The 72089-nt window shown below is 47.3% G+C and overlaps 1 protein-coding gene across 1 annotated transcript; it reads right to left on the reverse strand.

Annotated features, from left to right (window-relative positions):
• Positions 1-11737: 11737 nt before the first annotated feature.
• On the reverse strand, positions 11738-57531 carry LOC140726514 (sialic acid-binding Ig-like lectin 13). The gene is made up of 9 exons (XM_073043051.1): positions 57471-57531; positions 52907-52986; positions 43548-43913; positions 40173-40466; positions 27085-27366; positions 19303-19596; positions 16153-16249; positions 12548-12629; positions 11738-11926 (listed from the first exon to the last, which is right to left on the reverse strand). Exons 2-9 carry the CDS (start codon positions 52959-52961, stop codon positions 11738-11740), a joined length of 1659 nt encoding a protein of 552 aa, XP_072899152.1. The 5' UTR covers positions 52962-52986; positions 57471-57531.
• Positions 57532-72089: the final 14558 nt, after the last annotated feature.

Genomic DNA, 72089 nt, shown 5'->3' on the forward strand with positions numbered 1-72089 from the left:
GGAATGTGACAACCTGTACCTTCCACTCTGTCGTATCACACGCCTTGGGGTGAGACAGAGAGTAATGCTCCCTCTACACCATCCCATTACACACTCTTGGGGTCAGGCACAGAGTGAAGCCCCCTCCACACTGTTCTATCACATAACTACGGGGTCAAACACGGGATGAAGCTCCCTCCACATTGTCCCATCAGACACTCCTGGGGTCAGACACAACGTGGTGTTGTTCTGAAAGATTTGGGAGAAATCGAGGAAAATCTGCTGCATACAGTTCGTGAGGTATTTTGGAGGGGATTCGAAGTCGCTCTTGGACATTTTAGTGAGTGGCTGTTTTATTGTGGAGGCTTCGTTCGGAGTTTTTCTGCCAGATTGGACTGGGTTTGTTGGCGGCTGCTAACTGTGCAGCTCCCAGCTGCGGCCGCTGGCAACGCGCCAGGAAACCGTTTCTCTCCGAAAACAGGGAGACAAACGCCGTTGTTCCCCCATTAACATCGGGACAACATCATTCGTCCTTTGTTGTCGTGACTTTCGTTCAGTGTGGGAGCTGGAACATTTTTTGAGACTTCTCGACCTCTCACGGCCTGGGAGTTCCTCAGGACCGACAGAGCCTTTCCGGGCGTTGAAATTACCGGCGCCGAGCCAGCAATGTACTTCCGAGTACAAATTGTTCTGTTCAGTTAATGTACTCGCTCCAGGACTTTATAACAGGCGCCGCCGCATATTAATCCGATTCGGCCGTAGTGGCAGCATACCGGACCGATCTCCAGGGAGTCGCAGGCCTTCGGGGAGTCATGCAATGGCGGCTGCCTCTCCACCCTCGGACAATGCCCTGTATCGGTAGGTGGAAGATGAGCGCGTCCTGTATTTTGCGTCCTGGAATAACTCTGGAACAATGTGCGGAGGCCATAGAGGACTTGATTGGGGGAGACGGCATCTTGGCCTCCGAGAAAGAGTTCGGGAAGGCAGTGTTTTATCTGAGAAATGATGAGTCAGTGCACCGGGCTCTCAGTAGGGAGATCAATGTGGAAGAGATCTTTTTACAGATGGAGCCGGTGACAGCTCCCACCCAACGAATTGTCCTCAGCACGTCAAGCCATTCATCCCCAGAAAACTCCTGCTTCCCCATCTAGCCTGTTTGGGACAAGTACAGTCAGGGATAACTGCCATAAGACACAAATCTAAGAGACGTACCCTCCAGAACGTAATCTATTTCCGGCGCCTGGTGTTCATGCAGCTGGCACGGATAACACGGTTGAGGGCCGGTTTACTGTCCGGCACAAGAGGGTAGACCATCAGGATTGTGGATAAGGTTGATGCGACGGTGGTGCAGGCAGGTATGAGTGGGGTTGACACAACCGTCAATTGGTACACACGGGGAAGAGATGAGGGATCTATTTGTAGTGAGGGGGTGGACGGAGTTTTCTTTGATAGCGAGACACCCACTCCTGAAAAATCACCGTTGATACCTTTGGAGGATATCAGAGAGTTCATTCTCACCTCTGACCGTGCAAAGCATCTGCCGAAATTAGCATCCCTTCGCTGGTTTTAGTATGCCGAGACCGGTTAAATCCTTGCGTGTCATCCTCAGACGGATGGGGAAGGGGAAGTGGAATTCTGTGTCTGGGAACGACAGGCGACAGTTGAAATCCCTCCTGGATGACCTGGTGAGGGAAATCGGAGTGGTAAGTAGCTTTGCTCCTTCGGGAGATGTTGGGTTGGCACCACTCGGGCCCGGAAAGCAGAGTATTCTTGCTGTTTTCGGGATAGTGTGGTGAAGGGCGCCACCTAGTGTACACCGACATGAAGCTCACCGCAGCGAGTCTGAATATAAATGGTAACAGGCGTTCTCTCCGCAGATTTAATAATTTCTTAGTTCTCGGGGATGGGAGATATCCAGGGAGTTTCCTGCAGGAAACCCATACCATCCCGGGGGATGAGTCCGCTTGGCTCCTGGACTGGCAGTGGGAGGTCTACATGAGTCACCTCAGCAACAGCTCTAGTGGGGTGGCGATCCTGCTGGCCCCAACCTTCCAGCCGAAAATCGTGAGTCTAAGATGTCGTGCCCGGCCGTCTGCTCCACCTGGCCGTGCGCCTGGATGGTGTTACCGCTGCATTTTATCAACGTGAATGCCCCGAGGCGCGGGGTGGTGCACTGTGCTGGTTCCATCGATCCTGGGGACTGCGTCATCCTCGGGGGAGACTTGAACTGTACCCTCGAGGTGGAGGACCGCTCTGGACTCCAGCGCGACCCAGCATCGGGAAAGAAGTTAAAGGAGTCAGTCGGCTCCTTTGACTTGGTGGTCACCTGACGGAATATTCTCCCGTGTTCTAGCGCCTTCTCGAGAAGGTCTAAAGCGGGAGGTTCTCTGGTGGGTTCTCTGCAGGCATTTGGGCTCGGACAACACTTTATAACCTGAGTTCGGCTCCTAAACTCTGCTGCAGAATGCCTTGTTAAGATCAACGGATCGTTGACAGCGCTCATTCCCTTCAGAAGAGGAGTACGTCAGGTGTGCCTAATGTCCGGCCAGTTGTATGCGATCTGTATCGAACCATTCCTGAGCCTTCTTCGGTGAAGGCTAATGGCTCTAGTTCTGCGGGAACCGGACATGGAGATCGTCCTCTTGGCTTGCATCGACGCTGTACTCCTCATGGTGACAGATCCCAGTGACCTGCGGAGGATGCGCGAGTGCCAAGTTTTCTCGGCAGCATATCCTCCGCTGGGATCAACTGGGTGAAATGTTCCAGACTCAGTGGCCAGGGGCAGGTGGACTCCCTGCCACTTTTGAGTGGAGTACCAGGCATCTGGGAGTATTCCTGAATCCTTCTGGGGTGACCTGGCTTGCGAACTGGCAGGACCTGGAGACGAAAGTCATGGCCCGGCTGGGGCGCTGGTCAAGCCTTCTCAGGGTGCTTTCCTATCGAGGCAGGGTGGTGGTCATAAACCAGCTGGAAGCCTCCATGTTGTGGTACCGGATGGTCACCTTGGCTCCACCTGTCCCTTTTGTCGTGAGAATGCAGAGGAAATTAGTGGACTTCTTCCGAGGTACTGTAACAGAAAACCCTGGGTCTCCGCAGCGGTCTAGAGTCTCCCAGTGGGAAAGGGCGGACAGTCGCTGGTGTATGTACGTCCGCGACTGGCCTCTCCCCGCCTCAGGACCCTGCAGAGATTCCTGTACGCCGAGCACCCTCCCAGGTGGCACGTATTGGCGACATTCTTCCTCCGGAGGGGCTGCTGTCTTTACGAAGAGATGCAGCTACCACCCGGGGGGCATCAGCCGAGCTGCTTTGGGGAGACTGCCCAGCTTCTATCAGGACCTACTGAGAGTCTGGAACATGGTTTGCTCGGGCCGGGAATCCCCTCCTCTGGCGGAGGGCGGAGTTCTGGCCGACCCCTGCCCTACCTCAACTGATGCCGGTGCTGCTCAGTTGAGCGGAACGACTCAGGCTGGGCTCACCTCTGCACCGCCGGAACTGCTTGTCGGGCCCAGGCCCCGCAAACTTATCCGAGAGCCGAGCCACACAACTTGAGCCATCTCTCCATGACACCCACAATCCCATTCAGGGATGCATGTAGGAGGTACCTGTATGGGTTGCTGCTCCACACCTTCCACTTCCCAGCCCTTGTCCACCGTCCCGACACGCCATGGCGGGCCGACCTTCCACCTGGAGGTGAGGGGAGTCCCGAATGGAAGTCCCTTTACGAGGGAGTTCTTCCCATGAAGAACATGGGCTGGAGGCTGCTGCATAGAGCAGTGCCCTGTAATAAGTTATTTAGTTTGTACACGGATCTCCCAGCCGCAAGGAGGAGACCTTTTACCAAATGTAACTGGAGTGTGCGAGGCTGCTGCCCCTTTTTGCGTATCGTCGTGGGCTGCTTCTCGCCGTCTGGATACACTTTAGCCCCACCCTATTTATATACGGTCATCCAGTAAGGAGGGGACATGGAGGGATGAGGATGTCCTTGTCAACTTGCTCCTGGGGCTGGCGAGATCAGCCATCCGTGGGTCTTGGAAACGGGTGGCGGAGGGATCCGCCCGGGCATACTGGCAATGTTTAGGGGGTATGTTCGTGCCCCGGTAGGTATTCAGAAGGAGCACGCGCTGTCCACGGGGACCTTAGGGGCGTTCCGGGAGGAGTTCCGTTCTCGTGGGGAGGCGGGGGGAGTTGGGGGTTAGTGCCATCAGTGACAGAGATGGAAACGCTTTAGTTTAATGTGTATTGTCTATTTGTAGTGTAGTAATTGTGTTAGTCACTGGTCTGAATTTTAGAAAGATATTTTGTAAAATACAGGGGTCAGACGTAGAGTGAAGTTCCCTCCACACAGTCCTGTGGTCAGACACAGAGTGAAGCTCCCTCGACACCGTCCCATCACGCACTCCCATGGTCAGACGAAATTATCAAAGAAGTCCGCACTTTCTAACGGTCCTTATTCTCACCAGATCCGTCAAATGCGGGGGCGTGCAGTGAGGTCTGGGAAGATTTGCCAAAGGTCAGCCCAGAGGGCGCAGCGCGTCTGGACGCTCCCCTGACTCGGGAGGAGCTGTCTACTGCCCTTCAGCAACTCCGGAGGGGTAAGTCCCCTGGCTTAGATGGTCTGAGTATGGAGTTTTATCCGGCTTTTTGGGATGTCCTGGGGGATGATTACAGCATTGTTCTAGAGGAGAGCCTAGCCACCGGGGAAATGCCCCTCTCATGGCGGAGAGCTGTTGTGGTCCTACTGCCCAAGAAGGGAGACCTCCGCCTGCTAACGAACTGGCGCCCGGTCTCCCTCTTATGCGCGGACTACAAGATCTTCGCCCGGGCAATGGCCAACCGTCTTGGTTCAGTACTGAGACAGGTGATTCATCCTGACCAATCTTACACGGTCCCGGGCCGTTCCATCCAGGACAATGTCCACCTAGTACGGGACCTGATCCACCTGCAGCAGGAGACCGGGTCCCCGGCAGCGTTTCTCTCTCTCAACCAGGAGAAGGCGTTTGACCGGGAAGACCACAGTTTCCTGGTGGGCACTCTACAGGCCTTTGGGCTCGGACCACATTTTGTGGCCCGAGTTCGGCTCCTATACTCTGCCGCAGTGTGCCTTGTTAAGGTCAATGGATCACTGGCAGCGCCCATTCCCTTCAGGAGAGGAGTACGTCAGGGGTGCCCCATGTCCGGTCAATTGTACGCGATCTGTGTCGAGCTATTCCTGAGCCTTCTTCGGCGAAGGCTGACAGGTCTGGTTCTGCGTGAACTGGGCATGGAGGTCGTCCTCTCGGCCTACGCCGATGATGTACTCCTCATGATGACAGATCCCAGTGACCTGCGGAGGATGCGCGAGTGCCAAGTTTTCTCGGCGGCATCCTCCGCTAGGATTAACCAGGCGAAATGTTCCAGACTCTTAGTGGGTCAGTGGCATGTGGACTCCCTGCCGGGGGAGATGAGAGCTTTTGAGTGGAGCACTAGACGTCTCCTCTATCTGGGAGTCTATCTGAGTCCTTCTGAGGAGACCTGACTGGCGAACTGACAGGACCTGGAGACGAAAGTCATGGCCCGGCTGGGGTGCTGGTCAGGCCTTCTCAGGGTGCTTTCCTATCGAGGCAGGGTGGTGGTCATAAACCAGCTGGTGGCCTCCATGTTGTGGTATCGGATGGTCACCTTGGCCCCTCCAGCCCCGTTTGTTGCAACAATGCAGAGGAATTTAGTGGACTTTTTCTGGGGTAACAGGAAACACTGGGTCTCTGCAGCCGTCTTGAGTCTCCCAGTGGGAGAGGGTGGACAGTCGCTGGTGTATGTACGTCCGCGACTGGCGGCTCTCCGCCTCAGGACTCTGCAGAGATTCCTGGAGGCCGAGCACCCTCCCAGGTGGCACGTGTTGGCGACTTTCTTCCTCCAGAGGGGCTGTTGTCTTCACGAGGACGTGCGGCTACCACTGGCGGGCGTCAGCCCTACTGCTTTGCGGTGTCTGCCCGGTTTCTATCAGGACCTACTGAGAGTCTGGAACATGGTCGCCTCAGGCCGGGAATCCCCTCCTCAGGCGGAGGGCGGGGTCCTGGCGGACACTTGCCCGACCTCAGTGGATGCCGGTGCGGCGCAGGGTGTGTGGACCGACTCAGGCCGAGCTGCTTGTCGGGTCCAGGCCCTGCAATCTTTTCCGGGAGCCGTGTCCACACAGCTTGAGCCGTCTCTCATCGATACCCACAGTCCCATTCAGGGATGGAAGTAAGAGGTATTTGTATGGGTTGCTGCTCCACACACTCCACTTCCTTGCCCTTGTCCACCGTCCCGACACGCCATGGCGGTCGGTCTTTCCACCTGGAGATGAGGAGGGTCCCCACTGGAAGTCCCTTTACGAGGGGGTTCTTCCCATGCACCTGGGGATCTCGGTGGAGGGTGCTGCATAGAGCGGTGCCCTGCAATAAGTTTTTTAGTTTGTACATGGATCTTCCACCCGCATGCCACTTCAGCGGGCTGGAGGAGACCGTGTACCACATGTACCAGGAGTGTGTGAGGCTGCAGCCCCTTTTTGCATATTTGCGTGGGCTGCTTCTCGCCTTCTGGCTACATTTTAGCCCCACCCTATTTATATATGGTCATCCAGTAAGGAGGGGAGCAGGGAGGGATGAGGATGTCCTTGTAAACTTGCTCCTGGGGCTGGCAAAATCCGCCATTCAAGGTTCTTGGAAACGGGTGGCGGGAGGATCTCCCCGGGCAGACTGCCTGGCAATGTTTAGGGGGTATGTTCGTGCCCGGGTAAATATTGAGAAGGAACACGCGCAGTCTACGGCGACCTTAGAGGCGTTCCGGGACCGTTGGGCTCCGCGGGGTGTAAATGCCCTCGTGGATAGAGATGGCAACATTCTGGTGTAATGTCTATTGTCTATTTGTAGTGAAATAATTGTGTTTGCCACTGTTTTGTATATATTGTATAGCACCGATATTTGTAATAAAGGATTTTGTAAAAAGAAAAGGTCAGGCACAGAGTGAAACTCTCTCCACATTACTCTGTTATGTAATCACGCGGTCAAACAGGGAGCGAAACTACCTCCACATCGCCGCATCACATACTCCTGGGATCAGACACAGAGTGAAGTTCCCTCCACACAGTCCTATGGTCAGACCCAGAACGAAGCACTCTCGACGTTGTCCCATCACACACTCCCGGGACAGGGAAATCACAGATTTTTGACTCTGTTTCCCTCGAGTTAAACTGTAGTTGGTGCTTAGGAAAGAAATGTGGACACACATGCAGCGTGTAAATACAGGTCAGCGGGGAGGCTGCTGAGAGGTTTCTGTGATGTTAGTTAGCGCCCAGTCTGTCTATTATTACCTCGGCTTTGAGGACTGATTTACATCTGTTGAGAATTAAACCCCTGTGATGCAGACACGGTGACACACTCTCCCCCAAACCCAGCACCCAGCACCCCGGCATGGCAGAGACTGGCTCTTCTCTGGTAATATTTGCTCTGCTGACTGTGCAGGGATAGTGACACTGATCAAAGTGATCCGGAAATGGACAGTGCTCAAGGTCCAGTCCCTTGGAAGTGATCAACCTGACTTCTATCCCATGGTACGATTAATGCAACTCACCCACTTTTTCTCACCTCTCCTCCGACACCAACACCCTTTGTAGCGGCCTGGACAAGGTGCCCCTTGTCAAGTTGCCCCTGGGACAACACCCATATGCCTGGTACATACTTCTGGTCACACAAGGGTGGCTCTGTCCATCAACAAGCAATTGCAAACTCTCAGCAAGAGGCAACATCTCCCAATGCTGTGATTAATCACACACAAATGGGCACGTTTACATGGAGTTGTCACGTGGTGGGGTGCTGGGAGAGGATCCACACGCAGGACACAAACACGTCTTTCATAGGTACAATAAAATAGCGTTTATTACTCGCTACGCAGAAAATCGGGAAATCAAGGAGGAACATGAACCTCGGACTAGGGGACAGGGGACTATGGACAAGGATCGCCGCGGACCTTGGACTTGGAAACAGGGAAGTAGGATTGCCGCGGCCCTTGGACTTGGACAGGGGGAACATGGACAGCCGCGGACCTTGGACTTGGACGGGGGAACATGGACAGCCGCGGACCTTGGACTTGGACAGGGGGAACATGGACAGCCGCGGACCTTGGACTTGGACAGGGGGAACATGGACAGCTGCGGACCTTGGACTTGGACAGGAGGAACATGGACAGCCGCGGACCTTGGACTTGGACAGGAGGAACATGGACAGCCGCGGACCTTGGACTTGGACAGGGGGAACATGGACAGCCGCGGACCTTGGACTTGGACAGGGGGAACATGGACAGCCGCGGACCTTGGACTTGGACAGGGGGAACATGGACAGCCGCGGACCTTGGACTTGGATGGGGGGAGCATGGACAGCCGCGGACCTTGGACTTGGACAGGGGGAACATGGACAGCCGCGGACCTTGGACTTGGACAGGGGGAACATGGACAGCCGCGGACCTTGGACTTGGACAGGGGGAACATGGACAGCCGCGGACCTTGGACTTGGACAGGAGGAAAATGGACAGCCGCGGACCTTGGACTTGGACAGGAGGAACATGGACAGCCGCGGACCTTGGACTTGGACAGGGGGAACATGGACAGCCGCGGACCTTGGACTTGGACAGGGGGAACATGGACAGCCGCGGACCTTGGACTTGGACGGGGGAACATGGACAGCCGCGGAGCTTGGACTTGGACAGGAGGAACATGGACAGCCGCGGACCTTGGACTTGGACGGGGGGACATGGACAGCCGCGGACCTTGGACTTGGACAGGGGGGACATGGACAGGCGCGGACCTTGGACTTGGACAGGGTGGACATGGACAGGCGCGGCCATGACTGGGACCGCCACGCCCCTGGGACTTGGAGACTGGCACCTTGATTCACCACCGCCAGACACTTGGATACCAAGGATCGCTGCAGCCAGAAACGTGAACATCAAAACACAGGACAAAGATTCTTGAACCAGAACTCCTTCAGATCAGGCATCGAGCCGGGACTCTTCTTCAGGGGGTGGACACAGACACTGGGCATGACATAGAGCCGGAACTCCGCCTTCAACTCAGGTGCTGAGCCGGGACTCTTCTTCAGGGGGTAGACACAGACAATGGTTATGAGCATCGAGCCAGGACTCCAGGCACCGAGCCGGGACTCTTCAAAGGGTAGACATGGACAAGGGGCTTGAACGTTGAGTCAGGACTCCGCCTTCAGCTCAGGCACTGAGCCAGGACTCTTCGAGGGGTAGACACGGACAAGGGGCATAAACATCGAGTCAGGACTCCGCCTTCCAACTCACCCCTGGTAGATTGACCTTGCCTGGACCCACTCTGGCGTCGGAAGGTGAATTGCTGGTACTCCGATGCGGGCTGGATCACTCTGGCTTGTCGTAGCGGCGGCGGTGACTTGCGAAGGCTTCTTAACACTCTCGCCCCGAACGGCTAAAGCCAGGGGCTTATAAGCTGCCGGTTCGGGTCGAGGGTAGATTACGTTGATTGCCAAGCTCAAGGGACGTGTGAAACAGAATTAGAAGGGAACAAGGAGTTAATGGAACCGTTTGCAACCTAACTAAATTTAAAGGGGAACTGATCCGGACCATGACATGAGTGCTGCCGAAAGAAATCAGCATTCATCATCAAAGACTCCCTGCCATCGAGGCCATTGATAAAAATATTGACATTGACTTTGGCATTAAGGGCATCACATTGTGCCCAAAGTACCACATAAATTGGCCCGGCTGTGGCTGAGAGAGAAAATGCATAGTCGTTGGACTGAAGCATGTGTTCTGCTTCACTGAGCACATTTCAACAGAAGTTGTCCCAGGTGGGAGTGTGCTCAGGCAGTGTGACATGTTGACATTAGAAACACGGACACAGGGAGTGAATTGTCAAGGAGAGGAAGGAAATCCAATAGAAGCAAACAGTTCAGAGATGTAAAACTGATAGACCTTTAATCCCACTCATAATAAATGTAACATTAGACAAATCCTCTGTGGAACATGCACTCAGTGATTACTTTATTAGGGACATCCAATCATCTGACAGCAACCTCATGCTTAAAAGCATACAGACATGGTCAAGAGGTTCATACCAAGCACCAGAGTGGTGAAGAAATGTGATCTAAGTGACTGACTGTGGAATAATTGCTGGTGCCAGACAGGGTGGTTTGAGTATCTCAGACCCTGCTGATCTCCTGGGATTTTCATGTACAACGGTCTCTAGAGTTTACATCGTGTGGTGTGAAAACAAACAAACAAAAAATAAAAACTGGTGAGCTGCAATTTTGAGGGAAAATGCCTTGTTAATGAGAGACTCAGAGAAGAATGGGCAGACTGATTCAGCTGACAGGAAGGCGACAGTAGCTCATGGGGATGAATAAAGTATCTATCTATCTATCTATCTATCTATCAAATAACCACAAGTTACAACAGTGGTGTGCAGAACAACATCTCTGAGAGGACAATAGGCCGAAGCTTGAAATGGGTGAACTACAGCAGCAGAAAACCACATAACCCGTAATATCAGGACAAGACCGTCTCTGTTCTACTATTCAATGAATATGACTGATTATTTACCTGATCGTTACTTCCCTCCCCTAATCCCATGCCCGCTGATTCCATTCATATTCAACAAATCAGTACTATCACTGAACACAGGCAGTGTCTGAGCCCCCACCACCCTGAGTAGACTCCCCTTCACACGGAGCCCAGAGCTGGCTGCGGTATTCCAACCATCCAGGCACTTTCTGTGCAAGGAGAAACAGGTCAATGTTTCAGGACTGTGTATGAATTTTGGCAAGATATCTCTGTCCTTGAATGTGGATCCCCATACAATTAGTGCCAATGCAGTGTTTACCTTCCACATGCCCAGCGTACCTGCGTTGTAACCATCAGCAACCCGTGCACAGTGAAGAGATTTGTCCCAAATGATATTGGAGCTGCAGAGTCTGGGCCCACTCACGTGTTTGTACATTACACCCACTCCACACCCCCACATGTTCTCTGTCCTCCTCACAGACCCAGTTATTCTGCCTCTGTCTGTGACTCCAACATGAGGAGGTAACCTGGCGGAGGGACCTAGCAGGCCCCTAGTACAGTCCTAATTTATCCCCACAACCCCCCACCCCCAGGACTCAGATGTCTTGAAGTCCGCTCACTGATGTCACGTGGGGAATGTGGTAAACAGTCCACAGCAGCGAGGGTGACACAAATCGTCTCTAAGTAGACCGATGAATACTGGCCATGGCCCCCCACCACTCAGCTGATGGGAACCAAGGTCCTTCTTCCCAACAGTGATCCACTGTTCTCCCCCCTCAATAGATTCCTTCAAATCTCCTTACCTCTCCCCCCAACACAGTGCTCCCTCCTCCCCACCCTTTCCACAATGTGGTGCATCCTCTTCACCATCCCTCCCACTGTACTCCCCCCTCAATTGCTCCCCACACTCTTGAGCGGCATTCCCTGAATGATGTTACCTCTTCACTGTGCACCCTGCACCCCCGAATAAAAGCAATGCAATTTTATTTGTCTGAATCAGCGAGTCTCCAGTTTCGCTTGATATGAATGAACATGATTAGAAAGTAGGTTCTAATCTGGGTCTGTGGGTCTGTGGGACCCAGTGCTCTGTGGGATCCTGCTGTGTAGTTGGCTGCAATGTCCCCTACAGCACTGGCCATCTCCCGGAGAACCAGAAGCCTCTCTCCCCAACCTCCCCCCTCCCACCCACCAGTGCTGTGACCTCTCAGGCTGGCCCGATTGACTGGAATTTCAACGCTGAGTATATGACCGTCTCCCCCCTGCGAACAGGACCCCCACCGCCGGGCAGTTCCCGCAGGCTGGCATACACCAGGTTACACTCCTCCCCCTCTCCAACGGGCATTGCTGTTGTAACTTCCTGTGGGATCCGGCTCGTCCTCTGCCTCTCCGTGTCCTGGGGCAGAAATAAAAGCAAATCTCAATTCTTCATCAAACACCATTGAACTGCTCACTCCCCATCACGAAACTAATTCCACAACCTCTGGATTTACTTCCAAGGACTCTACAACTCAGGTTCCCAATATTTATTACTTATTTGTGTATTGTTACTTTTTATTTTCTATTTGCAGATTGTTGTCTTTCGCACATTGACTGTTTGCATCAATGATGACTGGTGAATTACAGGCTCTGAATAACAAGTTGGAACCCTGTTGTGGACACAGTTCTCTTGTTCTTTACCGCTCCCCTCCCTCATCTCTTCTCTTTCAGTTACTCTGTCTCCTCCCAATTCTCTGCGAGTCTCTCATCTTTATCTATTTCATCCCTTCATTCTCTTGATCCTCTTTCTCTCTTTCCATCTCTGTCTCTCTATCTCCCTCCATCTCACTCTCATCCTCCCTCAATTTTGTTCCTTCCCTCCCTCTCATTCACTCACCCATGGTCCTAAACCCCAGACCATGGCAGTCTGTGAGCATTGCCCCATGGTGCAACACTCCCCCCTCAATGTCCCCCCCCCCCCCCGCAGCGCTGTGCTCCCGGTGTCCTGCCCTTTACTGGACTGAGCTCTGACCTGTACCTGAGGTGTGGTCAAGTGTGCACTGGAGCTGACGGTCGTGTCCAGGATCTCTGAGGCTCTCTCCTTGGTCCGTTCATCCCGTCTGGAACAGCAGAATGTTGGCCCAGGATTACGAACATTAGGGTCAGCCAAATCGACACCCTAGTGTCACCTCACTGTGACATCCAGACCATTGAATACAACATCCTCCACTGAGTCTGTGGAGTGGCATCACTCTGCCCCTCCTCCTCCTTCCTCCTTTCCTTCTCCCCTCTTTCCCCACCCCCTTCCTTCCCTTCTCCCAACCCTCCTCCTCCCCTTCCCCTTTCCCATCGCCTCCCATAACCCTCCTCCACCCGCTTCCCCTTTCCCATCACCTCCCTTAACCCTCTTCCACTTATAAGAGAGAGAGAAATATCTGCAAGTTTAATAGTTTCCTTCTTCATTTGGACGCCTCACCTGTGGTGCTGACAACTGACCACTGATCAAGGTGTGACCCCCAAGCGCTGTGTGACCACGGGATGACAAGGACCAGACTGGAAGGCAGAGAATTCCCAGTCTCCCTCATTGTGCTTTTGGATCTGGAGCTCTCTTTGTTTAGGTTGGTTTATTTTATCATGTAAGTTATCATGTAACATACAGATGCCCTGTGACCACGTGGATTCCTTCGGGTGCTCTAGTTTCCTCCTACATTCTAAAGACATACCAGTTAGTAGCTCAATTGGTCATTGTAAATTGCCCTGTGATCGGCTAGTGTTTGGGGATGAAGGGCCTGTTCCATGCTGTGTCTCTTAATAAATTATTTTGTCATGTCTGTAATGTACAGTGTTCCTGCTACTTGCCAAAGCATATACACTGCCTATAAAACTATTCACCCCCCCTTGGATGTTTTCATGTTTATTGTTTTGCAACATTGAATGACAGTGGTTTAATTTGTCTTTTTGATTGAGCAACAGAAAAGGACTCTTTCATGTCACGATGCAAAATCGATCTCTACAAAGTGCTCTAAGTTAATTATAAATATATAACATAAAATAATTGATTGCACAAGTATTCACCCACTATAATATGACACACCATATGATGACTGGTCCAGCCTATTTGTTTCAGAAGTCACATAATTAGTTAAGTGGAGATCTGTTTTTGGAGACCTATGTATGGTCAAGCTGTTTCAATTGATTGTAGTATACAGTGTCTCTAAAACATATTCACCCACCCCCATTAGTTTCTATGTTGTATTGTTTTACAACATTGAGTCATTTGGGTTTAATTTGTCTTTCTTGACACTAATCAATAAAAAAAGACTTTTGTGACAAGGTGAAAATAGACCTGTACAAAATTACAAATATAAAATACAAAATAACTGAATGGATGAATATTCATTCACCCCCCCCCCCCTTTAAAATGACCACCAGATCATCACTGGTGCCACAGATGGTTTCAGGAGTCACATCATTAGTTATATGGAGATGTGCTTTTGGAATCCTGTGTACGGTCAAGGTGTTTCAATTGATTGTAGTAAAAATACACCTGTATCTGGAAGCTCCAACTGCTGGTGAGTCAGTATCCTGGCAAAAACTACTCCATGAAGACAAAAGAACACTCCAAGCAACTTTGTGACAAGCTTATTGAAAAGCACAAGATAAAAGAAGATGGATAAAAGAACATTTCCATGTTACTGAATATCCTTTGGAGAACAGTTAAGTTAATCATCAAGAAATGTAAAGGATATGGTACAGCTGTAAATCTGCCTCAGCAGGCCATCCTCAAAAACCTGAGTGACTGTGCAAGAAGGGTCTAGTGAGGAAGGTCACCAAGAGACCTGTGACAACTCAGGAGGAGTTGCAAGCTTCAGTGGCTGAGATGGGAGAGACTGCGCAAACAACAACTGTTGCCCAGGTGCTTCACCAGTCCCAGCTTTATGGGAGATTGGTAAAGAGAAAGCTACTGTTGAGAAAAGCTCACATGAAATCTCAGCTAGCATTGGCTAGAAGGCATGTGGGAGTCTCTGAAGTCAGCTGGAAAAAGGTTCTATGGTAGATTGAAAGCAAAAGTGAGCTTGGTGGCCATTAGACTAAATGCTATGTTTGACATCACCCCAAAACTGAACATCAGAAATCACCATCCCTACCATGAAACATGGTGGTGGCTGTAACATGCTGAGGGGATGCTTCACTGCAGCAAGCCCTGCAAGGCTTGTGAAGGTAGAGGGTAAAATGAATGCAGCAAAATACAGGAAAATCCTCATTTCCCAGGAGAAATGGATCTTGGGAGAAGATTTGCTTGCCAGCAAGACAATGACCCCAAGCATAAAGCCAAAGCCACACAGGAATGGCTTAAAAACAACAAATGTAATGTCCTGGAGAGGCCAAATCAGAGTCCAGACCTCAATCCATTTGAGAGTTTGTGGCTGGATTAGAAAAGGGATTTTCACTCACAATCGCCATGCAATCTGACAGACCTTGAGCAGTTTTTAAAGGAAGAGTGGGGAAAAATTGCAGTGTCCAGATGTGCAAAGCTGAAAGAAACCTGTCCACACAGACTCAAGACTGTAATTGCCACTAAAGTTGCATCTACGAACAGTACTGACTTGAAGGGGGTGAATACTTCTGCAATCATTTATCCTGTGTTTTACATCTGTAAGTTTAGATCACATAGTAGGGGTATCTTTTCAGTTTGACACGTAAGAGTATCTTTCTGATGATCTGTGTCAAAAAAAGCCAAATTAAATGTACTGTGATTCAATGTTGTAAAACAATAAAACATGAACACTTCCAAGCATAATTTTTATAGGCACTGTATACCACCAGAATGTAGAATGTAACAATGAACATGAATGATTGTTGGCTCCCAGTCAGTAGGGGAGACAGGGACTGGAACAGATGCAGACCCGATCGAAGCAGTCACCCACAGGTAGACAGCAGAGGGTAGGATTTGCACAGAAGCTGAACATTCCTCACCTACAATTTCACCTGGACCCCCAACACCATCTCTTTACTCAAGAAAGCACAACAACGTCTCCATTTTCTAAAGAGATTCAGGCATTTGAGGCTACTACTTTCCTTTATTCTAACTAATTTTTAACAGGAGCACCATCAAGAGTATCCTGACCAGCTGTATCACCATCTGGTATGGCAATGGATCTGACCACAAGACCTGACAAAGGATTACAAGGGCTGCTGAGATGATCATCGGGGTATCTCTTCCACCCATCCAAGATGTTAACCAGGATCCTTAGGATTGTCAAGGATCCCTCCCATCCATCTCACAATCTCTTTGACCATCGTTGTCCCCTCCAGCACCCCACCATCAGGCAGGAGGAACCGTAGCATTCTGAGAAGGACTGTTAGGATGGGAAACAGCTTCTTCCCCACCACTGAACTCCCTGACACCACCCAGGTCTCATCACTTATGAAGTGTCGTAAATGCACCTTATGATCAATGTCAATCATATAGAATTTATTTTATTATTTGTTAACTTATTTGTGGTAATGTTTTATGAGCTGTGTGTGTTATATGCACTGTGTTGTATACCCTGTTCCAGAGAATGTTGTTTCATTTCATGGTATAAATGTATACAATTGAAATTACAATAAAACTGAACTTGAACGTTCATCTGGACTTACTTCGGGATGTACCTGGAGATGAACAACCCAGCCAGTAGCATACTGAGAATGACATTGCTCGTGAGTAACACTGTGATCCAAACAGCAGAAACCCCACCTGTAACATCAAGCAACAGGACAGCTTCAGAATAGTCCACTGTACAAGTCAAATCCTTTCTCATTTATGGACTGGCCACTGCACAGGATCCAAAAAAGCTGCAGAAAGTTGCAAACTCAACACCATCATGGTCATCTGCCTCTTTAGTACCTAAATCATCTTCAAAAGTTGAAGCCTCAAATAGGCATCATTATAGACCGCACCACCCAGGATATGTCTTCTTCGTTTTGTTACCATGAAGGAGGAAGTACAAGACACTCATGTGTGAGGAACAGTTTCATCCTCACTGCCACTGCCTCATGATTGTTTTCACTTTTTTGGTCTCTCTTTGCACAACTTAATTTAATTTACTTTCTATAAATATATACCTGTACTGTGCCTATAAAAAGTATTCATCTTTTATTGTTTTACAACACTGTGTCACGGTGGATTTAATTAGACTTTTTTGACACTAATCAACAGGAAAAAAACTCTTTCATGTCAAAGTGAAAACAGATCTCTGCAAAGTGATCTAAACAAATTGCAAATTCAAAACACAAAATTATTGATTGTGGTAAAAATACACCTGAACCGGGAGGGTCCACCTGCTTGCGAGTCAGGGTGCTGGCAAAAACTACACCATGAGGTCAAAAGAGTACTCCAAGCAACTTCCTGAAAGGGTCATTGTAAAGTCCAAGTCAGGAGTAGGATACAAGAAAATTTCCAAGTTTCTGACTATCCCTTGGAGAACAGTTAATTCAATCATCGAGAAATGGAAAGAATATGGCACAGCTGTACATCTACCTGGAGCAGGATGTCTTCAAAAAGTGAGTAACCGTGCAAGAAGAAGAATAGTGAGGGAGGCCACCAAGAGACCTATGACAACTCTGGAGAAGTTACAAGCTTCAGTGGCTGTGATAGGAGAGATTGTGCATACAACAACTGTTGCCCGGGTACTTCACCAGTTTCAGCATATGGGAGAGTGGCAAACAAAGGCCACTGTTGAAAAGAAACTCACATGAAATCACAGCTAGAGTTTGCTGGAAGGCATGTGGGAGACTCTGAAGTCAGGTAGAAGAAGGTTCTATCGTGTGATGAAACCAAAATTGAACATTTTGGCCATCAGAATCAATGCTATTGTTGGCGTAAGCCAGACACTGCACATCATGAATACACACCATCCCCACAGTGAAACATGGCAGTGACTGCATGACGCTGTGGGGATGCTTCACTGCAGCAGGCCCTGGTAGGTTTGGAAGGCAGAGGGTAAAATCATTGCAGCAAAGTACAGGGGAATCCTTTTGGAAAACCTGATGCAGTTTGCAAGAGAACTGGGACTGGAAAGAAAATTTCTTTTCCAGCAAGACAAAGACCCCAAGCATAAAGCCAAAGCTACACAGGAATGGATTAAAAACAACAATGTTCATGTCCTGTTGTGGCAAAGTCACAGTATGGACCTCAATCTAATTGAGAATTTATGGCTGGACTGGAAAACTGCGGTAAAATTGTGATCCCCATGAAGTCTGACAGAGGGTGAGCAGTTTTGTAAGGAAGAATAGGGAAGAATTGTAGTGTCTGGATGTACCTCTCTGAAAGAGACCTATCCACTCAGACTGAAGGCTGTAATTGCTGCCAAAGGTGCATCTACTAAATACTGACTTGAAGGGGGTGAATACTTATGCAATCACATATTTTGTGTTTTATATTTGTAATTAATTTAGATCACTTTCTAGAGGTCCATTTTTACTTTGGCATGAAAGAGTCTTTTTCTGTTGATCAGTGTCAAAAAAAACCAAATTAAATCTACTGTGATTCTTTTTACAATATTTTAATTCAGAAGAAAAAACAAGATTTACAGAGTGCAGCACATAGATACATCTCAACATAACTTGTGTATATTTATATATTGTGATAAAATTGATCAAAATGTTATAACATATCACATAAAGGTATACCACTCTGTAATCAAAAATTTAAAGATAGGTCATATATCATAAAAGAAATTTTTTATATAAAAAAAGTCAACCCCCTACCAACTACCAAAGAAAAAAGCTGATGGATGATAATGGATAATTAGGAAAAAAACATATTCGCTTAAGAAGGGAAGATAGAAATATACATAAAAGTCTGTGCACTGTTAAACTTTATAAATTGGAAAAGTAATTTAGGAAAAGTCCCCAGATATCATAAAAAGATTGTTTTAAGACTGAGCAGCGGATCTTCTCTAAATTTAAATAAGACATAATATCATGTAGCCATTGAAGATGTGTAGGAGGGGTAGACTCCTTCCATTTAAGCAAAATTGCCCTCCTTGCTAAAAGAGAGGTAAAAACTAAAACCTGTAGGTTAGGAGTATTTAAAGTTATATCTTCATTTGTAATAATACCAAACAAGGCAGTAAGAGGATTTGGGTCAAATTGGACCCTAAAAAGTTGTGAGAAGGTATGGAATACTTCCCGCCAAAATCTACTGTGATTCAATGCTATAAAACAATAAAACATGAAAACTTACAAGGGGGTGAATACTTTTTCTAGGCACTGTATATATATTGTAATTTATAGATATTTTATATTGCCATGTAGTCCTGTCACAAAACAACACATTTGAGGGCATGTGCCGGTGATATTGGACCTGATTCTGATTCTGATTCTAATGTAATATCCAGAACATTTGACTTTTCATTGCCAACATTTTGTAGGAGAGAGAGATCCATGTGTTCCTTCCCAATTTTACTTGGGCTAAGTCCTGGATAAGGCCGTGGAGTCTTAAAGCAGAGTGGAGAGTGTGATTCCCATTTCACCATCCCAATGTGTTCCTCAGCTTGGGATCTGGTCCCAAGGGAAGCAGGATAGCAATCTGTACACAGCAAGATCCCATGACTAGCAATGTGATGATGACCATTAGTGGGGTCGGGACGCTGGCGTAAACTCCCCTCTGTCCATGCGATCTTCCCCATCCTGACAGAAGGGAAGGTGGACTTTGCTCAGATAGAGCTCGAGCGGAGGTCGGAGTGAATTGCTGAGGTTAAGGCTGCACTCCGCTGAATGGAGAATATTCCTCAGAGATACCCTCACCTTTCATCCACACGGACACCGCGAACATGACCTCTCCATGCTGGTTTCGGACAGTACAGAAGGTGGTCACATCCTCCTCTCCCTCGCTCACACCCAAGGCCAACAAGCCAGTCACCAGTTGCCCATCTGCCACCTGCCACGTCTGGAAACGACCGTGTGTCTGGTTCCCGCTGAGGTTGGCGAGGGGGAGGTGCCAGGTGAGCTCTCCGGGTGGGTTTGATCTGGCCGCACACACACATGTGATGACCTCGGGAGTCCGAGTGCATCCTGAGTCCCGAGAAATCTCAGGCTTATCTGGGAAGAAACAGGCAGGAGATGTTGGTAGCACTGATATATTGTAATGGTCCAGTGTTATTCTGAAGCATCAGCTGTCCTCTGTTAGACCCCCCTTTCCATTCTCTGTAAACAGAGGCTGTCTCCATTTTGATGCATTGGATCCCCGTCCTCCACATTCAGAGATGCTCTTCTGCATATCACTGCTGTAACCTGTGATTGTTTGAGTTACTGTTGCCTTCCTGTCAAATTGAACCAGTCTGGCTTTTCTCCTCTGACCTTTCCCATTAACAAAGTGTTTCACCCACAGAACTGACACTCAATGGATCTTTTTTTTGTTTGTTTTTCACACCATTCTCTGTAAATGCTAAAGACTTGTGCATGAAAATTCCAGAAGATTGGCAGATCCTGAAATCATCAGGCTCTTCAACAAAAGGGGATATTTACACTCATTTAAGGACTCTGTATAGTTATTTCATGCTCATTATTTACTAAGAGTTATTCATATCTGCATTTGCAGTTAATGTACAATTAGCAGCTGCTGATGTTTACAGTTACTACTCTATAGATATCCTAAGTCTGCCTGCAGAGAAAGAATCTCAGGTTTGTATGTGGTGATATATGTATGTACTCTGATAATAAATTTTACTTTGAACTTTGTAGTCAAACCACCCTGTCTAGCACCAACAATCATTCCATGGTTAAAGTCACTTTAATCATATTTCTTCCCCATTCCAATATTTGGTCTGATCAACAATAGGATCTCTTTTATACATTGAGTTGCCACCACAGGATTCGCTGATTAGATATTTGCATTAAACAACAGGTTTACAGGTGCTTAATAAAGTGGCCACTGAGTGTGCAGTGTGTATCGAAGGGTAAATAATCCACTGACTTTGCATTTGTACTTGGAGATGTAGCAATGCATCCACTTACACTCCACACTGAGGGTGATGGCCCTCTCCGCTGTCCCGTGTTCATTCTCCGCCACACACTGATAGACTCCAGCCTGCTGGGGTGTCACCTGAGGAAACTCCAGCCACAGTTCATTGCTGGAACTTGTTGTGTTCAGTGTGACCCCGAGATGTCTCCACGTTAGATTAGACACTGGGAAACTCTGGACGGAGCAGAGGATCGATGTAGGAATCCCTTCCTTCATATTCACCCAGGAATTGTTCACGTTGATGGAAGAAGTGATGGAGAAATTCTGTGGAGCATCTAATAAAGACAAATAAAGAGTTAAGCATGAGAACATACGGTGTAGAACAAGATTCCATGTGTTAATCACCTGAATGATTTCTACAATCAATTCCATTCCACGTTTGCAATGTGGTCCAATGTACATAGAATGAGGAAAAGTACATTCCACACAGCCCCGTGGCTCATAAAGTTATGCTGATCTAAGTCTTCTGTAAACCAAATCCTTAAGCTAACCTATTCTGCCTACAACATGTCCATTTCCCTCAATTCCCTGCACATTCATATGCCCATCTGAGTGCCTTTGAAACACCTCTATCTTCACCTCCACTCCTGACAGAACATTGCAGGCTCCCTCAGCTCATTGTATAAAAAGAAAACTTGTCCTGTGAATCTTTTTGCATTTACGCCTTCTCGCCTTCGATGCATGGCCTCCAATACTGAACATTACAACCCCAGGTAAAAGATATCGACTGTCTATTTTTGCCCTGATTTCTCCGCTCTGTCTGTGGAGAAAACAATTTGTATGTCCAATCTTTCCTTATTGCTCCTGCTCAGTCATCCAGACAGCATCCTCTTCTTCACCCTCTCCAAAGCCTCTACACTGTTCTGATAATGCGGTGAAGAGAACTGAATGCAATACTTCACATGGGGTCTAACCAAAACTTACTTCAGCTCTAATGTGACTGCACAACTCTGGAACTCATAAAGGAAAACATGCCTTACGCCTTCTTTCCCAGCCTGTTCAACTCTTGGGATCTATGAACACAGATCTCCAGAATCCTCTGATCATCAACATTGTTAAGGGTCCTGCCATTAACTGTTCCTGTCACTTTACACCTGATCTTCCAATCTGCAACACCTCACACGTGCCTCAATTCATCTCCACCTGCCACTTCTTTGCCCCAATCTGCATCTGATCTATGTCCCACCTAATCTTTTGGAAACCTTTTTCATTATCTACCTCATCTTCAGTTTAGGAAATGGCAAATTAAATGGGACACGGGCTCCGACGCTGGGCTCATGGACAACAAAAAGGAACATTTCCCATTCTCACAACTTGTCCAATCTGTTGGAAGCTCCTAAACAGCGACTGATCGTAAGCTCAGCTGTTTTGTGGTAGATGTGGGTGGGGTGAGGGAGGTTGGGTTTGTGGGATATCAGGGTCAGTTCATTCTTCCTGTTGGTCAGCCTTGCTCACCCCCGTGTTAGGTAAAGTGGGGAGTGATGTGTCTGGAGAGGGCAGAGAAACATCACCAGGGTCCTGTGTCTGGTGTTTGTGGCACTTGATATTCTATGAAAATCAAGCTGAGCCCAGAAGGTCAGTCAAAGCTCTACTGCATATCACTGCTGTAACACATGCGTGTTTGAGTTACTGTCGCCTTCCTGTCTGATTGAACCAGTCTGGCAATTCTCCACTGACCTCTTTTGTTAACAAGCAACACACACTAATTGCTGGTGGAATGCAGCAGGCCAGGCAGCATCTATAGGAAGAAGTACAGCTGACGTTTTGGGTTGAGACCCTTTGACAGGACTAACAGAAAAAGAGTTAGTCAGAGATTTGAATGTGGGAGGGAGTGGGGGAGATCCAAAATGATAGGAGAAGACAGGAGGGGGAAGGATAAAGCTAAGAGCTGGGAAGTTGATTGGCAAAAGGGATACAAGGCTGGAGAAGGGAAAGGATCATGGGACGGGAGGCCTTGGAAGAAAGAAAATGGGGAGGGGAACACCAGAGGGAGAAGGAGAACAGGCAAGGAGTTATTGTGAGAGGGAAAGAGAGAGAGAAAAAAGTATATAAAAATAAAAATAAATAAATAAATGGGGATGGGGTAAGAAGGGGAGGAGGGGCATTAATGGAAGTTAGAGAAATCAATGTTTATGCCATCAGGTTGGAGGCTACCCAGCCGTTATATAAGGTGTTGTTCCTCCAACCTGAGTTTGGATTCATCTTGACAGTAGAGGAGGCCATGGATAGACATATCAGAATGGGAATGGGATGTGGAATTAAAATGTGTGGCCACTGGGAGATCCTGCTTTCTCTGGTGGACAGAGCGTAGGTGTTCAGCGAAATGGTCTCCCAGTCTGCGTCAGGTCTCACCAATATATAAAAGGCCACACCGGGAGCACCGGACGCAGTATACCACACCAGCCGACTCACAGGTGAAGTGTCGCCTCACCTGGAAGGACTGTCTGGGGCCCTGAATGGTGGTGAGGGAGGAAGTGTAAAGGCAGGTGTAGCACTTGTTCCACTTACAAGGATAAGTGCCAGGAGGGAGATCGGTGGGAAGGGATGGGGGGAACAAATGGACAAGATGCAATGTAAGGTGTTATTCCTCCAACCTGAGTTTTGCTTCATCTCGACAGTAGAGGAGGCCATGGATCGACATATGATTCTCCATCTTCCTCTGGTGCTCCCCTCCCCCTTCCTTTCTTCCAAGGCATTCCGTCCTCTGATTCTCCCCCTTCTCTAGCTCTGTATCCCTTTTGCCAATCAACTTCCCAGATCTCAGCTTCATCCCTCCCCCTCCTGTCTTCTCCTATCATTTTGGATTTCCCCCTTCCTCTCCCACTTTCAAATCTCCTACTATCTCTTTTTCCATTAGTCCTGTCAAAGGGTCTCGACATGAAACATCGACTGTACTTCTTCCTATAGACGCTGCCGGCCTGCTGCGTTCCATCAGCTCTTTGTGTGGTGCTTGAATTTTCAGCATCTGCAGATTTCCTCGTGTTAGCATCTCTCATTAACCAAGTGTTTGCCAACAGAAATGCTGCTCAATGAATTTTTTCTATTTGTTTTTCACGCTATTCTCTGTACTCTTCAGACTATTGTGCGTACAAATTCCAGAGATCAGCATTTTCTGAAATCATTAGACTCTTTATTTACAACCATTTAAATGACTCTGTTTAGATATTTCTTGCTCATTATTTACCAAGAGTTATTTATATCTGCATTTGCACAGTTTGTTTACAGTTAGCAACTCCTGATGTTTACAGTTCACAGTTACTGCTCTATAGATTCCTAAGTCTGCCTGCAGAGAAAGAATCTCAGGTTTGTATGTGGTGATATGTATATAATCTGATAATAAATTTTACTTTCGACTTTGTACTCAAACCACCGTCTGGCACCAACAATCATTCCATGGTTAAAGTCATTTTGATCATAATTCTTCCCCATTCCAATATTTTGTCTGAACAACAATGGAATCTCTTAGCCATGTCTGTATGCTTTTATGCATTGAGTTGACGACACATGATTCACTGATTAGATATTTGCATTAACAAGCAGGTGTACAGGTACTTAATAAAGTGGCCACTGAGTGTGTATTGTGTATCGAAGGATAAATAGTCCACTGACTTTGCATTTGTACTTAGAGATGTAGCAATGCATCCACTTACACTCCACACTGAGGGTGATGGCCCTCTCCGCTGTCCCGTGTTCATTCTCCGCCACACACTGATAGACTCCAGCCTGCTGGGGTGTCACCTGAGGAAACTCCAGCCACAGTTCATTGCTGGAACTTGTTGTGTTCAGTGTGACACCGAGATGTCTCCACGTTAGATTAGACACTGGGAAACTCTGGACGGAGCAGAGGATCGATGTAGGAATCCCTTCCTTTATATTCACCCAGGAATTGTTCACATTGTTGGGAGAAGTGATTGAGAGATTCTGTGGAGCATCTAATAAAGACAAATAAAGAGTTAATTATGAGAACACATGGTGTAGAACAAGATTCCATGTGTCAACCACCTGAATGATTTCTACAATCAATTCCATTCCACCTTTGCAATGCTTTCCAATGTACATAGAATGTGGAAAAGTACAGCTCAGGAACAGCCCCTGCAGCTCATGTTGTTGCGGTGAGAGAATTTTTCTAGAAACCAAATCATTAACTAAGCTAACCTATTCTGCCTACAACATATCCATATCTCTCCATTCCCTACACATTCATATGCCCATCTTAGTGCCTTTGAAACACCTCTACCTTCACCTCCACTGCTGACAGAACATTGCAGGCTCCCTCAGCTCGATGTATAAAAAGAAAACTTGTCCTGTGAATCTTTGCATTTACAGCTTCTCGCCTTTGATCCATGGCCTCCAATACTGAACATTACAACCCCAGATAGAAGATACCGACCGTCTATTTTTGCCCTGATATCCACCCAGTCTCTGGAGAAAACAATTTGTATGTCCAACCTTTCCTTATTGCTCCTGCTATGTCATCCCCTTTTTCACCCTCTCCAAAGCCTCTACACCGTTCCTATAATGCGGTGAAGAGAACTGAATGCAATACTTCACATGGAGTCTAACCAAAACTTACTTCAGCTCTAACGTAACTTCATAACTCTGGAACTCATAAAGGCAAGCATGTCTTACAACTTCTTTCCCACCCTATCAAACTGTTGAGAGCTATGAACACACATCTTCAGATTCTTCTGATCATCAACATTGTTAACGGTCCTGCCATTAACTGTTCCCATCACTGTACACCTGATCTTCCAATCTGCAACACTGCACACGTGCTTCAATTAATCTCCATCTGCCACTTCTCTGCCCCATTCAGCTTCTAATCTGTGTCCCACCTAATCTTTTTCCAACCTTATTCTCTATTCACAACAACACAAATTTAGGATATTTTAATTTCGGAACTGGCAAATTAAAAGACGCATGAGCCATGACGCTAGGCTTATGGACAACAAGAAGGAACTTTCCTAATCCTCACAAATTCTTCATTCTGTCGGAAGCTTCAAACAATAGTTCACCATAACCTTGGCCATTTTGTGGTGGATGTGGGACATCAGAGATATGGGTGGGGAGAGGGAGGTTGGATTTGTGGGATATCAGGGTCAGTTCATTCTTCCTGTTGGTCAGCCTTGCTCACCCCCGTGTTAGGTAAAGTGGGGAGTGATGGGTTACATGGGGAAGTGCTGAAGGTCTCTGGAGAGGGCAGAGAAACATCACCAGGGTCCCATGTCTGGTGTCTGTGACTCTTGATATTCCATGAAAATCAAGCTGAACCCAGAAGATCAAAAGAGCGAAAGCAGGCGATGCAGGTGGGATCAACCTGTCCCACCGTAAGGGCCAAAGTGTGTGTGTGTGTGTGTCTGTACAATTCTCTCTCTCTCCAGGTAAGAGTGTGGGACTGTGTTTGTGTGTTCATGTCTACGAACATGTATGTTTGAACCACGTGAGGGCACACTTACATTGAAATGTAAATCCATGTTTATGTGCCTTTTTTAACACCTATACGAGGCCTGATGACAATGTGAATATAGAGGGCAGCAGCAAATAAGCTTTTGTTCTAACACAGGCTCTATGATCTAGATAGTAAATCAAAATCTAAAACTCATCAAGGATCCAAAAAATACCCAGAAGAAAATGATTCTCAGGGTGACATACTGATGATAAATTTACTTTAAATTTATTTCCATAGTCATAGGTTCCTGATCCCACCCACATTGTTTTATTTATTTTGTTGAGAATTGTATGTTAATTTGAGATTATGTTCATTCATGTTCATTGTGTCTGTATTGAAACTCTGCTGTTGCTGTGAGAAGCTCGTTTTCACGGCATTGATACCCCGAGACGGCCCGTGACAATAAACAAACTAATATGTATGTCTCCCTTCCACATGCGTGTTTGAGACAAGTGAGTACATGGTCACATGTTGATGTGTGTGTCATCACGTGTTTGTGTGCCTTGTAGATCTGCAGCTTCACTGAGGGAATGAGCTGGAGGGAGGAGTGAGAGAGAGGGGAGTAAGGGAGTGTGCTGGAGGAGGGGATGGAATAATGTGTGGGCAATAATTGAGGGTCGAGGGAGAAATGGTTAATCCAGGGGGAGTGAAGGAAACTGAGAACAAAGAGAGAGGGTGAAGGGGAACGTGTCAGCGTAAATCTGTGTCTGCTAACACGTTCGCATTTTAGAGGCACTTCTGTAAATTGAGTGTGTACTTGCACGTGTTGTATATATGTGTGCTTCTGCAGTTGTAATCCAGTGTGTGTACGCATCACATTTCCTTGTGTGGAGCTGGTGTAATTGTCCCCTGATTAGGTTAGGATTAAACTAGGGAATTGCGGGGCAGAAAACACGAGGAAATCTGCAGATGATTCGTCCTGACGAAGGGTCTCGGCCCGAAATGTCGACAGTGTTTCTTCCTATAGATGCTGCCTGGCCTGCTGCATTCCACCAGCATTTTGTGTGAATTGGGCGGCGGTGTGGCTCGAAGGCCTGGAGGGGCTTTTCAGCGCCATATCTCAATAAATAAATAAATAGATTTAGAGAGAACTGTTGGGCGATGTCCACACACTCACATTCCACAGTGAGGGTCACTGTCCTCTCCGCTGTCCCGTGTTTATTCTCTGCCACACACTGATAGTCTCCGGCCTGCTGGGGTGTCACTTGAGGAAAGACCAGCCACAGCTTGTTGCTGGAACTTGTTGTGTTCAGTGTCACCCCGAGATGTCTCCACCTCAGGTTCGATGCTGGGAAACTCTGGACGGAGCAGAGGATCGATGTAGGAATCCCTTCCTTCATACTCACCCAGGAATTGTTCACGCTGTTGGTAGAAGTGATTGAGAAATTCTGTGGGGCGTCTAAAGACAAACAGATGGTTAACTGTGCAACAGTTTCAAGACAATAAAAGATCATAAATCAGTTTTAAAAGTGAGTGGGGCCGGTTGGGACGTCTGCGGAGCAAGAGATCACAGAGTGAGTCGGAGGCAAGTCTCTGTGGGCTTGTGCATATGAGGAGTGTTTGATGGCTCTGGGCCAATACTCACTGGAGTTTTCTTTTTTTTTGTAATTTATTTTTTTATTGAAGTTCATCATCAAACAAATATTTCCGTAAGATGTATTTCAGACATTGTACATATATATCATTTAATCATATATATCACAAATCTCCACAAAGTATATATCTGAGGTATACGCTCATAGAAAAGAGTGGAAAGAAAAAAACAAGCAAAAGGAAAGAACTATGTACAAGTAGGGAGTGATTTTTTCTTGTAACTACAGATTCATTGATTTCTGAGAATAAAATCAGGCCTATGAGGCATTATGTAGTTAAACCATTTTCCCCAGTATGAATCAAATTGTTCCAAATTGGATAAAATTCTCTTACGTTTGATTGGATTTAATAGCCTATTAACATTAAAAGAAATGAATTTTACCTTGTCCTTAGCCATCTGTATTTATCTGTCAATGTACCATTGAAATTAGAATAAAACTTAATCGATCTACTCCCTGAACAAATAAGAACCAAGAAATTCAAATAACAACAAAAATGGCAACAAAGGTGTGATTCCAGGGCTGAGGTCTCTAGCAGATGACCCTGCGTTGAGCTAGAGGAAATGTCTAGCTGTGGGGGATAACCCCTCCTACTTGTGAGTTGAGGGCCCCCAATGCAGTATTCATAAAAGTTTGTGAACAAATCCATTACACAGAAAAGATTTCCCTGTGTACTCCTCCTATATATATATATGTATATACACACATATGCATATATATATATATATACACATACACACACGCATACATACATACACAGATACATACACATAACACACATACATTACATACATATATATATTCTCATTTTGGTGGGGAAAAAGGAGTAAGTGAGTGAATAAAGAATTACAACTAAGTAATATAAAATCCACATTATAATAAGTATTTCTCGATATAGGTATATCACCGTGTACTTTTGCTTCCGTTTAGCTTCTCAACATTTTTAAAGTTAGCCAAATATTATGGCTCTTCTGAAGGGGGTGAGGACTGTCTTTGGGAAACTCCCGGTCTCTTCATAATAAATTTCTCTCGGCCTCCTCCCGTCTCCTGCCTTCTCGATTCTCGCACTATTTCCCAAGCGGAGTGGGATAACTCCTCAGCCAGGCTTTCCCTCGTTTTGGTGACGCTAACGGGCAACCCTCTGGCCTTCGTGTCTGTAGTCGCCTCTTCCACCGTCTGGACAACCGCGTCCCGTTGTCATAAAACACAAGAAGTTTAGCAGGGTACGGAGTTTGAAATCTAATCTTGTTTTGCTTTAGTACTCGCTTTACTTCAGAGTATTCTTTGCGTTTCTGCAGGACCACGGGGGGGGGGGGGTAATCTTGGTCGAAATATATTAATTTATCGTCGAAAAACACTCTCTTCTTACCCCAGGCCCTTTGTAGAATCTGCGCCTTGGTGTAGTACCGGAGGAATTTAATTATTATTGAGCGTGGCTTTCTGTCCCGGGTAGGTTTCGGAACGAACGCGCGGTGGGCTCTCTCGACTTCCAGCTCCATAACCGAGGGAAGATCCAGCGCGTCCCGCAGTAAGTTTCCGACAAACTCCGTCATAGACGGGCTCTCCGCTCCTTCGGGAACGTTGCAGATTCGGATATTTTTCCGCCGTGATCTTCCCTCCAGGTCAAGCAGTTTACCTTCTTGGTGATGTATTATTTTTATTGTCTTGCTCAGTATCCGTTCCACGTTTTGAACGCGATTTTCCACCTTCTCAATGCGAGTCTCTGCCAGCGCTATTTTTTGATTAACGCTGGCGAGCTCTGCCTTAATATCCCGGAGCTGCTGCTTTATATCTTTCTGGACCTCCATTATTTCTTTCAGGATTTCGAAGATATTCGCCGCTTCGTCTGAACGAGGCCCAGCGGCCGCCTCGCTAGCACGCAGTCGGGTAGGAGAGCTGCTCGCTGCACTCCTCTCGGCCGCAGGCTCCGCAGTGTCGCTTTTTAAATTGCCGTTCCTTTTCCCCATTCTTGCCCCTCTTTCCAGTTCAAATATTTTTCGAAAAATACTATATTTGACGGGTTAACGGAGCTTAATACGCGTTTTCCGGAGGAGCTAGTGACTTAAGCTGCCATTCTCGACGATGACGTCACCGGAACCTTCCTCACTGGAGTTTTCAAGAATGAGGGGGAATCTCATTGAAACTTAGTGAATATTGAAAGCATATACTGGGAGGACGTGGAGATAATGTTTCCTGTAGTGTGCAGGTCGAGGACCAAAGGGAATAGCTTCAGAATAGAGGGATGTCCATGTAGACAATTCTTTAGCCAGAGGGTGATGAGCGGACGTGTGTCGGAGTCCCTACGAAAAGTTTTGAAATGACGCAACTAAACAACTTTGAAATACCTGAACAGTTCCAGTTTGATCTGATTGGAAATTGAAGGAAAGCCAAAATGCCACCGAAGGCAACAAAACAGACGCAAAAGTCTCCGAAATTGGGCTCCGCTTGTAGCTACGCGGTGCAGACCACCGACAATACCGGCGAGGAGGAGGCTTTAACAGGTCAAAGCCAATTCCTAAACGCCATTCAAGTAATGAAGGATGACTTTGTGTTGAGATTCAAAGGGCTACTGAGCGCAATACAAGGAATGCAAGCGGATTTGAAAGCTGTTACAGCGCGCATTTCAGAGTCCGAAGGGAGAATTAACACCAGTCAGGACGATATCGCCTCTTTACGTACCCAGAATACTACCTTGAAAGCAGCTTTGGAGGCGTTAGTGCTTAAACTGGACGGTCCGTAGCCGCCACTTGAACCTTCACTTCGTGGGACTCCCAGAGAGGGCGGAAGGGTCGGATATGGTCTGTTTTTTGGAAAAATGGATTTCCGAGGTTCTGGGTGCTGAAAACTTCCCTGGACCCTTGCTAATTGAGAGAGCACACAGAATAGGCAGGGCAAACGAAACTGAAACAAAGTCGGCCAAGCGACCCAGGGTAGTGATAATGAAGTTTTTAAACTACGCCGATAAAATTCGGGCTATGAAGGCGGCCAGACTGAAAGAATCTGTACTTTTCGATAATCAAAGAATCAGGTTTTTCCCCGACGTCTCTGCCGAATTACTTAAGCGAAGGCGTGTATTCGATTCGGTGAAGAAAGAGCTGGCCTCGTTCTTGATCACGATATGGTCTGATTTATCCTGCTACACTGCTGGTAACTCATAAAAGAAAGCGCTACACCTTTGACAATGCACTGGCAGCGGAGAAATGTGTGCAGGAGTTGAAGAACTTGGAGGCTGCGGACAAATAGACAATACAGCAGGTTTCTCTTTAACTTTTTGCTTAAATAGGCATGTTCATAGTGCCTAAGGGAGATAAATAAACACACCGCTAACATTCGTTAGCTTTCATCAATGCATTATTTAGGCTAATCAATTTCCATCGGTTCTCACCTTCTACAGTGGCAATGTAACTACGATTAGGTTAAATCTGATAAAGTCTCTTGGTATAATATAGTTAAGATTTTGGTAAGATATTGGTAAGATTTTCTACTACTGATAACGTGGGGGCTCAGACCTGGTTGCTGGCTATGCCGTTCCTCAACATGATAACATGGGAGGACCAGTTAAGCTCCATAATTAGTCCCTCCCTCGGGGCCGTCAGGAAGCTTTCATTATGGGGTGGGTGGGTGTATTTCAGTTTGGGAAATACACTCAGTTATGTTCACATTTTTCTATTTACTTTTCACGGTTTTTTATCTATTTTTTTTTTGTCACGTTGTTATCCCAGTTAGCAGTCATTCTAAATCAATTCAGCTCAACATGATTGAAATTATAACTACTAGTCTCTGTCCTGCGGACTTCATTTTACCTCTTGGAACGCAAGAGGATTAAAAAAACTTGTCAAGTTAAAGTATTGAGTAGGATAAGACAGTTCAAAGCCAAAATAGTTTTTCTGCAGGAGACCCATTTAACCCCTGAAGTTAGCCCCTGAGATTAACCCCTAAGTTAGGGTAAGGAAGAGATGGCCGGGACAGGTTTTTTCAGCGTCTTTTAACTCACACTCAAGAGGGGTAATTACCCTTATACATAAATTGGTGCCTTTTCACCTTGTTAATGTTACTGAAGATCAATCTGGCAGATACCTTATTATTCAATGTGAAATTTTCTCAACCAGGTTCAATTTGGTCAATGTGTATGGGACAAATGATGACAATCCAGCTTTTTTCAGACACCTGTTTTTATCATAAGCTGCTCTGCCGGGCTACCTTATTATAGGTGGTGATTTTAAATGTGCACTTCAACCTGAACTAGACAGTTCTAAGGGGAAAGATACCTCTCACAATCAAACAAGAAAAGAGTTATTGCAACGTGTTAAAGACTTTAATTTAGTTGATGTGTGGAGAAGGAAATACCCGGATAAATTAGCGTTTTCTTGCTATTCTAGCACTTGCCAGACCTTTCCCAGAATTAATTATTACTTAGTTTCAGCTACCTTAATATCTACAATTTCAAGCTGCTGGTATGACAGCATATTAATTGCGGATCATGCTCCAGTTTCATTTACTTGGAACCAGCCTAATGCTTTACATTACTCCCCAAGGTGGCGGCTTCAAAATATTTGGTTTAGGGATCCAGAATTTATAAAGTTTATTGGAGAACAGATAGACTACTATTTTAGAATGAATATGGACCAGACATCTGCGGCTATAAGATGGGAAGCCTTTAAAGCTTTTCTAAGAGGTCAGATGATTAGCTTCACCAGCTTTAAGCAGAAATTTTTTAGATTTGAAATAGAACAGCTCGGAAAAAGAATAAAAGAGACTGAATCTGAAATTTTTCAAAATCCCTCTCAGCAGCTATTTGCAGAACTTAACAAACTGAGAGCTAGATATAATGTATTGTCCATTGATAAGGTAACAAAAAGTTTGATGAGATTGAAGCAATCCTATTATGAGCAGGGTGAAAAGGCTAATAAACGCTTGGCCTGGCATATCAAACAGATACAAACAGAAAGGACAATAAACTCCCTGCAATCAGGTGATGGGGTGACAACTGCTGACCCAAAAGAAATAAATAATATCTTTTTGAGATTTTACCAAAATTTGTATACATCAGAATATTCCGATTCAACTCCACAAATACAAAAGGAATTTCTGGATTTGCTAGAATTTACACCCCTGGATGAAATGTCCTTGACCTTGCTGGAGTATAGCTTAGAGGATAAAGAATTGTCTAAAAAAATACGAAGGGAGGGAAAAATCCTGGGCCTGATGGCATTCCGATTGAAATATATAAAATCTTTAAAACTAAATTAATACCACCTCTGCTTGATATATATCAGGAGTCATTCGATACTGGATCCCTTGCCCCCCCCCCTTTAATATGGCAGTAATTACACTACTACTAAAACCTGGAAAATCACCGTCCCTATGTGGATCTTATAGACCAATGTCACTTCTGAATGATTTCAAATTTCTTTGAAAGGTATTAGCCAGGAGGCTGGAGCCACTCTTGCCAAAGATGGTCCACCCTGACCAAGATGGTTTTGTTAAGGGAAGACAGGGCTTCCACAACATCTGAAGAGTGTTTAATATACTCTATGAAAAGTTTGGAAGCTCTGATAGTGCTATTCTGTCACTGGATGCCGAGAAAGCTTTTGACAGAATGAAATAGCAATATTTGTTTAAAGTTTTAGAAAAATTCAGTATAGGGGGGAAATTTTTTACAATGGATGCAGCCTCTTTATTCTAACCCACAGGCTGAAATTTTAATTAATGGGCTTTTTTCAGCACCTTTCAAACTCCAAAGGGGAAAAAGACCGGGCTGTCCCCTATCTCATATGGCAATTTGAAAAGAGGCTACCATAGCAGGAATAACTATAGGAGATATAGAACATCGCATAGCCCTGTACGCAGATGACATAATTTTGTTTTGTTCTAACTTGAAACAAACATTACTTGCCTTAACTGACCTGATAAGTACTTTTGGTACTTTTGCAGGCTATAAAATAAACAACAATAAATCTGTAATATTATTCATGGATAAAGATGAGAGACTCAATCCCTCATTTCAAACTCCATTCATGGTGTCAGTACAGGGTTTTACTTATTTGGGTGTTAAAATCACTCCTACTATTGATGAAATTATCTCAACTAATTATAATCCTCTCACAGACTCAGTTATTCAACATAAACAGATGGTCGATATTGCCTATATCTCTGATTGGACGCATAAACATTCTAAAAATGTCAATTTTACTGAAGTTCCTGTACCTTTTTCAATCTATCCCACCTTCTCCTCCATCATCTTTCTTTTATTTATTAAAGAAAGTTCTTTCCAACTTTATCTGGAATAATAGACGTCCAAGACTCAGGGTTTCTCTATTATATTTGCCATATGATAGAGGCGGCTTACAGCTACCAAATCTTATATGGTATTTTTGGGTGGCCCAAATTAGAGCAGGAATGTTCTACTTTGTTAAGGATCACTCCCCTACTTGGGTCTCAATGGAATCCCGGTCGATCAATATCCCCCTAGATCTATTTGTATTCAGCAGATAAGAAAAAACTGATTAAACAAACTAAAAATTCTTTTTAAAAAAAATACAATGATGATTTGGCATAATGCTGTTGCATATTTGGGAGCGACATCATAGTTATCCCAGTTTACCCCCATCTTTGCTAATGATGGCTTTAGGCCCGGCAGTGCAGACCCTGGTTTTAAAACTTGGGCAACCCGAGGCATAGTAAAAGGTGTCTGATCTTTATAAGGGTGATACATTTATGTCATTTGAAGAACTCAAGGACACATATGGAATTCCAACAAAACACTTTAAATACCTTCAGGTGCGAAGTTTTATTATGTCCAGGCTACGCAACAGTTTGAAACTATCTACCCTAGAAGAAATCACTCTGAACTTATCTGAAGCTAGGGGACATGTTTCTGTACTATACAATTTATTTGCAAGCAAATGCAAAGAGTCATCAAACAACATACTTCAAGCATGGAGAATTTATTTGAATGAGAATCTATCTCAAAAAGAATGGTCAGAAGCTTGTTCCTTAGCTCAAACCCAATCAGTGAACACTCACTCTAAATTATTACGATATAAATGGATAACCAGACAGTACATTACTCCAGTCAGATTGCATCATTTTAACCCCAACAGTCCAGAAATTTGCATTAAATTTAACCATCAAAAGGGATCTCTGTTTCATTGAATGTGGGAGTGCTCCTGGATAATTTGTTTCTGGAAGAAGGTGCTGGATTTGATTAGACAGATTATTGGGAAAAAGGTGCCCCTCAATCCTAAATTATGTATTCTGAATATTTATCCAAATGACTTTGTAACCTCCAAAAATGTAAGGTCTCTGCTTAACATTTGTGTTTTGGAAGCTAAGCACTGTATAGCCTATTCATGGAAGAAACCATCAACCAGTGGACTCTCACAATGGTCGAAAGGAATGACTTCTTATCTTGCTCTGGGAACGATAAGCTACATTACAAAAAACAAACTTGACAAATTTCGAGAAATATGGAACATTTTCTACAAGTTCGTGGAGAATAATGTTCAAGATGATGAAAGTAATGAACTGAATTGACTGCTTTTTTTCCCATGGTGGGACGGTTGCGTCTTTTTAATATATATATTTTTTCTTTTGTTTTCCTATTTTTTTATTTTTTCTTCAACTTTGTTATAGTTTCGACTTATGAATGATATATAGTTTTTTCCTTTTATTCTGTAAAAACAATAAAGAGATGTTTAAAAAAATATGGTTGAGAAATTGATGCAGGGGTCAGGGCTTCAGGTTCTTGGATCATTGGTCTGGGGGAGATACGACCTGTAGGAAAGGAACCCGAGGGGGAATAACATTTTTGCAGGCAGATTTGTTATAACTGCTGGAGAGGGTTTAAACTGATTTGGCAGGGGGATGGGAACGAGAGGGAAGGGAGCCAGGATAGGAGGGATGGCAAAAAAGCAAAGATATCATGCAGTCAGACTGTCAAGAAGGACAGGCAGATGAGAGGACAAAACTGCAGCCATCAGGGTGAGTATCAGTGAATTAGGGATGCTGAATCAAAAACAAGTAACAAATACAGTACTCAAAGTGTGATATCTTAATGCATGGAGTATAAAAAATAAGTTGGATGATCTTTTTGCACTTTTATAGATTGTCAGGCATGATGGTGTGGCCATCAGTGAATGGTGGCTGAAGGATGGTTGTAGTTAGGAGCTGGATGTCCAAGGTTACATATTGTATTGGTGGGATAGGAAGGTAGGTGGAGGGGATGGTGTGACTCTTCTGGTTAAGTATGTCATCAAATTATTAGAAAGATGTGACATAGGATCAGAAGATGGAGAATCCTTGTGGGTTGAGTAGAGAAACTGCAAGGGTAAAAGGACCCTGACGACAGTTGCATTCAGGCCTCCAAACAGTAGCTGGGATGTGGACTACAGATTACAATGGGAAATAGAAACGGTGTGTCACAAGGGAAACGTTAGGATAGACATGGGAGATTTTACAAGCAGGTAGATTGGAAAAATGAGGCTCGTAATAGATCCCTAGATAGTGAATGTGAATGCTTACAAGATGGCTTTTTAAAGCAGTTTGTCATTGAGCCTACAAGGAGATTAGCTATACTGGATTGGGTGTTATGTAAATTAGGTGATTTGGAAGCTGAAGGTAAGGGAACCCTTAGGATGGAATGGTGATAATTTGATTGAGCTCAACTTGAAATTTGATAGGGAGAAAATAAAGTCTGACAGAACAGTACTTCAGTAAAGGAAATTACAGTAGTATGAGAGAGGAGTTGGCCAAAGTAAATTGGAAGGAGATACTGGCACACATGACAGCAGAGCAGCAATGGCTTGAGTTTCTGGGAAAATGAGGAAGGTGCAGGATAGGTGTGTTCCAAAAACAAAGAAATACTCAAACGGCAAAATGGTACAATCATGGCTGACAAGGGAAGTTAAAGCTAATTTAAAAAACTAAAGAGAGGGCATACAACAAAGCAAAAATTAGCAGGAAGATATAAATTTGTGAAGCTTGTAAAAAAAAGTTACAGAAAGCAACTAAAATAATCATTATGAGAAAAAATATGAAATATGAGAGCAAGCTAGCAAACAATATCAAGGGGATAGAAAAAGCATTTTTAACATATAAAAAAGAAAAATGGAGATGAGTGTCGATATAAGACCATTAGAAAATGAGGCTGGAGAAATAATAACGGGACAAGGAGATGGCAGATGAACTAAATGAGTATTTTGCATCAGTTGTCACTGTGGAAGACACAAGCAGTGTGGCAGGTGTTGACGAGTGTGAGGGAAGGGAAGTGAATGCAGTTACTATTACAAGGGAGAAGGTGCTCAAAAAGCTGAAGTTACACAATTCACCCGGACCAGATGAACTGCACCCTAGGGTTCTGAAAGAGGTAGCAGTAGAGATTGTGGAGGCATTAGTTATGATCTTTCAGGAATCACTGGACTTTGGCATAAGACCATAAGACAAAGGAGGAGAATTAAGGCATTCAGCCCATCAAGTCTGCTCCACCATCCCATCATGGTTGATCCCAGGTCCCACTCACCTCCATACACCTGCCTTCTCACTATATCCTTTGATGCCTGACCGATCAGGAAATGATCAACTTCCACCTTAAATATATGCACAGACCTAGCCTCCACCGCAGCCTGTGGCAGAGCATTCCCAGATTTACTACTCTATGGCTAAAAAAACATTCCTGCTACCTCTCTTCTAAAGGGTCCTTCCTCAATTTTGAGGCTGTGTTCTCTAGTTCTGGATACCCTCACCATAGGAATCATCCTCTCCTATCCACCCTATCTGGTCATTTCAACTTTTGGCCTAACTGTATTCAATCTGCCTCATTTTTGCCCATTCTTCCAAAAGTCCTGCTGCACTTTCATTGCTTCCTCACCACTACCTATCTCCACCTATCTTTGTATCATCCACAAATCCATCAATTCCATGATCTGAATCATAGACAAACAACATGCAAAGCAGCGGTCACAATACTGTCCCTGGAACACCACTAGTCACCGGCAGCCAAGCAGAAAAGGCCCCTTTTATTCCCACTCACTGCCCCCTGCCTGACAACCATTCTGCTCTGTGCCAGTATCTTTCCTGCAATGCCATTTATCTTGTTAAGCAGCCTCATGTGTGGCACCTTATCAAGCACCTTCTGAAAATCCAAGTAAATTACATCCACCGCTTCTCATTGGAATACTCTGTTTGTCTCTTCCTCAAAGAACTCAGATTTGTCAGGCAAGATCTATCCTATATCTATCTATCCTACATGTAATCTCCTCAAAGAATTCCAACAGGTCCATCAGGCAAGATTCCTCTTTACAGAAACCATGCTGATTTTGACTTACTATATCATTAGGCTCCATGTACCTCGAAGCCTCATTCCTAATAATGGACTCCAATACTTTCACAAACACTGTTAGGCTAACTGTCCTATAATATCCTTTCTTTTCCCTTCCTCCCTTAAAGAGTAGAGTGATATTTGCAATCTTCCAGTCCTTTGGGACCAGGCCAGAATCAAGGGATGGTTCCAGAGGACTGGAAAATTGCAAATGAGGGAGGCAGCAGAAAGGAAATTATAGAGCAGTTAGCCTGAACTCAGTGGTTGGGAAGATGTTGGAGTCAATTGTTAAAGGACAAGGTTATGGAGTACTTGGTGACATAGGACACAGTAGGATAAAGTCAGCATGGTTTCTTTAAGGGAAAATCTTGCCTGACAAACCTGTTGGAATTCTTTGAGGAGATGACAAGTCGGATAGATAAAGGGGAAGCAGTGGATGTTGTACATTTGGATTTTCAGAAGGAATTTGACAAGGTGCCATACATGAGGCTGCTTATTAAGTTCAGAGCCCACGGTTAGAGCATTGGCTGAGTAGTAGGAGGCAGCGAGTGGGAATAAAAGGATCTGGTTGACTGGCAGTGACTCGTGGTGTTCCACAGGGGTTGGTGTTGGGACCACTTATCTTTATGCTGTATAGGTGATTTAGATGATGGGTTTGTTGCCAAGTTTGCAGGGGATATGAATATTGTTGGAAGGGCAGGTAGTGTTGAGGAAACAGGAAGGCTACAGAAGGATTGCAGATCAGAAGGATGGGCAAGAAAGTGGCACATGAAATACAGATGTACAATGTACTGCGTATGATAATCAAAATGGCTTCTTTGTTAAAAGAAAGAATGCTTCTTTGTTATGATAGGTGCTTTCTCTCACAGTTGTTAAACTTTAGAATTGCTGATAACGGGGATTGTATTCATTTGTTAACCAATGGGGAAATGTTATTTTGTCTTGTGGGTGTGGGAGCTTGGGGGTTTTCGCGGTATTTTCGGAGAGTCGGGAAGAGGACGTCGAGGAAGGTGGACGTGCGCTGCACTGTTCGGTCGACCACCAGGGTGGTCCCAGGTGCGAGGATGTGCAGGTCGGAGGAAAGTGACGAGAGGTCGAGTGGTTCGATGGTTGAGCTCCAACGATGTGCACTAAACTGACTGAACTTTGATAAGTTGGCGCCTTTTACTTTATTTTCTTTTCCTTGATATACATTGTATTGTTAGCACTCATTTAGTTTTAGTAAAATCTTTAAAGTATATTCAACAACGGTATCTGGTGTGTTTGATATTGTGTGTGCGACGCTGCATTAACTTGATTCCCACAGCACCTACGTATACGGGAGGCGGGGTTGGAGAGTGGCTGGGCTTTTTACCCCTAGACATACACCAACCTGTTGGGCAAGTGTTACACAATGTTGCAAAGTGCATGGACATGCACTTCGGTAGAAAAAATAAATTTGCAGACTATTTTCTAAATGCGGAGAAATTCAAAATATCTGAGATGTCCTTGTGCAGAACACCCTAAAGGTTAACTTGTAGGTTGAGTGGGTGGTGAGGAAGGTAAATGCATTGTTAGCATTCATTTCAAGAGGTCCAGAATACAAGAGCAGGGTTGTGATGCTGAGGCTTTAAAAGGCACTGGTGAGGCTTCACCTTGAGCATTGTGAACAGTTTTGGGCTCATTATCTAAAAGATGTGCTGGCATTGGAGAGGGTTCAGATGGATGATTCTGGGAATGAAAGGGTAATCATATGAGGAATGTTTGATGGCTCTGGACCTGTGCTTGCTGGAATTTAGAAGAATGAGGGGGGGATCTCATTGAAATCTTTTGAATGTTGAAAGCCCTAGACAGTAGATGTAGAAAGGATGTTTCCCATGGTGGGGGAGTTCAGGGCAAGAGGACACAGCCTCAGGATAGAGGGGGGTCCATTTAAAGCAAAGAGGCAAAGACATTACTTTAGCCAGATGTTGGTGAGTTTCAGGAATTTGTTACCACAGGCCACTGTGGAAGCCAGGTCATTGGGTTTATTTAAAGCAGAGATTGATAGGTTCATCAAAGGTTATGGGGAAGAGACTGGGGAGTGGGGCTGAAGAGGGGAAAAATGGATCAGCCATAACTGAATAGTGGAGCAGATTCAATGGACCAAATGGTCTAATTCTGCTCCTATGTCTTATGGTCTTTTTATGGATATTCAGGGCAACATTTGTCAATAAATATATAATTTAATTATCCTCATACTGAAATTTGCAGACTATTTCTGTGTACTCTGCAGAGTATTGCTGTACCTGTATGATAACTGATCTCCATACTTACACTGCACAGTTAGCGTGAGGGTCTGCTCCGATGAAACAGATGGGTATCTGACTCTGCAGGTGAGATTTTGCCCGTGGTGTTTGAGCGCTGGGGTCATGGTCAGGACAGAAGTATATGTCAGATTGTTGTGCCACTGAGTTACACTGCTTGAGACTGATGGTGGTACATCCGTGGGGGTGACCCAGGTTAAGTTGGGTGAAGTTCCATCACACGTGGTGTTGAAGATGCAGGTTATGTCCACAGACTTTCCTTCAACAAATTCACCAGCGAATATCGTGGGTTTATCTGTGAAATCTAACAGAAAAATGAATCCTTTTAGTTCAATATCACCAGATGCATCAGTTCAGATAGAAATCCCAGCCCCACAACAGGAAAGGTGTTTACAGGATGATCCCTGAACAATGAGGGTAGAGTGTGAGGGAAAGTTGAACAGTGTGGGGTTCATTACTGTTCTGAAAGCTGTTGAGAGGGGAAATGGGAAACAGAGCCCTCCACTGAGAGCCACAATATCAGTCACCGTGTCAGGAACTCGGCCGGATGGACCCAAACGCAGGACACAGACACTGAAGTACCAGGGGGAGGGCAGGATGGGGATGCCATGGCACTTAAGGGTAGACCTGGGGTTCAGGTAGATAGAGGTTCAGCCAGGCAGGTCCCCCGGGGTTCAGGCAGGCAGGTCTAGGTGGCTAGATAGGCTGGCGGAGAGCCCTCCCTGGGTGGACTGCATATATCCCGGGAAGGGCCGCCTCCCAGGTGGAAACATCGGAGGCCTGGGCACGACGCGAACCCCTAGGCAGGTGCAGGGTACAATCCCAAGTTTCGGGCGGAAGAGGAGGATGGGGCAGAAACCCCCCTGGGCCGCGGCGGGTCGGCCAGATCTGCCCGACGGAGGCAAGGGGTAGGAACGGGTATAGGTCCAGGGTGACCAACACAACAGTCATGATAACAGGAAAATCGGGAACGGCCGGCAGACAGCGCGACCGCGCGAACAAAACAAACGAGCGGAGAAGCGGGACCAGCGCATGGGAAGAAAGGTGGGGGAGCGGACCAACCTGGCAGTACTGGTACGGGGCAGAGAAGCATGATGAAGAGTAGATCTGAGCCCGGGCAGGGTAACAGAATCCAGAGAAGAGTTCGGAGCCGGCGAAGAAACAGGAAACAGAACAAAACGACCACCCGCCTGGTCCCAGTCCCAAGGCCCCTTATAAACACCTGCAGCTCAATGAGTTACAGGTGTGCCTCCTTGAACCAGGAGGGTCCGAACTAGATCACGGGTGACGGGAGGGACAACTGCAGAACCCGGAGTCCGGAGCCCTCGGACCGGATCAAGACCCGGAACGCGGATTCCAGACTGGACCCTGACAGTACCCGCCCCCCCCCCCCCCTCCTCCTCTCCTCTCCTCTCCTCTAAGGGAGCCTCCTGGCGACCAAAGTGGGGCTGGAGGGCCAGGGACAGTACGGGGGGGCGGGGGTGGGGGGAATATCCGGAGCAGAGATGACACCAGGGTAACGGGAACTAGCCTCCAGTGCCTGTGCCGCTGGGTCCTTGCGTGGGGTGGTCGTTCTGTCAGGAACACGCCCGGATGGACCCAAACGCAGGGCGCAGACACTGAAGTACTAGGGGGAGGGCAGGATGGGGATGCCATGGCACTTAAGGGTAGAGCTGGGGTTCAGGTAGATGAAGTTCAGGCAGGCAGAGCGGAGCGGGGTCCCGGGGTTCGGGTTCAGGCAGACAGGCAGGTCCCCCGGGGTTCGGGTTCAGGCAGGCAGGTCTAGGTGGCTAGATAGGCTGGCAGAGAGCCCTCCCTGGGTGGGCCGCATATGTCCCGGGTAGGGCCACCTCCCAGGCGGAAACACCGGAGGCCTGGGCACAACGCGGACCCCTAGACAGGTGCGGGGCACAATCCTAGAGTTCGGGCGTAAGAGGAGGACGGGGCAGAACCCCTGCCGGGCAGCGGCTGACCGGCCAGGCCTGCCCAACGGAGACAAGGGATAGGAACGGGCAGAACCACTGCCGGGCCGCGGCGGGTCGGCTGGACCTGCCCGACGGAGGCAAGGGGTAGGAACGGGCATAGGTCCAGGGTGACCAACACAACAGTCATGAGAACGGGAAAATCGGGAACGGCCGGCAGACAGCTCGACCGCACGAACAAAACAAACGAGCGGAGAAGCGGGACCAGCGCATGGGAAGAAAGGTGGGGGAGCGGACCAACCTGGCAATACTGGTACGGGGCAGAGAAGCATGATGAGGAGTAGATCTGAGCCAGGGCAGGGTAACAGAATGCAGAGAAGAGTTCTGAGCCGGTGGAGAAACAGAACAAAACGACCACCCGCCTGGTCCCAGTCCCAAGGCCCCTTATAAACACCTGCAGCTCAATGAGTTACAGGTGTGTCTCCTTGAACCAGGAGGGTCCTAACTCGATCACGGGTGACGGGAGGGACAACTGCAGGACCCGGAGTCCGGAGCCCTCGGACCGGATCAAAACCCGGAACGCGGATTCCGGACCGGACCCTGACGCACTGATACATCCAGTGGGGTACGTCCTTCCCCAAACAGTGAGACATGGGCCAAGTGGACTTGGTCATGGGGGAGATGTTCAAAATGTTCGAAGTAAATTTATTAGCAAAGTACATGTACAAGTTGTTACCATATACTGTACTACCTTGAGATTCATTTTCTTGCAGGCATTTTCAGGAAAAAAGAAATCAAACAGAATTTACAAAAATCTACACAAACAGACAAAGACTGACAACAAAAAGTCAAATTGCAAATTCAAAATTAACAGTGCTGTCAATGTGAGTTGTGAAGAGTCCATGAAAGTGAGCCTGTAGGGCACAGAATCAGCTCAGAGTAGGGGTGTTTGAGGTTATCCACACCATTCCAGGAGACCAGTGTTTGAAGGGGAATAACTGTTCCTGAACTGGGTGGTGTGGGACGCAAGGCTTCTGTACCTCCTGCCTGATGTTAGTAGTGAGATCAGGGTGTGGTCTGGATGGTGGATAAAAACACAAAGGACGATGGAAAGGAAGGATGTGTGGATGGTTGGGATGAATTTGGAGAAGGAGTGGAGGGTCAGTGGGAAGATGAACACTGCCACATGCAGAGAGACCTAATTCAGCAAGACACCGAATGTAACTCTGAGAACCTCTCGTGTTCATGTCAGTTGTACTTCAATATGATTAGTAACATAGATTGGTTTTCATAACATAGTAACAGTCGACAAGCTGAAAATACAAAGGCTGCATCGTGAATGAATTGGAAGTTTCCTGAAAATCAGGAGTAGTGACTATGTAAATATGGACCCAGTACAGGTTTATATTATTCCCCACTGACTGCTGAATGTCTGCTGTTGAGTGACCACACAGAACACTTACCAGAAACACGGAGCCGCGTGACAGGGTGATAGTTGTAACGATTCCCGTTGTCAAATTCAATCCTGAAATAGTATGGCCCTTTATCTTCCTGTGTGATGCTGTCGATAACCAGGGAACAGTCACCGTCTTTCAAGTCTCCAGACAGACGGGTCCGAGAACGAAACTTCTGCATCTCCTGACTGTGATCTTTGGAGTGAAAGGCTATACGATGATCTTCCATTTTTTCACTGTTATACCAGATACCAGTCCTTAACTTCTCATCTACATTTGATGGATAACGGTAGTGGCATGGAATCCGGGCACACAAGCCTCTCTGTGCTGTCACATCTGATGGTGTTTCAGCTGTCCACTCATTCGACACTGCAGCTGAGGAGAGAATGAAGAATGTTTGGTAATGGACGACTTGAGAACACATCGGACTTGATATCCACCTCCTGTATCTCTCCTGCACTGTGGACATAGTGTGTTCCGAGTGTGGGAGACACAAGGAAACCCACCAGGTCTCATCACAGATGGAAGGGACCTGTTAGTCGTTTGGGGGGGGGGGGCTCATAACAGGTTCATTCTCTGTTGTCTCATTGGCCTCAGGACCGATGAAGTTGGTCTAGCACTGTCAGGAAGAATCAACGACGGGGTGTCGTCTAACATGCAGGAAGAAATGGAGAGGCCAAAACTGGTTTCCTCTCCTCTGCTGAGAATCACTTCCTGTTTGCTCTTCAACCTGTCACTGTCTCTGCTCCTTCCGTCCATCTACTACATTGGATCTATCTGATCTTGTGGATCTAGAAATGATTGTGGATCATTATTATCTAAGTGATCCCTGTCGGACCCCCACAGGTACAAGGATGTGACGTGCTTATGATCGAGTACACAGACAGACTGGAACAGAGTTCCGTTCAGACAGTTCCCACACTAACGGTGCAGTTTTCTCACAGCCTGTCCCATTCAACAATACAGCAATCCCACACACTGTCCTGCTCATACTACAGCCCAGTTAATGTGCATCATCACTGTATATCACACTACGGTGATTTGAATCTTCTAGAACATAAGAAGCTGGATTTAGCACAATACGTCACAGGTACCTCCCTCCCGACCATCGGAAGTCTCCACAACAGGCACTACCCCAAGAAGGCAATGTCCATCGTCCAACATCCCCACAGTCCACACCATGCCATGTTCTCACAGCTCCCATCAGACTGGGTCAATGACAGAGGAAGGCCCCGCAACCCCAGGATCCAGAATCCCTCCCAGAGACAGGTCCTGAGGCGGGACAGGGCAGGTCTCCCACTCACTACCACCTCCCAGTTCCGTATAATCCGATCTCAGAGCAGACACCCCACTGATCCTCCTGGAATTCGATCGGAGGTCACGATCCGTCCGGGAAATGTTCACCTCTACACACTTGTCACCCTCCCCAGAAGCAGCATTATCAGAGTCCCCTCCCTCCTCACCTGTTGAGACTCCCTCCTTCTGAATAACTGCACGGGATGGTGATCCAGGGCTACTCCGGTTCCCCTCATACACCAGGACCGGACTCCCTCAGCAGGGCACGGCCTCGATTGAGGCAACAGTTTGAGAGACTAACCCCACCGGTGACTCTCCACTCACAGGCGATCCCTGTTCTCCAGGGCTTTCCTCCTCCCCAGAGGATGGGTGCTCTGGGCACACAGTCTCAACCGAAGGCAATTCTGCCACCTCACACGCCCTCTCTAAAATGGCGCCGCGCACCAGCCTGGACTTTGCATGCTGAAGAGAAGCCACCCAGCCAGAGGCCCTTGTGTGACAGGGCTTTCCTCCAGCTCTGGGGAGACATACTCTGAGCATACGGCCTTAACCGGAGGTAAATCCTTCCCCTGGATTGCAGACTCAGAGACACATCTCTCCGTATCTTCAGACCACAGGGGTGCTGTGGCACGCTGACCTCCATATCGGAGGCTCCCTCAGACTCGGGCACCACTTTCCGTACCCCGGCCTCCCCAGGCCTTTGCTGAATCTCAGACACCACAGGGCCCTTCGGGTCGGGTTCAGGAGGAACCTCATGCCCCTCTCCTCCGGGGGAGAGGTCCGAGATAGTTTTCTCTTGGCCTTCCTACCTGTTACCTGAACTCACCCCTCACCGTCATCTATGCTGCGCCCATCCCCAACATTCAACACCACTGGTGGGTGGGGGGAAACAGCAGGGGTAGGGACAGGTTGGGAAGGCTCAGCAGCGCTGCCCTGTGACTCCGAAGTGAAGTTAGCAGCCTGCGAGTATGCCCAAACTCTTTACAGACCAGCCATGTCATCTCTGGACTGTAATAATGCCCCTGAAATTGCACCTGAAAGCCCCCATCTGCATCCCCACCCAGTTCCAGTTGCATCAGCAAGGGGCGCTGAAATGGGAAAAGGTGATCAAACCCGTGCAGAGGTGTCCTGTACCACATTGGGGTTGTATTTGACCGCACCAGGAGAGCGCAGCTGGGGAGGAGGGTCGTACCAGGGATACAGGAGGTGGGCGTCGGAAAGAATAACCAACTTCACAAAAGCTCACTCACGGCCAGGAACACAGCTCTCCCAGACCGAAGATGGAATATGTTCTTCCTGTTCAGTTTTGTAGTCTAACAAGACGATCAACAATCTCAGCCATAGTCTTTCAAAAACAACAGGTCGGAGAGGGGATGTAAAGAGGGAGGTATCTGTGGACAGGCAGGGATGTCCTTGTGATGGGAGAAAAACTTCAGCGCTGTGCGTGTCACTAAGAAAATCAAAGTCTAAACTCCCCTTTCCTCATCGCCCTGGGATAGACACTCCAAACGGGATGGATTGTTCGCTGTTACAAGACTGAATGTACCTGTCCCCGCAGCTGACAAAGTTTAAGATACGATCTTTCGCAATCTGTCAGCTGTGGCCACGACTCAGCGCTCGACACATGGGCCAAAAACTACACAAACAGAATCCTTCCGGGGAGAGAAACTGCTCCAGTCCACATCCAAGATAAGACTCCATTCTCCCAAAGCCTTCTGGTGGTTCTGAACCTGTTCTTTCAGATTGTTCCGCAATTTTCCAACTTTAGGGGAGAGAGCTCGTACAGTGTGACGCTCCCTCAGTACCACCCGTCCCGCAGTGTGACTCTCCCTCAGCACTGCCCCTCACACAGTGTGACCCTCCCTCAGCACTGCCCCGCAAACAGTGTGACTCTCCCTCAGCACTGCCCCTCACACAGTGTGACTCTCCCTCAGCACTGTCCCTCTCACAGTGTGACTCTCCCTCAGCACTGCCCCTCACGCAGTGTGACCCTCCCTCAGCACTGCCCCGCAAACAGTGTGACCCTCCCTCAGCACTGCCCCTCACTCAGTGTGACCCTCCCTCAGAACTGCCCCTCACACAGTGTGACTCTCCCTCAGCTCTGCCCCTCACACAGTGTGACCCTCCCTCAGCACTGCCCCTCACGCAGTGTGACTCTCCCTCAGCACTGCCCCTCACACAGTGTGACCCTCCCTCAGCACTGCCCCTCACACAGTGTGGCTCTCCCTCAGCACTGCCCCTCACTCAGTGTGAATGTCCCTCAGCACTGCCCCTCACACAGTGTGACTCTCCCTCGGCACTTTCCCTCACACAGTGTGACTCTCCCTCAGCATTGCCCCTCACACAGTGTGACTCTCCCTCAGCACTGCCCCTCACACAGTGTGACTCTCCCTCAGCACTGCCCCTCACACAGTGTGACTCTCCCTCGGCACTTTCCCTCACACAGTGTGGCTCTCCCTCAGCACTGTCCCTCACGCAGTGTGACTCTCCCTCAGCACTGCCCCTCACACAGTGTGACCCTCCCTCAGCACTGCCCTCACACAGTGTGACTCTCTCTCAGCACTGCCTCTCACACAGTGTGACTCTCCCTCAGCACTGCCCCTCACACAGTGTGACCCTCCCTCAGTACTGCCCCTCACACAGTGTGGCTCTCCCTCAGCACTGCCCCTCACTCAGTGTGAATGTCCCTCAGCACTGTCCCTCACACAGTGTGACTCTCCCTTGGCACTATCCCTCACACAGTGTGACTCTCCCTCAGCACTATCCCTCTCACAGTGTGACTCTCCCTCAGCACTGTCCCTCACACAGCGTGACTCTCCCACAGCACTGCCCCTCACACAGTGTGACTCTCCCTCAGCACTGTCCCTCACACAGTGTGACTCTCCCTCAGTACTGCCCCTCACACAGTGTGACTCTCCCTCAGCACTGTCCCTCACACAGTGTGACACTCCCTCAGCTCTGCCCCTCACACAGTGTGACTCTCCCTCAGCACTGCCCCTCTCACAGTGTGACTCTCCCTCAGTACTGCCCCTCACACAGTGTGACTCTCCCTCAGCACTGCCCCTCTCACAGTGTGACTCTCCCTCAGCACTGCCCCTCACACAGTGTGACTCTCCCTCAGTACTGCCCCTCACACAGCGTGACTCTCCCTCAGCACTGCCCCTCTCACAGTGTGACTCTCCCTCAGTACTGCCCCTCACACAGCGTGACTCTCCCTCAGCACTGCCCCTCACACAGTGTGACTCTCCCTCAGCACTGTCCCTCACACAGTGTGACTCTCCCTCAGTACTGCCCCTCACACAGTGTGACTCTCCCTCAGCACTGTCCCTCACACAGTGTGACACTCCCTCAGCTCTGCCCCTCACACAGTGTGACTCTCCCTCAGCACTGCCCCTCTCACAGTGTGACTCTCCCTCAGTACTGCCCCTCACACAGTGTGACTCTCCCTCAGCACTGCCCCTCTCACAGTGTGACTCTCCCTCAGCACTGTCCCTCACACAGTGTGACACTCTCTCAGTACTGCCCCTCACTGTGTGACTCTCCCTCAGCACTGCCCCTCTCACAGTGTGACTCTCCCTCAGTACTGCCCCTCACACAGTGTGACTCTCCCTCAGCACTGCCCCTCTCACAGTGTGACTCTCCCACAGTACTGCCCCTCACACAGTGTGACTCTCCCTCAGCACTGCCCCTCTCACAGTGTGACTCTCCCTCAGCACTGTCCCTCACACAGTGTGACACTCTCTCAGTACTGCCCCTCACTGTGTGACTCTCCCTCAGCACTGCCCCTCACACAGTGTGACTCTCCCTCAGCACTGTCCCTCACACAGTGTGACACTCTCTCAGCACTGCCCCTCACACAGTGTGACTCTCCCTCAGCACTGCCTCACACAGTGTGACTCTCCCTCAGCACTGCCTCACACAGTGTGACTCCCTCAGCACTCCCCCTCACACAGTGTGACCCTCCCTCAGCACTGCCCCTCTCACAGTGTGACACTCCCTCAGCACTGCCCCTCACACAGTGTGACTCTCCCTCAGCACTGCCCCTCTCACAGTGTGACACTCCCTCAGCACTGCCCCTCACACAGTGTGACTCTCCCTCAGCACTGCCCCTCTCACAGTGTGACACTCCCTCAGCACTGCCCCTCACACAGTGTGACTCTCCCTCAGCACTACCCCTCACACAGTGTCCGTCCCTCAGCACTGCCCCTCACACAGTGTGACTCTCCCTCAGCACTGCCCCTCACACAGTGTGACTCTCCCTCAGCACTCCCCCTCACAGAGTGTGACCCTCCCTCAGCACTGCCCCTCTCACAGTGTGACTCTCCCTCAGCACTGCCCCTCACACAGTGTGACTCTCCCTCAGCACTGTCCCTCTCACAGTGGTATTTTACCCTACCGGTTTAAGAGGGCGTTGGTGAAGCACGGAGACGACTTGCTGATAACAAAGCCTACAAAACGATAAATTATGGTATTAATCACACTGTTTTTGCGGATACGATCACAGCAATCACTAGTCTGTAACTTCCCTTTCGCAGTTGATCTTTTGAGCTGCCTGTACGACCTGGTATTTTTGCGGTGTGAAGTCTGGGAAGTACAGGACAGTTGTGACGTGGCCCGTAAGGGTCGAATCGAGACATCTGGACCTGTTCCTGAGAGCGGGGAATGAACCAATGTTTGGCCATTGCTGGAGCGACTTGGAGGCAATTCGATGCAGTAGAACAGAGGCGATGTGACAAAGGGAAGGCAGAGTGGGACCCGGGCCCGAGCCCGAACTCGTATCGAAGCGGCAAGGTTCGGGTCTGAGAGCGAGGAACAACCCAAAGTTTGGCAATTTAAGTGCCGGGACAGATTGAAAAGGTGAGGGTGTCGGGGCAGGGGACGAGGTTCAGCTCACTGCTCCGCGACATATCTCAAGATTGTATATATTCTACATACTCCGATAATAAATGTACTTTGAACTTTCAACTATGGGAGCTAATTCTTGATGTGTGATATCGAGAAACTAACCAGCCGAGTTCTGAGAACTGTCCAACACCTGTGGTTTCACACATTTCCACTGTCAGCAAGACTGAACCAACACTGTTGAGTTGTCACTGACTATTCTTATCGAGCCGGTGATGTCTCTGTGAAGTTGTTCACCAATTTAGCCGCACTGCCCCACACGTTCCATCCCCGAATGATCTGATTCCCACCGGTTAATCTTGTTAAAGCTGCTTCCACTACCCTGATGAAAGACTGAGTTACAGAGAGAGGTTAAACTGTTTGGGGCATTCTTCATTGGAGTGTATCATAATAGACAATAGGTGCAGGAGTAGGCCCTTTGAGCCAGCACCGCCATTCAATATGATAATGACTGATTATCCACAATCAGTACCCCGTTCCTGCCTTCTCCCCATATCCCATGACTCCGCTATCTTTAAGAGCTCTATCAACCTCTTTCTTGAAAGCATCCAGAGAATTGGCCTCCACTGCCTTCTGAGGCAGAGCATTCCACAGATCCACAACTCTCTGGGTGAAATAGTTTTTTCTCAACTCCGTTCTAAATGGCCTACCACTTATTCGTAAACTGTGGCCTCTGGTTCTGGACCCCCCCCAACATCGAGAACATGTTTCCTGCCGCTAGCATGCCCAATTCCTTAATAAACTTATTTATTTATTTATTTATTTATTTATTAATTAGTTTTTCAAAACATTTTACAAAATTAAAAGCCCCAAATCCCAGTGGGGAGCATTAATACAATGCAAGATTAAGCATACAATAACAATATGTTACAAACGAAGAGAATTGAACAAAAAAGCACCTAAATTAAAGACAAGTGAGCTTAGTGTTCTCCCCAAGCCCCACAACACAAGAAAAAAACAACAACAACTCCAGACCAACCACCACACAATATAGAGAGTATAAGTCAGGACAGTCAAACTCCCAGACTGTGAATACACTTAGTAACAGAGGATAATAATGCCTACTACCAGATAAAAAAGAAAAAGGGTGCTGAAAGCAAGGGACCGAAAAGAAGAAAAAAAAAGAAAAAAAAACCCTAGTCAAGAGGAAGGTTATGAAAGTACTCGATAAAAGGTCCCCAGACCTTATGGAACTTTAGATCCGAATTAAGAACTGAATAATGAATTTTTTCGAGGTCCAAGCAGGCCATAATGTCGTTAAGCCATTGCGCATGAGTGGGCAGGGCAACATCTCTCCATCTGAGGAGGATCAAGCGTCTCGCCAGGAGAGAGGCAAAGGATAGTATTCGGCATTTGGTCGGACCCAGACATAAATCTGTCTCGCCCCAAAAACCGAACAGAGCAATTAAGGGGTTAGGTTCTAGGTGCTGATTCAGAATACCCGATAATGTAGTGAAGACATCTTTCCAGAATTTCTCCAAGCTAGGACAGAACCAGTACATATGGATGAGAGAGGCCACGCCCCTCTTGCGTTTATCACAGAGCGGACTAATGCCAGGGTAGAATCGAGATAGTTTAGATTTAGACATATGGGCTCTATGAACAATCTTAAACTGTAAGAGGCAATGGCGAGTACAAAGGGAGGTTGAGTTAACCGATTTGAGAACTGAGTCCCAGCTCTCCTCGGATAAGGAGATATTTAAGTCCTGCTCCCAGGCCATTTTAATTTTATCCACAGGGGCCCGTCGTAAGGCTGCTAGTTTATCTCGGATAATTGAAATTAAACCTTTACCTAGTGGATTAATGGAAAGAAATAGGTCCATAGCATTTATCGCAGGCATTTCAGGAAAGTTAGGAATTAAAGGAGCAGTAAAGTGTCGGATTTGGAGGTATCTGAAAAAGTGAGCGTTAGGCAGGTTGAACTTAACGGAGAGCTGCTGAAAAGAAGCGAAGCGATTATTAATGAAGAGATCTTCAAAATGTCTAATGCCCTTCCTGTACCAAACATGGAATGCTGAATCGTACGTAGTAGGTAAAAAAAGGTGATTATGTGCGACAGGGCTAGAAACGGAAAACCTCTGGAAACCATAGCATTTCCTGAACTGAGCCCATATACGCAAAGTGTGTCTAACCAGAAGATTAGCTATTGCCCTTAATAAACTTATGTGTTTCAATCAGATGCCCTCTCATCCTTCAAATGAGGTGATCATATTGAGGTGTATAAAATCATAACGGACAGAGACAGGGTAAAAGTTCACAGTCTTTTTCCCAGAGTTGGGAAATCAAGACCACAGAGGCACACGTTTAAAGTGATGGGGGAGAGATTTAATGGGGACTCGAGGAGCAATTTCTTCTCTCAGGAAGTGAACGATATATAAGGCCATAAAAGCATAAGACACAGAAGTAGAATGAGGCCATTCAGTCCATCGAGTTGCTCTGCCATTCTCTCATGAATGACTTATTATCCTTCTCAACCCCATTCTCCTGTCTTCTCCTTGTCACCTTTGAGGTTCTTACTAATAAAAAACCTATCAGCCTCTGCTTTAAATACACTGAATGAATTGGCCTCCACAGCTGTCTGTGGCAATTAATTCTACAGATTCACCAAACTCTGGCTGAAGAATTTCTTCCTCATCTCTGTTTGAAAGGGATGATCCTTTCGGAGGGAGAGTCCTCTAGTCTGAGACTCTGCCACCTGTAGGAAACTTCCTCTCCATGTCCACTCTATAAGGAACAAGCTGCCAGAGGAAGTTAATGAGGCAGGTAGATTATCAACAGATGGACCAGAACATGAAGAGGAGATGTTTAGAAGGACATGCGGCAAAGGTGGCTGAATTTCTAGTTGAAGGGTCTCGGCCAAAAATGTTTATTCCCCTCCAAACATGCTTGCTGGCCTGCTGAGTTCATTCAGCATTTTGTGTGTGTTACTCAAGATTTCCAGCATCTGCAGAATCTCTTGTGCTTGGGAATAATTTAGATGGGAATCTTGGTCAGCAGGAACAATTTGGGCTGAAGGGTCGGTTTATGTGTTGTACGACTCTGGCTCTTTCAGCTAACCAGTCGGACACACAGCCCAGCCCCCGACTCAGCCCTGAGTACCCTGGTTAGTGTCACACCAGCCAGACTAGAGGAAAATCAGGGATTTGCTGCCCGAGCTGCTGCTGATTTACCTTGAAGAAGTGATAGGAGGAAGTACACCTTTCCGATTGTTCTCAGATCCAGCATATTCTGTCAGTTTTCTGCCCTTAGACTGAAAAAGAAAGTAGTTACAATGAATCTCCAGCAAACTGTCGTGGTTCCAACATCACCGTCAGAGACAAGAAGATTCCCAGACTGTTCCACGCTATTCCCATTAGTAATCCCACACACTTCTAATTCATTCCTTTTTAATGTTGGACTGGGCATTTTAAAGGGAGCTTTGAAAACGAGGACACATGAAAGAGGAACTGGGCCCCAGTGAACCAGAAGGGAACAGGAAACTGACACAAAGTGGTGAAGGAGGTGTCTGACACATTGGACGTATTGGTCAGGACAGAGAGAACTAAAGTTAGAATGTTTTCTTAAAACTGTTCAATGTGTTGGTAGATTGCTCTTGGAGCATTTTGTGCTGTTCTGGTCACCAAGCTACAGGAAGGATGTTATTAAACTAGAGGGAATGCAGGAAAGATGTTACCAACATTAGAGTGTTTGAGTTAGAAGGAGAGACTGGACTGGCTGGGACAGTTTTCTCCAAAATGGGAGAGGTTATTAATGATTAAAATCCATGAGGGGGAAGATTTCAGGCTCAACTGAGGATCTTGGTCCAAGCTTTAATTGAGAAGGTTGCAGACATAACACTGGGGTATTCTAATCATTGTACTGCCTAAATGACAATGTAGATAGATAGATAGATAGATAGATAGATAGATAGATAGATAGATACTTTATTCATCCCCATGGGGAAATTCAACTTTTTTCCAATGTCCCATACACTTGTTGTAGCAAAACTAATTACATACAATACTTAACTCAGTAAAAAATATGATATGCATCTAAATCACTATCTCAAAAAGCATTAATAATAGCTTTTAAAAAGTTCTTAAGTCCTTAAGTTTTCTGAAAATCTGGAGTTGCAACGATGTGACTATGTGAATTAAGCTGCAGAAAATGCAAGAAAGATTCACGGTGATGTCACCAGGATTAGAGGGTTTGAGTTATAAGGAGAAACTGAACAGACTGGCACTGTTTTCCTTGAAAGGGGCAACATTATTAATGATCAGTGTGACCCTCCCTCAGTACTGTCCCTCTGACAGTGTGACTCCCTCAGTACTGTCCCTCTGACAGTGTGACACTCCCTCAGTGCTGTCTGACAGTGTGACACTCCCTCAGTACTGTCCCTCTGACAGTGTGACACTCCCACAGTACTGTCCCTCTGACAGTGTGACACTCCCTCAGTACTGTCCCTCTGACAGTGTGACACTCCCTCAGTGCTGTCTGTCTGACAGTGTGACACTCCCTCAGTACTGTCCCTCTGACAGTGTGACACTCCCTCAGTACTGTCCCTCTGACAGTGTGACACTCACTCAGTACTGTCCCTCTGACAGTGTGACACTCCCTCAGTACTGTCTGTTTGACAGTGTGACACTCCTTCAGTACTGTCCCTCTGACAGTGTGACACTCCCTCAGTACTGTCCCTCTGACAGTGTGACACTCCCTCAGTACTGTCCCTCTGACAGTGTTACACTCTCTCAATACTGTCCCTCTGACAGTGTGACATTCCCTCATTGCTGTCTCTCGAATAATGTTCCCTGTTCCCTGTCACTGTTCATTCAAAGTACAAAGGTCATTACATGGAGAGAGTGCAGGGTAGTTTTAGGAGGGAGTTAATCAGACTCGAGGGACTTGAGTTATGCAGAGAGGTTGTGTATTTTGAGATTTATTCATTGGAGCCAAGGCTAATATGGGGTGTCTTCTCGAGGTACATAAAATCATGAGGGGTGGAGATAGGAAGAATGAACCCAGTCTTTTACCAGGACTGCTGAATTAAGAAACAGAAGGCTCCTGTTTTCGGTAAGATGGGAGAGATTAGTCGACATGCATTGGATGGGCTGAAGGGCCTGTTCCTGTGCTGTTTGACTCGACCATCGTTCGACAGTGTGACACTCTTTGAGCACTGACTCTGCGGTGGTTTGTCTGATGTGCGACACAGTCCACTGAGGTACGATGGCATCGTGGTTAGCACAACACTTTACAGTACCAGTGACCAGGGTTCCATTCCCACTGCTCTCTGTAAGAAGTTTGTACATTCTGTGTGGCTTCCTCATACATCCAAAGACACACTGATTGGCAGGTTAATTGGTCATTCTAAACAGAAGAAAGGGAAGGAGGAGGGGCATCGGAGGCAGGTGATGGGCACGAGAGAAAAGGGGTGAGTGGGGAACCAGAATAGGGATTGGGTAGAGAGAGAAGGGGTAAGGGAGAGAAATTACTGGAAGTTAGAGGCATCGATATTCTTGCCATCAGGTGGGAGGTTACCCAGATGGATATGAGGTGTGGCTCTTTCAACTTGAGTTTGGCCTCATTGTGACAGTAGAGGTGGCCATGGACAGACATGTCAGAATGGGAATGGGTATTGAACTGGGTCACCAATGGAGAATCTGCCTTTTGCAGTGGATGGAGCGAATATGTTCAACAGAACTGTCCCTCAATCTGTGTCGAGTCTTACTGATGTAGAGCAGTCCAGACCGAGAGCATCGAATACAGTCGATGACCCTGACGGAACCTCAGGTGAAGTGTGGGAAGTGTGGTGAAGAGCATGGAAGGGCTATTTGGGGCTTTGAATGATGGAGAGGAAGGAGGTTGAGGGGCAGCTGGGTGTAGGGCAGGTGTAGTATCTGCCCCTCCTCCCTTCACCTTATTCTGGCTCCTGCCCCCGTATTTACCAATCCTGATGAAGGGTCTCGGCGCAAACACACTGTGTATTCCTCTCTATAGATGCTGACTGACCTGCTGTGTTCCTCTAGTATTATGTGTGTACTGACTATCTTTATTACCACTCCCCAACCCCCCAATCTCAGTCCGGATTCAGGGTCTCAACCCAAAACATCTACGATTCCTTTCCTGCCACAGACCTGCTGACCCACTGAGTTCCTCCTGTGGTTGTTTGTTGCTCCAGATTCCCACATCTGCCGTCCTTTGTGTCTCCAGAGGCCGGAGGTCAGTAGGTATGCAAACGACATGTAAATTGATGAAATTGTCGTTAGCAGGGAAGCGTGTCAAATGTTGCCACAGGACAAAGTGCAGGTGAAAAGTTCGGTGATGCCATGGCAGATGGAATTTAACCCGAACAAGTGTGAAGTGATGGATTTTGGAAAGTCAATGCCGACACTAAATAGTGGGGCCACAAGGAAAGGTGACAAGCAGAGAACTTTCAACAATACTAGAGACTCTCAGCAAATCTCACAGAATGTCTGACTCATTGAGTTCCTTCAGCATTTTCTATGTGTCGCTCAAACTTTCCCGCATCTGCAGAATGGCTTGTGTTTATAAGCAGAGACTCTGAGACCACTGTTGTCTGCCAGTAGTAACACAGGTGGATGGGATGGTGACGGAGGCTACAATATACTTCCCTTCATGGGTCAGTGTGCACAGTATCAGAGTTGGGATGATATGTTGCAATGTTACAAACCACCAGTCAGACTGCACTCGGAGAACTGAGGAAGTTATTGTGCTGCAGAGAACTCATTGGAGATTTACCAGAATTACCTCTGGATTGAAGGACATCCATTTTCTTTTCTCTTTTTTCCCCTCGCTGTCTCTCATCCTCCTCTCTCCCTCTCTCCCTCTCACTCTCTCACTCTCTGGAGTGAAGGAGGACAAGAGGTGACCTGTTAGGAATAGAATGCTAGGAGAGGCACATACAGCAAGGATCACTAAAATGCCTCCTGGGTTGGAAGACATCCATTTTACTGACATATAGAGCTTGTTTTCTATCTTGGTTTAATCTTTCTCACTCTCTCCCTCTCCCTCACTCCCGCCCTCTCTTCCCCGCTCCCCCTTCCCCACTCCCTCTCTGCCTCTCCATCTTCCTGTCCCTCACCCTCTCCTTCTCCCTCACCCATGCCCTCACCTTCTCCCAATTCCTCACACTCACCCTCACCCTCTCATTCCACCCTCTCCATCCCTTCCTCTCCCTTTCTCTCACCCTTTCACCCTCTCTCTCTCTGGAGTGAAGGAGGACAAGGGGTGACCTGATAGGAATGGAATGCTAGCAGAGGCACAGAGAGGGTTGATCACTAGAATGTATTTTTGTCATGGTGAGGTGTCAGCAACAAGAGGATGTAGGGCGAAGGTGCCAACGAGGGGTTTCAAAGGGGGTCTGAGAGGAAATTATTTTCTGCTGGTTTAGTTTTGATTGCATTGTCAGAGGAGCCCCAGGCAGATACATTCAGTATGTTTAAGAGGCATTGGAACAGGCACTAGAATGGGCAGGAACAGAAGGATACAGACCTAAAGTGGGCAAAAGGGCAGACGAGACAGCAGGAGTGTGGAGGGCTGGAGAGCCCATTGCTGTCCTGGATAAAGCCGGGAACTGAGAACCACAACCAAGTCCACCAATGATCAGATTCTGTACAGCATCCCACCGCCATTAAACAGGACATAAAACCCCAAAAATTGCATCAATGTTCAGACTCTGTACAACGTCTCACATCACCAGTTCTTGCCAGAGTTGGCTACAAGCATGGAATTACATACCCAGGATCAGTCCACTGCTCGTCTCCAGAGTTAATCAGACAGACACTTCAGGGGTCACTGCCCTCTCCTGCAGCAGCTGCGCTTTGTGGATAAAATTGTTGAAGAGAACACTTAAATCAGGAAAGGGAAACAAAATGAGGAAGTATTCACAAATGATTAACCCATTCAATCCAACAGTGACATTATTTTTGCTTAGCCTAGGGACTGATGCACTGTGGGATAGGACTCTCAGGCAGAGCCCTCCCTCTCTCTGTAACCCCACTCTGGACCACACACCCCTCCCTGTCTCTGCAACCCGACCCCCTCTGGACCAGTTGTCTCATCCAAATTTCAGAGTCTCTTGATCAATAAATAGGGATGATGAGGGGAATCCAGCTGATCGTTTCGAAAAGGCAAGTGATGTGAGACCACGTCAGGATTGAAGGTGCAGCCCAGATAGGTTAATTGGCCATTTTAAACCGTTCTGACTGAACAGCTATTCAGTACAGTCTGAGAGGAACTGACGGGAATTTACGAATAGATTGTGGGTGTTGGTATCACCGCATAAACTGTCAGATTTAGATTCAATGGGCCAAATGTCTCCAATGTCCTCAGGAGATACAGAACTGTAAACAGACTGGACTGAGAGTTTGTTGAGCAACAGGAAAGAATTAAATCTGAAAATGTTGTCTTTCAGAATAAATGAAAGTTCAGAGTGGATCAGGTTACTGATTGCTCCCACAACCTATAGACTCACTTTCTTGGATTTTTCATCTCACGTTCTCAATTTTTTTTCTTTTCTATTTGCACAGTTTATTTTCCTTGTACATTAGTTGACTGTCCGTCCTTTTGGGTGAGGTCTTTCATTGATTCTATTGTGCTTCCTGGATTAACAGTGTATGCCGGCAAGAAATTCAATCTCAGTGTTGCATATGGTGACACATATATACTTTGATAATAAATTTACTTCAGCTTTTCACTTTTGAAGTGCATTCTCTTTCTGAATATATGTTAATGTCTGGAAATTTTGCACTGGACAGAGTTTCCAAGCTGACAGATGAAGTGAACTTGGAGAAGGGGTGGATCGAGAGGAGGACCGTGGGAGAATTCAAGGAGATAAATATAGGACGGGGAGGTAGCAGAGAAGGGACAGGCGTAGGTTTTCACTGAGAAAGGAGAAGTGCTAAATGCAGAGAGGAAGAAAGAAAAGAGGATGCAATTCTGCAAGCCGTACTAGAAAGGAGGAACACTCGGGGAAAATGTGCTTAGTTCATCACAGGGGGCAAGGCAGGTGAAGAAGTGACTCGAGAAATGTTTTGAATAGTGGCAGAAGCTGGAGATCACTTTGACCAGAGGGTGGTGAATCTGTGTAATTCATTACCCCAGATGGCTGTGGGGTCCAAGTCTCAGGAAACAATTAAAGCAGAGGTTGATAGATTCTTGATTACAGACAGACAGACATACTTTGTTGATCCTGAGGGAAATTGGGTTTCATTACATTCGCACCAACCAAGAATAGTGTAGAAATATAGCAATATAAAGCCATAAATAACTAAATGATAATGGGCAAATTATGCCAAGTGGAAATAAGTCCAGGACCAGCCTATTGGCTCAGGGTGTCTGACACTCTGAGGGAGGAGCTGTAAAGTTTGATGGCCACAGGTAGGAATGACTTCCTATGACGCTCAGTGTTGCATCTCGGTGGAACGAGTCTCTGGCTGAACATACTCCTGTGCCTCACCAGTACATTATGGAGTGGATGGGAGACATTGTCCAAGATGGCATGCAATTTGGACAGCATTGTCTTTTCAGACACCACCGTCAGAGAGTCCAGTTCCACCCCCACAACATCACTGGCCTTACAAATGAGTTTGTTGATTCTGTTGGTGTCTGCTACACTCAGCCTGCTGCCTCAGCTCACAACAACAAACATGATAGCACTGGCCACCACAGATTCGTAGAACATCCTCATCATCGTCCGGCAGATGTTAAAGGACCTCAGTCATCTCAGGAAGTAGAGACGGCTCTGACCCTTCTTGTAGACAGCCTCAGTGTTCTTTGACCAGTCCAGTTTATTGTCAATTCGTATCCCCATGTATTTGTAATCCTCCACCATGTCCACACTGACCCCTTGGATGGAAACAGGGGTCACCGGTGCCTTAGCCCTCCTCAGGTCCACCACCAGCTCCTTAGTGTTTTTCACATTAAGCTGCAGATGATTCTGCTCACACCATGTGACAAAGTTTCCCACCGTAGCCCTGTACTCAGCCTCATCTCCCCTGCTGATGCATCCAACTATGGCAGAGTCATCAGAAAACTTCTGAAGATGGCAAGACTCTGTGCAGTAGTTGAAGTCCGAGGTGTAGATGGTGAAGAGAAAGGGAGTCAGGACAGTCCCCTGTGGAGCCCCAGTGCTGCTGACCACTCTGTCTGACACACAGTGTTGCAAGCGCACGTACTGTGGTCTGCCAGTCAGGTAATCAATAATCCATGACACCAGGGAAGCATCCACCTGCATCACTGTCAGTTTCTCACCCAGCAGAGCAGGGTGTATTGTGTTGAACGCACTGGAGAAGATAAAAAACATGACCCTCACAGTGCTCGCCAGCTTAGTCAGAGTGTCAATGGTTATAGACAATAGGTGCAGGAGTAGGCCATTCAGCCCTTTGAGCCAGCACCGCCATTCACTGTGATCATGGTTGATCATCCACAATCAGTACCCTGTTCCTGCCTTCTCCCCATATCCCTTGACTCCGCTATCTTTAACAGCTCTATCTAACTGGGAATCACGTAGGAGAATGGGGTTGAGAGAGATAATAAATCAGCCACGATGGAATGGCGGAGCACACTCAATGGGCCGAATGGTCTATTTCTTGCTTCTCTGCCTTATGGACTTATGGTCACAATGAAACATTCTGAAAAGCCTAGTACAGGGGTTCCAAACCGTTTTATGCCATGGACCCCCACCATTAGGGACCCATGGTTGAATGTTCAGTCTGGTCATCATATTTTGGGAAAAGTTTGGTCTGTCCAGTAGAGATAAACTGAAATGATTCCAGGTTCAGGGAGTTCAGTTCTGCGGGTTGAGTGGAAGATGATTCTGAGGGCCTCTAGTGATGAAGGTGGAGAATTGGAAAAACAAACGCAAAGAACTAAACACAAGGCTCAACGATCCTCAGTGGATAACTGCACACCCTCCAGCACACTCATACATCAAACCACCGGTTACACGTCCGCAGGGACAAGCAATAATTTTAACCTTCACAGTTTTGGGTTCAGTTTCAGCATGAACTTCCTTCTCCATTCGAATCATAGAAAGCATGTTGACCGGATGCATCACAGCTTGGTACAGTAACCACTCTGTCTGTGACCGCAAGAAACTTCACATCACAGAAACAAGTCTCCCCTCCATGGCCTCTGCCTACACTTCCTGCTGCCTGAGTAAAGCAGCCAGCATTGTCAAAAACCCCCACACACCCCGGACACTCTCACCTCTCCCCACCCCATCAAGTCAAGTGTATTGTCAGTTAATTATATACATGTTTACCATCAAACAATCCGATGTTTCTCTGGACCAAGGTGTAAAGCACAGTAGTACACATGACATGCATGTACAATAACTTAAAGGATAAAATCTACAGATGAATTAAGCATAAATAAACAAAGTAAATTTTATAAATTAAATATTATAAGGCACAGACAGATTTGCTGGTGACACTTTGAATGCGATACCGCAGGGAGTTCAGAAGCCTCTCTGCACTCCAACTCATCATCGCTGTTGATGAGGCCAACCAATGTTGTCTCATCTGCAAACTAGGGGACACGGTTTGAGTCACGTGTCAGGAGTGTGAGTTCCAGCGGACTGGGCACACAGCCCTGGAGAGTACCCGAGCTCAGTGTAATGGGACCAGAGACATTACTGCCTACACAGACAGACTGTGGCCTTTCTGTTAAGAAGTCTAGGATCCAGTTGCAGAGGAAGGGGTTAAGACCTGGTGAAATTTCTCCACATCACGGTTTTAAATGAATGTCTCTCTATCCTGATGTTGTGCTCTCTTGTCCTAGACTCCCCCACCATGGGAAACGTTCTTTCCCCAGCTACTCTGCTTGGGGTTTTTAACATTCAAAATGTTTCAATGAGGTGACCCGCATCCTTCTAAATTTCGAGTACAGACCCAGACCTATCAAACGTTCCTTGTATGATAACCCTTTCATTCTTGGAATCACACTTGTGAAATTCCTCTCTAATATCTGCAAATCTTTTCTTAGATGAGGAGCCCAAACTGTTCACAATACTCAAGGTGAGGCCTCACCAGTGCCGTATAAAGCCTGAGCATCACATCCCTGCTCTTATGTTGCAGACCTCTTGAAATGAAAAGTAACATTGCCTTTGCTTTCCTCACAACCGACTCTACCTGAAAGTTAACCTCTGCACAAAGTCTCCCAAGTCACTTTGCATCTCAGATTTTGGATTTTCTCCAAATTTAGAAAATAGTCAGTACATTTATTTCTACTATCAAAGTGCATGAAAATGCATTTTCTTACATTGTATTTCATTTGACACTTTCTTGCCCATTCTTCTAATCTGTCTAAGTCATTCTGCCACCTCTCTACTTACTCAAAACTACCTGCTCCTCCACCTGTCTTCATATAATCTGCAAACTTTGCAAGAAAGCTATCAATTCCATCATCCAAATCACTGACATATAAAGGAAAAAGAATCAGTACCAACACAGACCCCTCTGAAACACCACTGGAACCAGCCAACCAGAAAAGGCTCCTTTATTCCCTCTTTGCCTCCTGCCGATCAGCCACCGCTTTATCCATGCAACAATCTTTTCTGTAAAACCATGGGCTTGTAGCTTGTTAAACAGCTTTATGTGTGGTACCTTGTTAAAGGCCTTCTGAAAATCCAAGTACTCAACATCATCCGATTCTGCTTTGTCCATCCTGCTTGCTTATTCTGCATTCTGCATTCTGTTATTGCTTTACCTTGTTCTACTTCAATGCACTGTGTTATAATCTGATCTGTAGAAACTATGTAATACAATCTTTTCAGTGTGATAGTATATGAGACAATAATACACTGATTTCAGTATCAATGTTAGTTTTTAAATAGTTGTGGATTGTGCTGCCTTTATGAGTTATTTAGTTTATAATATTTTCACTTAGTAATTCGTTTGTTAGCATTTTTTAGTTAAAGTTAGGATTGTTTAAGTAAATTCGTTGTCTGTAATATATCATGGCATGCGATGACGTCACATCCGGTTTCGCCGCGTCTTGTGGTAAAATACCGGTTTGGAGAAACGGGAAGGTGGGGGCTCACATGTGCGAGTCCAGCGCAAGAAAAGTTGTCTTTCTTCGCATTAGAAACACAGTGAAGCAACGCTGTGAGTTCACGAGATAATCGATATGTTGAATTAAAATGTTAACGCTGATTCTGTTAAAAGTAACGACGGTCGATAAGGTTTATGTTTTCGTTAGTTAAAGAGTTGCGGATAGTCGTGTTGAAGTGTATTTAAAGCAGTCAATGGCGTAAGTAGATTCTGACTGTATGCTGCACTTTAATGTAATGTAGTTGTGGTAGTTTACTTTTGCAAGTATTTACGATGTAAATGTGATATCAAGGAGGAAACAAATACTGTACAAATCTTGTATTGTTTTATCAACAGTTTTCACCATACGTTAATGTGGAAGAGTGAACAGTAAACGGTTAATCTTACTGTGATTCTGTCTTCATTGACAACGGTTTACCTTGGTGTTTAGTTCGGCGTTCCCTTACACCTGAGCGAGAACACTACATGGATAAAGAGTGCAGGTCCACGGGTTCAGATCTGGAACTGGAGCAGGGTTGACTTGGAGGGCATTAAGCAGGATCTAGCTGGGGTCGGCTGGAATGTGGAGGGCTTTTAGAAGGGCCATAACAAGAGTCAGAGGCAGCATGTTCCTCTTAGGGTGAAGGGTCAAGTTCAAATTTGAATCTGAATTAGGATTATTATCACTGACATATATCATCAGATGTGTTGTTTTGTGGCAAAAGTTAAGTGTAATACATAAAGCAGAAGGAATATAGTAAAAATTAACAAATATGGTGGGGTAGTGTTCATGGACTATTCAGAGACCTGACATCAAAGAAGAAGAGGCTCTGACTAAAACGTTGAATGTGGGTCTATTCAGTCTCCTGTACCTCCTCCTCGAAGGCAGCAATGAGAAGAGGGCATGTCCTGAATGGTGAGGTTCCTTCATGATGGATGCTGCCCTCTTGAGGTATCACCTTTTGAAGATGCCCTCAATAGTGGGGATGGTTGTGCCTGTGATGGAGCTGGCTGAGTCTAGAACCCTCTGCAGCTTTTTACAACTTTGTGCATACCAGATGGTGATGCAACCAGTCAGAATGTTCTCCACGGTACATCTGTAGAAACTTGCTCGAGTGGTTGGTGACACTCCAACTCTCCTCAAACTCCTATTGAAGTATTTCTGTTCATCAACACCTCAGAGCTCTGTGTGAGGGAGCTGAGAAGAAAGTGAAAACTCCAGTTATCCTCTGCCTTCACAACTCTTCCCATGGATTGTCGTGAGGCAAAAATCATCCCACTCTCTAAGGAGGGAGAGATAAAACAGGGAACTATAGAGCTCTCCCTCCAATGTGCTGGACAATTCCGTGACCTTTGCCTGGTCACAAATATTCCATCATTTCCTGCCTCCTCGCGATTTGAAAATGTTGTAATTGAAGCAAACTGCCATCATGTAGTTCTCCGTGGATTAATGTGGCTCTCTAACACGGGATATCAGACACCAAGGAAGATCTAAGCTACTCACACAAAATGCTGTGGCAACTCAGCAGGTCAGACAGCATCAATGAAAATCAATAAACATTTCAGACAAGACCCTTCATCTGGACTGAAAAGGAAGGGGTCAGAAGCTGGGGGAGGGGTTTACAATCTGTCAGGTGATAGGCAAGTCCAAGTGAGGGGGTAGATAGGTGAGTGGGGAAGGGTTGATGAAGTAAGAAGCTGGGATGTGATAGGTGGAAGAGGTGAAGGGTAGAAGAGGAATCCAATAGGAGAAGAAAGTGGGCCACGGAAGAAAGGAAAGACAGTGGGGAACCAAAGTGTGGTGATGGACAGGCCATGTGGGCAGGGGAGGGGATGAGAAGGGCTTCCAGAATGGGTAATGAGGAATAGAACTAAAAAGGGGAGATGGGGGGAAGTGGGGAGAGAAAGGGGAATAGTTACCAGGAGTTAGAGAAGAGCAACACGGTATCACAGTGGCCAGCATTGCATATTATAGCAACAACAACTGAGGTTGAGTTCCTGCTGCTGTCTGTAAGGAGTCTGTACGTCCACTCTGTGACTTCATGGGTTTCCTCTGAGTTTCCTCCCACAAAGACGTTCGGGTGAGGGTGAGTAAGTTGTGGGCATGCGATGTTGCTGACAGATGTGGCCTCGAGCCATGGACAGACATGTCGGTGTGGAATGGGAAGTTTGGAAAGGAGGATATAAAGAAAGCATTCATTTCATTATTTTCCACCATCTTGGGTTTCCACCCAAAACCGGACAGCCAATGACGAATGCTCGATGTGTGGTCACTGGGAACCACAGAAGCCAATGAGCACACACCTCAGTCACCACATGAACGGCAGCAGTTCATGGTAGTGGGACAACTCTACCTTCCTGTTAGGTCAGAACCCACATACTGAATAAGAAGAGAACACATCGGCGTTTGTGGACCCAATTGCTTTCAGTGGCCTCTATTTCCCTGTGCTCTGATTGGTCAGAAACACACTCAGGGGTACCTCCTGTATCAAATAAAGTGACCACTGAGTGTATGTTCATCGTCTCCTGCTGCTGTAGCCCATACACACAAGGTTTTATATGTCGTGCATTCAGAGATGCTCTTCCCCGAGCCACAGTTGTCATCTGCTGCTTCCTGTCAGTTTGAACCGATCTAACCATTCTCCTCTGATTTCTCTCATTAACGAGACATTTTACCCACAGAACGGCCACTCACTGGATTTGTTGTTTTGTTTTTCACACGTTCTCTGTAAACTCTAGAGACTGTTGTATCTGAATATCCCAAGAAAAGAGCAATTTCTGGGATATCAAACCACCTCACTGAAATCACATTTCTTCCTCATTCTGATGTTTGGACTGAACAACAACTGAATCTCTTGACAGTATCAGCATGTTTTATGCATTAAGTTCCTGCACATGTGTGCTTGATAAGATATTGTAGAGATGTGCTACACACAGCGCTGAAATAACTACACGCAGTCGGTAAGTCATTTCAAGACTAGTTTATTCAAACTTCGCGGAGCTGGTATTTCAATCCCTAGAGCCCGCCCTCTGTGGGCGGAAATGACATCAGAGGTGCATTACCAAAGTCTCTCCCCGCGCGCTGGCTATTTGTGAGCCGGTTCGCCTGCTCAGAAAGTGGGTCGCCACATAACCCCCCCCCCCCCCCCAGAACCGGCGATACACCCCCCAATGTCCTCAGTCTGGGTCGGACTCTGTTTGGGAGGTCTCCCTCTGCGCCGCGGTGCCTGAACCTCGACCGGCTGCGCCAAGTCCACATGGGCTGGTTTGAGTCGGTCCACCATGAAAACCGCCTCTTTCCCCCCAATGTCCAGAATGTACGTGGACCCGTTGTTGTTGATCACCCTGAACGGCCCCTCGTACGGGCGCTGTAGCGGTGCCCGGTGTCCGCCCCTTCGTACAAACACAAACTTACAGTTTTGCAGTTCTTTGGGTACATGGGTCGGGGTCCGTCCGTGCTGTGAAGTTGGTACGGGGGCCAGGTTGCCGAGCCTTTCGCGTAGTCTGTCCAGGACTGCTGCGGGTTCTTCCTCTTGCCCCCTTGGGGCTGGTATAACCTCTCCCGAGACGGCCAGGGGCACACCGTACACCAACTCGGCCGACGAGGCGTGCAGATCCTCTTTGGGCGCTGTACGAATTCCAAGCAGGACCCAGGGAAGCTCGTCCACCCAGTTAGGTCCTCTCAGGCGGGCCATGAGAGCCGACATCAAGTGACGGTGGAAGCGTTCCACTAGTCTGTTCGACTGTGGGTGGTAGGCAGTTGTGTGGTGTAGCTGTGTTCCCAGCAGGCTGGCCACAGCCGACCACAGGCTGGAGGTGAACTGGGCGCCTCTGTCGGAGGTAATGTGGGCTGGTACCCCCGAAGCGTGCTACCCAGGTTGCGAACAGTGCTTGGGCGCAGGACTCGGCAGATTTGTCGGTGAGCGGGACCACCTCTAGCCACCTCGTGGACTGGTCTACCACTGTTAGGAGGTACCGCGCTCCTCGGAACACTGGTAGGGGCCCACGATATCCACGTGAATGTGGTCGAACCTCCGGTGGGTGGGTTCGAACTGCTGCGGCGGGGCTTTAGTGTGCCGCTGCACCTTGGCTGTTTGGTACTGCGTGCACGTTCTGGCCCATTCGCTGACCTGTTTGCGAAGTCCGTGCCACGCAAACTTGCTGGAGACCAGCCGGACGGTTGTCCTGATAGATGGGTGCGCCAAACCATGTATGGAGTCGAAAACCCACCGCCTCCAGGCTACCGGGACGATGGGGTAAGGTTGGCCGGTAGCCACGTCGCACAGGAGGGTCCTATCACCTGGGCCTACGAGAAAGTCCTGCAGCTGCAAACCTCGAGACTGCGGTCCTGTAGCTGGGCATCTCATCGTCTGCCTGCTGTGCCTCCGCCAGTGCTGCATAGTCTACCTCCAGTCCTTTCCCGAGACGTGCTGGATGTCCGTCGTGTACTCCGAGATGTAGGACAGATGTCGCTGCTGGTGAGCCGACCAGGGATCGGACACCTTCGTGAACGCGAAGGTCAACGGTTTGTGGTCCGTGAACGCAGCGAACGGCCTACCTTCTAAGAAGTACCTGAAATGCCGGATTGCCAGGTATAGCGCCAACAGTTCCCGGTCGAAGGCACTGTATTTGAGCTCGGGTGGTTGCAGGTGTTTGCTGAAAAACGCCAGGGGTTGCCAGCAACCCTCGATGAGCTGGTCCAGCACCCCACCGACTGCCGTGTTAAATGCGTCCACTGTGAGGGCGGTAGGGACGTCCATTCTGGGGTGCACTAGCATCGCGGCGTTTGCCAAGACTTCTTTGGTTTTAATGAAAGCGGCGGCGGACTCCTCGTCCCAGGTAATGGCCTTGCCCACACCCGACAGCAGGGCGAACAGGGGGCGCATGATTCGGGCAGCTGAAGGGAGGAAGCGGTGGTAGAAATTCACCATACCCACAAATTCCTGAAGGGCTTTGATTGTGTTGGGTCGGGGGAAATGGCGGACTGCGTCTACCTTAGCGGGCAGAGGGGTTGCCCCGTCTTTAGTAATCCTGTGGCCCAGGAAGTCGATGGTGTCGAGCCCGAACTGGCATTTGGCCGGGTTGATTGTCAGGCCGTATTCACTCAGTCGGGCATAGAGTTGTCGGAGGTGGGACAGATGCTCCTGACGACTGCTGCTGGCTATGAGGATGTCATCCAAATAGATGAATGCAAAGTTCAGGTCGCGTCCCACCGCGTCCATTAACCGTTGAAATGTCTGTGCGGCATTCTTCAGGCCGAACGGCATGCGGAGGAACTCGAAAAGGCCGAAAGGGGTGATGAGTGCCGTTTTGGGGACGTCGTCCGGATGCATCGGGATATGATGGTATCCCCGGACGAGGTCCACCTTGGAGAAGATCCATGCGCCGTGCGGGTTTGCTGCAAAATCCTGAATGTGCGGCACAGAATAGCGGTCCGGTGTTGTAGCCTCGTTCAGCCTGCGGTAGTCACCGCATGGTCTCCAGCCCCCTGTTGCTTTGGGCACCATGTGCAGGGGGGAGGCCCATGGGCTGCCGGACCGCCGAATGATCCCCAATTCCTCCATCCACTTGAACTCCTCCTTCGCCAGGCGGAGCTTTTCCGGGGGGAGCCTTCGTGCGCAGGCGTGGAGGGGTGGTCCCTGGGTCGGGATGTGATGCTGAACCCCGTGTCTGGGCATGGCTGCCGTGAACTGCGGTGCCAGAATCAATGGGAAGCCCGCCAGGATTCTGGTGAATTCGTTGTCCAACAGCGTGATGGAGTCCAGGTGTGGGGCCGGCAACTTGGCTTCACCCAGGGAGAACGTCTGGAAAGTCTCGGCATGTACCAGTCTTTTCCCTTGCAAGTCGACCAGCAGGCTGTGAGCTGGCAAGAAGTCCGCCTCCAGGAGTGGTTGGGCCACCGCGGCCAGTGTGAAGTCCCACGTGAACCGGCTGGTGCCGAACTGCAGCTGCACTGTGTGGGTGCCGTAGGTCCGTATCGTGCTGCTGTTTGCAGCCCTCAGGGTGGGTCCTGGCTTCCTGTTGCGGGTGTCGTACCCCGTCGGGGGCAAGACGCTGATCTCCGCTCCGGTGTCGACCAAGAAGCGGCGTCCTGACTGTTTGTCCCAGACGTACAAGAGGCTGTCCTGGTGGCCAGCCGCCATAGTCATTGACGGCAGCTGGCCCTGGCCCTGGCAGGGTAGGCGACAACGGCGGGCTTTTGTGCTCCACTGCTGGTGGTAGAAACACCACTGTTCACTGTCCTCCTCACTCCTGCCTCTGTGTTGTGCGCACCTCCTTGCCAGGCCCGGTCTGGTCCGCTGTTGGGCGCGTGGCCTGGTAATCTGACCGACGGATGCCACGCTCTCCCTCTTGGCTTTCCACAGCACGTCTGCCTGGGTCGCCACCTTCCGGGGGTCGCTGAAATCTGCGTCGGCCAGCAGCAGACGTATGTCCCCGGGCAGTTGCTCTAGGAACGCTTGCTCAAACCTGAGGTAGGGCTTGTGTCCATCAGCCAGGGCCAGCATCTCGTTCATCAATGCTAACTGCAGTCTGTCTCCCAAACCATCTAGGTGAAGCAGGCGGGCACCTCGCTCACGCCGTGAGAGGCCAAAGGTCCCAATGAACAGCGCTTTGAATGCTGCATATTTGCCTTCTTCCGGGGGCGACTGTATAAAATCTGCAACCTGGGCGGCCGTCTCTTGGTCAAGGGCACTCACCACGTGGTAGTAACGCGTGGAATCAGAGGATATCTGCCAAATCTGGAACTGGGCTTCTGCTGGGCTAAACCACACGCGTGGTCGCAGCGTCCAGAAAGTCGGCAGTTTTAGCAAAACTGCGTGAACAGATGAAGAGTCGGTCATCTTTGGTCCAAATCCCGTTTGGACCGTGGGGTCACCAATGTAGCGATGTGCTACACACAGCGCTGAAATAACGACACGCAGTCGGTAAGTCGTTTCGAGACTAGTTTATTAAAAATTCACGGAGCTGGTATTTCAATCTCTAGAGCCCGCCTTCTCCAGGCGGAAATGACGTCAGACGTGCATTACCAAAGTCTCTCCCCACGCGCTGGCTATTTGTGAGCCGGTTCACCTGCACAGAAAGTGGGTCGCCACAATATCTTCATTAATGAGCTGTGTACAGGTGTATTCAATAAAGTTTCCACTGAGTGTTGTTTACAACTAGAGAGCTGTGACCTCACAGACTGTATTCTTTACAGTGATCTCACAGTCTGTATTCTTTACTGTGATCTCACAGACTGTATTCTTTACAGTGATCTCACAGTCTGTATTCTTTACTGTGATCTCACAGACTGTATTCATTACTGTGATCTCACAGACTATTCTTTACTGCGATCTCACAGACTGTATTCTTTACTGTGATCTCACAGACTGTATTCGTTACTGTGATCTCACAGACTGTATTCTTTACTGTGATCTCACAGACTGTATTCGTTACTGTGATCTCACAGACTGTATTCGTTACTGTGATCTCACAGACTGTATTCGTTACTGTGATCTCACAGACTGTATTCTTTACTGCGATCTCACAGACTGTATTCATTACTGTGATCTCACAGACTGTATTCTTTACTGCGATCTCACAGACGGTATTCTTTACTGCGATCTCACAGACCGTATTCATTACTGTGATCTCACAGACCGTATTCTTTACTGTGATCTCACAGACCGTATTCTTTACTGTGATCTCACAGACCGTATTCATTACTGTGATCTCACAGACCGTATTCTTTACTGTGATCTCACAGACCGTATTCTTTACTGTGATCTCACAGACCGTATTCTTTACTGTGATCTCACAGACCGTATTCTTTACTGCGATCTCACAGTCTGTATTCTTTACTGCGATCTCACAGACCGTATTCATTACTGCGATCTCACAGACCGTATTCTTTACTGTGATCTCACAGATTGTATTCTTTACTGTGATCTCACAGACCGTATTCATTACTGTGATCTCACAGACCGTATACTTTACTGTGATCTCACAGACCGTATACTTTACTGTGATCTCACAGACTGTATTCTTTACTGTGATCTCACAGACTGTATTCTTTACTGCGATCTCACAGACTGTATTCTTTACTCTGTGGTTTCACAGTAGAGGAATTCTAACAGCTGGACACACTGTTTCAGTTTTGGAGAATGTAAGAAAGGTATTGATGCACTATCAATAACTCCAAAAGACTGGAAGTAGAGTATATACTGAAAGGCTTTTATTAGCAGTAAAATGGTGCACGTCTATGCTGGATGACTGCTCTGGACTGTGGGAGGAGCAGTGACATAATCACCTTTATCCACGGTTCTGTGGGAGGAACCACAGGAGCAGTCAGCACAGGGGCGTGTCCAGACAGATATACATGGTTTACTACAGTTACCAAATTCTAGTCAACCATTACAAAATTTATTGATGTTCCAGATAAACGATTCAGCACGGCTTGGAATGGCAACAGTTTGGCCCAGGTTTACAAGAAACTGCTGAGAGTTGTGGACATAGCTCAGCATATCTCCAAAACTAGTTTTCCCTCCATCGACTCTGCCTACAATTCCCACTGTCTCAGTAAAACACCCAGCATACTCAAGGATCCCACTCTCCATGGACATTATCTCTTATAGCCCCTTCCATTGGGGAGGAGAGATGAAAGCCTTAAACACGTACAGTATCACCAGGTTCAAGGACAGATTCTATCTCATGTTTATAACACGACAGAATTGTTCCCCAGTACAACAGGTTGGACTCATGACATCAGAATCGACAGGAGCTCATTATGATGTTGCACTTTATCGTTCACCTGCACTGCACTTTCTCGGTAACGGTTACACTTTATTCTGAATTGTTACTGTTTTACCTTGTTCTACCTCCGTACACTGTGTAATAATTTAATATTTTTGAACAGTACGCAAGACAAGCTTTTCCCTGTATCTTGGCACATGTGACAATAGTAAACCAATACCAATACACGAGGACCCCATTCTATTCTCCCACTTTCCCAACGACTACCCCCACCCTCAGATTCTACCGCTCACACACACTCTGTCCAATCCCAATTGCAACTCCACAGTGAACCGAGCAGTCCATTCGTACACAGAGCAAGAGCAGACAATATTCAGATACCAGAGACGGCAGACGCTGGGATATGGAGGACTCGCCATCTGCTGGAGAATTTAGCGAGTCCAGCAACATGTGTGGTGGGGAAGGAATGGTCAACGTCTCACGTCCAGACCCTGTATCAGAACTCAGAGCGGACGGAGAGAGAGTACTCAGGGTGAATGGGGTGGTCGGGTCCAGAGGTGGTTAAGAAGATTGGCTTTATTTGTCAAATGTA

This window comes from Hemitrygon akajei, chromosome 1 (assembly GCF_048418815.1).
Source record: "Hemitrygon akajei chromosome 1, sHemAka1.3, whole genome shotgun sequence".
Lineage (NCBI taxonomy): Eukaryota > Metazoa > Chordata > Chondrichthyes > Myliobatiformes > Dasyatidae > Hemitrygon > Hemitrygon akajei.

Coding starts and splice junctions, on each gene's coding strand:
- LOC140726514 (XM_073043051.1), bottom strand. CDS start 52,961: ATGCTGGATCTGAGAACAATCGGAAAGGTGTACTTCCTCCTATCACTT. Junction 40,467..43,547: donor CACGCGGCTCCGTGTTTCTG/GTAAGTGTTCTG, acceptor TTTTTCTGTTAG/ATTTCACAGATAAACCCACG. Junction 27,367..40,172: donor CCTCACGCTAACTGTGCAGT/GTAAGTATGGAG, acceptor GTTTGTCTTTAG/ACGCCCCACAGAATTTCTCA.